General features: G+C 44.0%; 2 protein-coding genes across 2 annotated transcripts; one reads left to right on the forward strand and one right to left on the reverse strand.

The window, feature by feature from the left end:
- Positions 1 to 2,034: 2,034 nt before the first annotated feature.
- On the forward strand, positions 2,035 to 32,897 carry LOC311225727 (delayed-rectifier potassium channel regulatory subunit KCNS3-like; the record flags this gene model as incomplete). Its single annotated transcript, XM_084311121.1, has 4 exons — positions 2,035 to 3,454; positions 22,009 to 22,100; positions 31,608 to 31,794; positions 32,869 to 32,897. The coding sequence occupies 4 exons, from the start codon at positions 2,035 to 2,037 to the stop codon at positions 32,895 to 32,897; spliced, it is 1,728 nt and encodes a 575-aa protein (XP_084167247.1).
- Positions 32,898 to 46,060: 13,163 nt separating this feature from the next.
- fosl2 (FOS like 2, AP-1 transcription factor subunit) lies at positions 46,061 to 58,088 on the reverse strand. Its single transcript, XM_084310237.1, has 4 exons — positions 57,409 to 58,088; positions 53,832 to 54,089; positions 49,573 to 49,680; positions 46,061 to 47,402 (listed from the first exon to the last, which is right to left on the reverse strand). Exons 1-4 carry the CDS (start codon positions 57,538 to 57,540, stop codon positions 46,836 to 46,838), a joined length of 1,065 nt encoding a protein of 354 aa, XP_084166363.1. The 5' UTR covers positions 57,541 to 58,088; the 3' UTR covers positions 46,061 to 46,835.
- Between the last annotated feature and the right edge of the window lie 14,001 nt (positions 58,089 to 72,089).

A 72,089-nucleotide genomic window follows, 5' to 3' on the forward strand; every position in this document is an offset into this window, starting at 1 on the left:
CCGTGTTCTACATGTATAAAGGTGGTGGTGCGTGCACTGGGCAACTTTGTTGAACAGCATTGCCAAAAGTATGCTGCAATTTTAGTTTAAATTACAACTTCTTGATACTACTTATTATGCTACCGTTTGTCTCGTGTTCTCGGGGTTGCCACATGTGTTGGCTTCGGTTGCCCTGCTGCTGTATTATTACAGCTGACTTCATAACAAACCGCATGGCAGCCGCAGGGTTCAGGCGGGACAAAGTCAACTGGACCTGCTCCCAAAAGCATCATCACAGGTACGTCTCTGGAATCACTTTTCAGGTTCCGTTTGTGAGTTTGAGTTGGAAATGTCATTCTGTAGCTATACATTTCTTTCCAGCTTTTAGATTGTCACGATACTGTATGATTCAGCTGTAGATGATCCGAATAGTTTTTAGTTCTAAAAACACTGATAACCAGAGCAAACCTATTTGTATTTAATTCAACCTATTGTAGACTTTTTGTCCCATTTGGTTCGGTTCTAATAGATTTGTGTTGCCAATAACGCAAAACAATGACTAAACACAAGCTAATATGTCCACCCAGCCACTTAAAGGTAATTTTTAGTATAGAGAAGCCTATTTACAATTTTGTGCCATTACTGCGTCTGGTCTTATATTTTACTTATAAGCCAATTGTGTGTTCATTTTATTTAGATTGATGGTATAGGTTTCTCTTTTTGTATTGTACCTGATGAGTAATGTACATTTAAAAAAAGAAAGGAAAAAGAAATAGAAATGCCATCGTTTTGACCAAAAAACAATGGCACTTTAAGATTGGTACCATGGTTTAAATTGGATTATACCATGCACAATGGTATATGGTACCATGGCACATATGGTTGTCATTTCACCATTACATTATAGGGTTTAGTTTATTAGGACTCCCAATTAGCTACAGCATTGCAGTAGCTATTCTTCCCAGGGTCCTCAAAAAGAATTACATTGTGACCGTGCAACATAATACTTATACATCATAACATATAACATACAAGTAAACAGGACAAAGGACTAATACACACACACAGACATAATACTTACATCATAACATAAAACATACAAGTAAACAGGACAAAGGACTAGTACACGCACACACACACACACAGAGACAAGACAAGCTCCAATATACAATAATCCTATATACAATCATCAACTATGTGAAATAGCTGAGAATACTTAACTGTACACAACTATATGCCCATGTAACGGGTGTAAAACTCACTCCCCAGAGGCATCCAAACTGAGCGCTTAGGAGGGAATTCCTTTCTTGGCGCAGCGGTTTGTGATGTCGCCCGCAGTGCGGACGCCTGGGGTTCGACTCCCACTCAAGGCATGGTCGAATTCGTGGCAGGGGCGAGTTGCCTCTGTTACACTGGTGCCGTAGACCCGGATGCCTTGGGTGGTGTGAGTTTAGGGGGGGTGAATGTAACGGGTGTAAAACTCACTCCCCAGAGGCATCCAAACTGAGCGCTTAGGAGGGAATTCCTTTCTTAGCGCAGCGGTTTGTGATGTCGCCCGCAGTGCGGACGCCTGGGGTTTGACTCCCACTCAAGGCATGGTCGAATTCGTGGCAGGGGCGAGTTGCCTCTGTTACACCCACGCATTATGTTCATACGTGCATAATTTAACAGCTAATTCAAATGTTATGTTTATAACATAATGATGTTGTTGCACTACATAAGTCTCAATACAGAGCATTTTACCTCATAATTGTAACTCACCTTTACAATCACATTTGAAAAATGAAAAAATGTCATTTGTTAAAATATCCCTTGCTGTTTTTATATAATTTTTTTAATCGTATTTTACAGTTTTCATGTGCGATATGTCAAGGGAGTGAATTCCATTCATGCATAGCTCGGTACATAACTGTTTGTTTGATTGAGTTTGCAAATGCCTTCAAGGGTGTGCTAATTCCATTCTTCTCGTGTGCAGGTAAAGAAAACCTCAGAAAGCTTTGAGTTTGGGTTGAGCAGATGGTAAGTTTGCAGTAATCCCAAACCGCAGCTCCCGTCATGATGTACGGACAGATCCTTCGCAGCCAACGCATGGATGGTTGTTTCATGAACCTCAATGTGGGGGGTCTCAAGCAGAGCGTGGAGCATGATGTTCTTCAGCGTTTTCCACAGACGCGCCTAGGACGTCTGCTGTGCTGTAGCTCCAACGAGGCCATCCTGGAGCTCTGCGATGATTTCAGCCCCTCTGACATGGAGTACTACTTTGACCGAAACCCATGCTTTTTCTCCTACGTTCTCAACTTCTATCACACGGGCAAACTCCACCTGATAGAGGGCTTGTGTGTGGTCTCTTTCCGTCAAGAGATCATCGAATATTGGGGCATCAAGGAGCGCCACCTGGACTCGTGCTGCCGCAACCGATTCCGCGAGCTGAACCAGTGTGCAGAGGACGGCGACTGGGAGCAGAAAAGCGACGAGCTGCACGGCTCTGACTCATCTCTCGGGCAGCTGTCGGCCGAGGAGAAGGACTTGGAGATGTTCGAAGGCTCCTGGTGTGCGGACGTCCGCAAGAATATTTGGTTGCAACTCGAGAACCCGGGTTACTCATCCTCGGCTAAGATGATGGCTCTGGCCTCGCTGAGTATGGTCCTTATCTCCATCGTGGCAATGTGTATCCACAGCATGCCAGACTTCCACCAGGTGGACCTCAACGACCAGGAGATCGAAGACCCGGTGCTGGCGGTCTTTGAGAGCATCTGCATCTTCTGGTTTTCTGGGGAGTTTCTTGTACGTTTGGCGGTGGCACCTTCGGCCAGGAAGTTCTTGTGCAGCCCTCTCAACATCATCGACTTGCTCTCCATTGTGCCCTTCTATGCCACATTGGCCTTGGAGTTGGTGAGCGACGGGGAGAGTGCAGAACTGGAGAATGTCGGCAAAGTGCTACAGGTTTTGCGTCTGATGCGGATGTTGCGTGTACTAAAGCTGGCTCGACACTCCGCAGGACTTCGCTCTCTCGGTGCCACCCTTAGACACAGCTACCACGAGGTAGGGCAACTTATGCTCTTCCTGTCCGTGGGCGTGTCCATCTTCTCCGTTCTCATCTACTCCGCGGAGAATGAGTCTCCGGACTCCCAGATTCAGTCAATCCCAGTGGGCTGGTGGTGGGCCACCATCAGCATGACCACGGTGGGCTACGGGGACACGTGTCCCGTGACGTTAGCTGGGAAGTTGGTAGGAACCCTGTGCATCATCTGCGGGCTGCTCATAGTGGCGCTGCCCGTCACAAACATTTTCAACCAGTTCTCAAAGTTCTACCAGAAGCAAAAACCTGTACACCTTGAGCCATGTAATAATGACACCCTTCGCTGCAAGGGAGAAATGATGTTTCTGGGCTCCAGTCTACCGCACTCCTTCATCTCTGGTAACTCATCCAGAAGCAGTGGCATTGGAAGCTGTGACATTGACACAGACGTTACCGGTATGACCATGTTAAGCTAGGTTCAGGTGAAATGCTGAGCCGCAAAATGTATCAAGGTTGACCTGAGTAAAACAAAAAAGGGCATACTTTAAAAACTGATGCTGTTCTTGTTTTTAGATTTATATTGTAGGTCATTCCGTCCACAAAAGTCCCTACCCTCTAGTGGCCACAGCTTTCGCCCCTAGGTGGGTGACATTTTGATAAAAGGGGACATGGCAACAGGAGTGGCCTGTCGCAAAAAGGCACATAACGTCGAAATGGATTCACAGACTCATGACCCAAAGGACAGCTGATTAACTGTTGGCAACAAAGGGGGCATGGCAGTGGGAGGGGCTTGTAACAAAAAGGCGCATAGGTTCTAAACAGATTCACGTAATGAACCTTGATCGTGGGGCAAAGCACACAATGCATGCATGTTTCCTCATCACGTTATACTCCATGACTCAGCTTTTCACCTGAGTCCACTGAGTGATACCCCTCCAAAGAGCAATACTCCACTGAACGATACCCCTCCACTCAGTGATACCCTTCTGGAACGATAGTCCAAAGAACGATAGTCCAAAGAGTGATAGTCCAAAGAGTGATAGTCCAAAGAGTGATAGTCCAAAGACTGATAGTCCAAAGAGCGATACTCCAAAGAGCGATACCCTTCCACTGGGCGATACCCCTCCAAACAGCGATACTCGACTGAGTGATACCCTTCCTCTGAGCGATACCCCTCCAAACAGCGATACTCCACTGAGTGATACCCTTCCTCTGAGCGATACCCCTCCAAAACTGTAATACTCCACTGACTGATACCCCTCCAAACAGCCACTTGTTTGCTGGCCTCCTCCATTAGAGCATGTACATTTCCCCCTTTTACCACCTTGTTCACAATTGAGACGTTTAAAATAGATCAGTGATGCCAAGGGCAACATCCTCGCCTCTTCTTCCTCCGAGACACGTCATATATCGACAGTATAGAGGAGGTATGGTTTTGTGGCAGAAAAACATTTGACCACATAAGCCAAGGTTCAGATTGGCGTTAAAGTCATGCTTCACTGCAATGAGATAGCATTGAACGCATCGATTAAAAGAAAGCGAAAGCAGAGATGTAGACTGTAAATGTTCAAGATAGTCCTAGAGATGATGATCTTGCACCACAGGTCAGAGTGATTCAAGCATGATATTGCTACTCTGATTATAGTATGGTCCAACATTTACAGTAAGATATTTGGCTATTGATAAGATATTTCACTGTATTTCAAAGTTACTTCTTGTGTCCATTATTTCCTGAATGTTGTTCCACTATTTGCTATTTGTTATAATCTAAATCCCCCCCCCCCCCCAGAAAGCTCTAGTATGTCAATGTAAATGCAAATATAAAATAATAAGAATTAAGAATTATTGGCTCATGCATATCTATGTAGCACCAGATGTATACCCTTCAAACTAAGGAAGAAGGAATATACACATACAGATGTGTATCTTGTCAGCCAAGCAGCTTATTGCTCTTTATTGGAAGAAAACAAATATACCTTAATATTAAAGAATGGATTAAATTAATGGAATCATGTTGGTATTAGCGATACATATTGAAAAATAGACTAAATGTGTTTGAGGAAATCTGGAAACTTGTATTACATTTGTTGGCAATGCAAGTGAAGATATATCCTAACATAAGACAACAATAGTTTCTTAAAGAATTATATACATAAATATCATCTTTGAGACAAGAATGGTATTAAGAGTAAGTATAGACATAATTCTTTTTTTGTTTGTTTGGATTGCTGTTGGGAGGGGTGTGGGTTTAGGGGGGACATTGTTTGTCTTTGTCACTTGTGTATAAAGGAAAGTTGTAAAAAAAAAACTGTGTGGTTAAACAAAGGTTACATTAGCTGAATTCACAAATGAACACTGCAAGATGTGGTCCTTAAAAGGAACCAACATTATGGGAAATGTTCTCTCCAGAGTCAGACAAGCAGATATACCACTTTCCTATCAGGTGTTTTTGGCCCAACAGCTAGCGGTCCGCATAATAGGGATTCCATTCATTTGTGCTAAGCTAGGCTAGCTTACAGCCGGAATGTATGAATGTATGTGTATGTATATTTTGACATGGTCCAAAAATAACTGGTGAAAAGAATAGAGCAGGAATTCAAAGTTACTCCAAAAACAGTCTAGATCATGTTTATTGGCTCTGAGTCTGTATACATTTGCAACCATGTCACTGCTGCAACGCTCTTCCAACTCTCCATCATTACCGTGGGTCTCCACTATCAGCTTGGTCTATTGATGTAGTCAGTGTTATCTCTCTGAAGATAAGAATGTGCCGACCAAAGAGAAAAGGCCAGAGATAACGTTGATTTCTGTGTGCCAGATAATCTTCATCCAGCAGTTTTCTTTTTATATAAATTGATGTTGTGATGATGCAGACCACTAGTTTTAGGTGTAGGATCTATGAGATAGAAATAAATATATATATATTTTTTCTCCCCTCAGCTGAATCTCAATGACCTGCTGACATCAAAGTATTTTGAAATGAATCCGTTTTCGCAGCAAGCTGTCAGGCAATGCTAAGTCGCCCCGCGGCTCAAACCGTTAAATAACTGTTGGCATCAGCAGTCCGGGTTACGATGACCCTTCATGTTACCGTCCCTCCTCCCGTGCCCTTTCCTGGATGTTCAAAGTCGTGTGATATTATATATGGCACATTGTTCTAATTCTCTCCATTTCTCTATTGCTAAAAGTCCCCGTCAGCAGTGTGATGCATTAGGATTGTATTACAATGTCATCATAACTAATTCCACAGGCATGTATAGTACTAACTCATACAGCCAACAGTCTCTGTAAAGGTGCACCTCAGTATTGGAGTGTAGACTAAAACTTACATTTCAACTGCAATAATCAACTATCTAAAAGGCATACAGTCAGCTGGTATACCCTAACACTACTGTGTACCCTATCGCTACTATGCTCAACTGAAAAACTGATTTAATCTTCTATGCCTTACCTTGACTTTGTCTATTTCGCTGCCATCTATTTTATGCTTATTCTATGTCAGCACTTTATGCATTGCTCTTAATCTGCCAATTTTGTGCTCATTTTATGCCTGTCTTTTTTCTTTTTTTACTGCTGTGAAGCACTTTGAGCTGCAATTCTTGTATGAAAGGTGCTATACAAATAAAGTTTATTATTATTATTATTATTATTATTATTATTATTATTATTATTATTATTATTATTATTATTATTATTATTATTATTATTATTATTATTATTATTATTATTAACTGCATAGGACGAAGTTTGGTGAATATACCATAGGCCAGAAAACAGGTGTTCGACCACTACCTTGGTCGCAAGTTGCTCATTTGTAAAGTGCAATGTTTATAATCTTTTCGTCAAACTGAGATACAGTAATCTGACACCTGGTTACATTTTCAGGTGACCTGCCAGCGTCAATACTTTTACCAACTAACTTGCATTTTTCCGCGATCTGATTGGCCACTGACGTTTCTGGTCATGTGACATCTGCGCCAATCGTGTGACGCCTGTTTCTATCACTGGTTAAGCTTAGGCACTCTTTCAAAGTTGGTTAAGGTTAGAGTTTGTCTTAGAGCAGGGCGATAGAACACCAGCCCTGATTCCAAACTCTAACCTTAACCAACTTCGAAAGAGTCGCCTAAGCTTAACCAGTGATATAACTAGGCGTTAGGTAGTTTGCAGGCTGTTAGAGGCGGAAATAGGCGCAGAAACAGGCGTCACGCGATTGGCGCACATGTCACATGACCAGAAACGTCAGTGGCCAATCAGATTGCAGAACGCGAACGCGGAACTGGAAGTTTGTTGGTAAAAGTATAGACGCGACCTGCCATGACAAAATGAGGGTTCCTATGGGCTTCCATAATCGAAGTGACCTGGTGGTCACCTAATTTGCATGGCCAGTCACCTGCAAATGCAATCACGTGTCTGATTGCGTAGCTCCGTTTGAGGAAAAGCCACCTGCAGTACTGGGATTATAAACATTGCTTTATAAACTTTCCAAACAATCGACTGAATATTGCAACTTCCAAGGTAGTGTAATGACAAAGTAATTTGGCCTAGGGTATTTTCATCCAACCTCGTCCTATGCGGTTGAGCGGTTTGGTATACCAGCTAGCATACGTGTGCTTTACTGTTGTGATAGTGTTTACCCATGTTTTGTGATACTCAGCAGTTTTAACAGCAACACAATTATGATTTGACTCATGCCCAGCAATTCAGAAGTCCATTGGCCTGGACTCAAGTCGGCCGCAGCCTGCTGCTGGCGGAGGACAACCTCACGTGGTCACCCCCCACAGAACAGCCTATTAATTACATGCATAATTACACAGTACACACAAACACATTCCCAAGTCAATCCCCAACATAAACCCCATAATAGGATGCCGTTATCATACATTATTAAAGAGGTGGAATACACAAACACTCAACCAATAGAATATCACTCCCAAAGCTTTGGTTTCAAAACCATACTATTGTGAACATTTCTGAATCATCTTTTAGATTGAAAGTTTTAGCTACTTTTTGACCCGAATGTGCATGTGCTGTAAATGTGAGCATAGTGAGTGATTGTTTTTCAGATTCAGCTAATGAATTAATTCATTACATTAATGAAACCCTTCTGTCTGACTACATCCAAGGAGGATTTGGCAGACTCTTGTACCTCTTCATGGTGAGACGCTGGTCCGGTAGGGCCAGGGGGGGGGAGTTCCTGTGTAACCTGGCCCTCTGAGCATGGCACTAACACTGCAAGGGTCCACCACATGATTCTATTGTAAAGTGCTTTGAGTAGTAATAGTACTAGAAAAGTGATGTAGACATTCGGCCATTCACTTTCTGTCCAGTGAGAAAGTTCACAATTGCTGTTTTAGGGACTCCCCCTTCTTTGGGTCCCTCCCAGTGGTATAATCTTCCTAATACATGGCCAGTCAGGGAACCCCAATACTCTGAATTCTCAGATAGCTATCCTTAATTGATAAATTTAACAAATATAGTAATAATCCTTCTCCTACAGGGGAGAAGAGGCAAGCAGCGTTGGACTTCTACTACTGCCCCAGGAGCCCCATCAGCTTTCACCAGCTGAAATCAATTTATCTTTAATTACCCTTACAGTGTTCACAGCCCTTTTGCATACTCAGCACATAACACATGTTGGACTCGAATGGAAGGATTATAGACGGGCATGTCCCTTTTTTTCATCTGAAAGACTCATTATTACTACGGGTTTTGCGATCTCAGAATGGTAGATCACACACACTTCCCAAATGAAAAAAGAAAGACTCAAGGTCAAAATCTGGGCAAGCGGGCTGTGTGGCTTAACCTCTGTGGCTGCAATCGGATCTGGAGGTAGAAATCGATTTGATATGAGCTGCTACCGATGTACCGTAGAGGAACCAGACACTTGCAGAGTAGAAGAGAGATTCAAGATCCGCAAGTTTTCTATATTGTTGCATGCCTCATTAACCTTATGGATCTGTGCTGGTCTCTCATGTGGAATATTTGAGTGTGTGTGTCTGAAATTATACATTTGTTTCAATACTGATATCTGAAAACCCATAAAACTTCTTGCATGCTATACCCTGCGGTACAATGCATCTCAATTATTTAGTGAATGTTTTTAGAAGTCCTAGTGATAAAAACTATATACTAAATATACGTCTACTGGATGGATATTTTTGAGTGTAATGATAGCCAGCCTCAGCACATTCACTTGATACTATTATATTGCAGTAACTCCTGACTCAGCCAGAGTATAATTTACAAGGCTGAAATTGAGTCCGACTTTCCTGAAAAACGCACATGCTTGGATCTCAAATATTGATCTCTGAAGGATACTGGCCTATGAAAACAATGGCATTACATGCTTTGGACATACTGATATATGAGAGTACACTCTTAAACAAACAATACTGCTGATTTGAAGAATAAGGGGCTTATTACTATTATATTTTTCCTGTCTTTACCTTCTCTCCCCCATGCTGCTATGCCACCTGAATTTCCCCAAGGGGATTATTAAAGGAACACTTACTTTACAGATGTACAGATTTTAAAGGCTAATATATTCCTTTAGAGACAGTGTCCAGAGCTTACAGGATGTGAATAAGTTAAAGGGATATTTCACTTTAGTAGAATCAGCAGCACTTTAAAAGTCAGCAGCCTTACCTCAATCTAAAGTCAGTAGTATGATATTTAGACCAGGTCCCCAAAATGAATGGAAGTGAATGAGGAGCCTGACACCTGGGAGGAATGGTGGTGTTAACAGGAGACAACAGGGACAGCAGTGGTCACTAACTTACTTGTACTGTAGATCAAATGTATTTGTAAGGCCTGACAACACACGTTAATGTCCCCATGGGCCGGACACGTCTTCTTTAAACAAGTCAAGAAGAAACATCACAATAAATCAAGAACAAAACAAAAACACCAGGAAATCCAAAATTAAATGTAAAATAAATAAATATAATTAATGCAACACTCTCAGACATACCCCATGCAAAGGTAAGGAAAAACTCACAAAAAACCTAGCAATAAGAAAAAAGCACCACAGTACGGGGAGGGAAAACTGAAGGGTGGGGATCGAACGTTGTGAACAAGCGACTCCTACAAGTCGGTTGGTGCGCCTGCGCAGTAGAATCAGGAAGTGTCGGGGGCAGCGTGAGCCTCCCACGCGTTACTCCTCGACACTGAGAGGTCGAGCTGCGCAGGTGAAAAGATGCGACTGCTGTTACCTCAAGTACCGGAGGGGACTTGTGCTATGTATGACTTAGTCCACATTGCAGCCGGCTTGTGGGAGGCAAGAAACAGCGTTCGTGACAGGGGAGGGTTGAATTGGATGATACGAAATTGGGATGGGAGAAAAATATAGAAAATGGGAGAAAAAGTGGATCAAAAAAAAAAAAGAAAAAAGCACCACAGGCAATGTGGAGGGGAGAAACCTTAGAAGGGCCATTCAAGGGGGGATCTCCCTTCTTAGATGTTGGTGATAGTATGTGTTGCTATGAAACAGGCGAAACAGTTAGTCAGCAGCATGTACATATAAGTGTAATGAAACACAAATAAGTACATGCAATAGCAACTGCGCTACATAAGAACATTTTGAAAGATTGAAAATAGAGCTGATGACGGATCCATTTGAGGTATGGGGGCGGCGTAGAGAGGATCGCATCATCACGTCGGGACGTCCTCCAGTCATCACCACGAGACATCCACTCACAGGGGGACAGGCGTTTTTGTGATGGGCGGACATAGCAACATGTAGTAAGCATATGTGAATAGAATAGAAGTACTTAACCCAGCAATGAACTCAACGCCTAAACCACAGGCATGGTTTAAACTTTAGACGTTGTAGGTCAGACACAAGACGGTATGAAGCTGATCCATGACCTCAATGGTGCACATGTGGGGGTAGAACAGTCACTGCAATCTTGGCCAACACCCCGAGACATCCACCACCTTGGTCAACACTACATAGATGTGTAGATACACTTACATAGAGGTAAGAATGCTGAAACTTCTACTAAAGTGAAATATCCCTGCAAGGTAACAGGGTTGGTGGTCCAGTTATTGTTGCCCGGGTTGCCCCAATGGCTTCATCAAGTATATCTTTCTTTATTCCTCCTTATTCTATATATTTTTACCAAGTAGTCTACAGTGCTTGAGTAAAATTATTTAGTTACCCTTCCCTGCCTGCTCTGTCATGAAGCCTCCGTCTTCACTCTGTTCAATGGATGTGAATCGTTTTGGGAGGAACTAGGAGAATTATAGAGTTAGAAAAGAGGTGGTAATTATAGAGTTAGAATAGTTTAGCTGAAGAATTACTGGCCCTCTGCCTGCTTCATGAGATGCATTACAGTAGGACATTTTTAGATGAGTTGTCATCCACTGCTAGATAAATACTGGTATTCCTTATGATAGTCTTTCATAGAGTCACACATGATGATGAAATGAAACAAACTGGGAAAGTACAGAAACTTAATTCATGGAAAGAACAGAGGCTGAATTGTTGGAAAGTAGCCTACAGAAACTTAATTCATGGGAAATACAGAAATGTAATTTATGAAAAGTCATTTTTGTGCCCAATGCCATGTCTTCTAATTAACAAGACATGAGCTGCCAGTGAAGTAGAAATATTTGTAGGTTTTATGAGAACAGCACCACCATGAGGCCAGATGATTCAGAACTTCACAGGCCTCCAAATATGTTTATATTTGTCAAGTTTGGTGGAAATCAGACAACGAATCACTTCCTGTTTAGATGCGTTTTTTCCAATCTGGGGGTCATATGGTTTGGCCTATCAATTATCTAAATGACGCATTTGAAGATGTTACTTCCCAGATTCCACACAGCAAGTTTGTTGAGAATCAGGTAAACAGGCTAGGCATCTCCGGATATCAGTTTCATGACTGTTGGACCAGAAGATACACTAACGTGAAAATGTAAAGCTTGGCCTGATGATGGCGCTAGAGGAAAGGTCATGGGGTCACCAAGATCAATAGGGTTCTCTAGGGGTCATGAATGTGCACCGCAAATTTGAAAAGATTAGAATGAAAGCTATTGGAGTTATCATGTTCACATGGGTGTGGCGACAGTCTGGGATTTAATCAAACATTCCTTTTGTGGGGCGCCCCACGTAGCTGCGCTTGCAGCGTACTCGCAAACTTCCTGGGTTCGAATCCGGCCCAGGACTTGTGTTGCATGTCTTCCCCCATCGTTTCACCCAATTTCCTCTCTGACTGTCCTATCCACAATAAAGCTGAAAATGCCATAAAAACGCATCTTAAAATAAATAAATATGAGGTATGAGGAATGAATGATTATATAATCGCACTAGAGTTTGTCAAGTTGGACTTTTTTCTTTATTTTTCATCTATGATGCTCACACCCCTTTCATGTATATACATCCCTTTTGAAGAAATAACATTGTGATGAACAGAATAAGACTTGTCTATGGGGATATGGAGTTTAGCCTACCATAACAATAAAGTCTGCAGAAAGATGGAGGCAATGTTTTGTACATATTGTGGGACCATGCTGTCCTCTAGTGGTCAAATGTTGGTATTTCATTTATGTGTTCATTCACTTACGTCACATTGCCTGTATGAGAAGACCAAGACAATGAGACAACTGGATTACTGGGGAATTGAATTACACCCATATACAGTGTACAGTCATCCAGGGGATGATACTGACTGATATCACTAACCTCATTTCCCATAATCAGATGTCAACAGAATCAACAAAGATAATCAGACAGTCACAACTTACCGGATCTCCTCTCTGGTAAACAAGAATACCCTGAAGACTTTGGCAGGAGCACTCATTCAAGGGTACTACGACTATGCGTGCACCTCATGGTACCAAAGCACCTCAAAGGCGCTTAAAACAAAATTACAAACATCACAAAACAAACTGGTCAGACTACTACTTGACCTTACCCCCAGAACCCACCTCACCCCTGCCCACTTTGACAACCTAGGATGGCTTAGAGTAGACGACAGAGTACAGCAACTTGCAATGGGCCTGGTCTACAAGATACACTATACGACTAAGGTACCCATGTACATGTCAAAATACTTCCCAAAGGTCAGTGAATACCACGATCACAACACCAGAGGGAGCTCCACAAATCATGTTAAACCCAGATTCGGCTCAAACAAGGGACTAAACATGTTTCGCAATTATGCCACATCAATGTGGAACGCCCTACCCAAAGCTGTAAAGGAATGTGAATCCCTACCCACATTCAAAACCGCTCTTAAAGAGCACCTACGGGAGGCTGCAATTCGAAACTGGCCACCGTAAATGCCCAAAACCCCCACCACCTCCTAATAGACAGTCTCCTCCCCACCGCATGTATATATTCCCTCCCCGCCGTATGTATATTTCTCTCCCACCCACCCACCCCCTCCTAATGTACAGTCCCCTCCCCATCATATGTATATACTCTGTCAGGATCTAGGGGTAACAGTACTGTATATTTGAATACCGTTTATGTCACAAATGTATCAGTACTAAATACCTATATGTCCCTATGCCATAAATGTCATGTATGTTGTGTATGTCATAAATGTCTATATGAATTGAAAATGGGGGACCCTGATGGAAACAAGACAAACGTCTTTCTCAGGTCTGCATCCCCTTAACAATTGTGTGTATTGAGCCGTACTGTATTGTACCCATTCTGCAATCTGTTAAATAAAGTTTTCATTCATTCATTCATTCATTCACACAGAGGAACTGTCCCTCCCTAAGAACTGTTTGCCAGATCTCAGATGTAAAATCTGCATCTCTCATTGAGGGACTGACTTGCATCAAGGCTGCTCCTCTAGAAAACCCTCTGAACTATCTACGGGTTGAAGGGTCTGCTCTAAATAGGGCTGTCTTAAATACTTCGAAGCTTCGTAAAAAAAAGCTTCGGCATGGGATTAGAATATGAAAATAAAATTCGATTATAAAAAATTAAGAAAATATGATTTTAAATTTTTTTTGTGCAAAATCAACTCTGCCTCTCTTTGTTAACTACAACAAGCAATGCTGTTTGTTATTTAAGATGAGTGCTGTTTGTTGTTTAAGATGAGGTCGGACTCTGCACTGACAGATTTGTGTTCATTGTGCTGCATTTATAAAGCCTCAAATGACGGCTTACAATATTTCATGAAAGCAAAGTGTTTTGTTTGTCTAAGATTTAAAAAGGTTTAAACTTTACAGCACTGACAAAGTTGAACAAAGTGCTGTACAAGTCCCAAAAAAAAATATATATATATATATATATATATTTTTTTTTATCTCGAAGCTTCGAATTAAAATCGAATCTCGGCCCAGAAGCTTCGAATCCCAAAAAAAAATCGAAGGTCAGCCCTAGCTCTAAATAAGGTTCTGTCTTGTGCTGGGATATTTTCAATGTTTTGGCTCATTTTGATTTAAATTGTATAATTCCCATTTTAACAAGCGTGCATGCCTATCGACAATGTCATATCTGCATCCTTGGATGACTTACTGACCTTGCTACACGTCAAGCTGACCTCTACTACATTTCAAAGGAAATATTGTACTTTTTACTCCACTACATTTATCTGAACCCATCACCCTAGTTACTTTGAAGGAAAATATCTTGCATAGAAAACATAGCAAAGATGTAGGAATTATATACTTTCACATTTGAAGCATGTCATAACATAACATAACCTATAGAGGTCAAGCACTGGAATACACAAACATGATACAATACACCCGGCCACCTCCCACCCAGATAGATCATGTATCCATCAGTGACGTGGCACTCAGGATGCTGCCACAGCTACTACCTGATTGGCTTGGTTTGGATCAGTCCACAAAGTTGATGATCAGAGTGACCACGTGTGCAAGATAAACGTCTCTACCTGGACTGATGTCTGACGCTGGATGATGCATGGAGCTCTGCTTGTGTCGACACTCAGTGTATGTTGTATCCTTTCCCCCCTTCTTTTTCCGTTTTTCTCCCCTCCCAATGTTAGTCGTTATGCCAATTCCCAATCCCCTTCCTGGTCGCGTGTAGCTTTATGCCAAGCAAGCAGTGCAAAAATTTACCGTAGTGGCATGCAGTAATGCGCCTTTCATTTTCGCGGAAATAGGCTGTCTATTGCCATTCTCTTTGACAAACTCTAACCTTAACCAGCTCCTTAACAACGCCTAAACTTAACCGTTCTAACCTTAACCAACTCCGAAAACCTTAACCATGCCTAACCTTAACCATAGAAATTATATTGCCATTCTCTTTGACAAACTCTAACCTTAACCAGCTCCTTAACAGCGCCTAAACTTAACCGTTCTAACCTTAACCAACTCCGAAACAATGCCTAACCTTAATCGGCGAAAGAATACACGTTAAAAAAAAATCACGTTAAAAAATATTTTCGATGGGATTCGAACTCGCCAGCAAACAAGCCATAGGATCCACAGCCATGTGTCCTTGCCAATTGAGCTATTTGTTGGATACTGAATAAGGGGCGGTGACTTATATATATTGAGCTCCGCTCGTGTCGCATGCGCGGGCACCTCGCGCGAGCACGCCGGCGCACGCACGCACCTGAGCGAGCACGCCGCCGCCGGTGCACGCACGGTAGCATTTGTCTGAAAAGAAGGGCGCTTTACCGCACTAGCGTGCGGTGACGAATGCGGAAGCATTTTTGCACTGCTTGCTTGGCATTAACGTACAGGCTTCCTGGTCGTTGCGCACTCTACCCCCTACCGTCGGTCTGGGAGGGCGGAGACTATCACATGCTTCCTCCGACACATGTGTACCCAGCCCACCACTTCTTTTCACCTGGCAGCGCGGACTCTCACTGGGAGAGTGTAACGTGTGGAAGGTCACACTACCTCCCTCCAGATCCTTCCCTCGCTGTGCAGGCGCCCCGACCGAACTGTAGGAGTCGCTGTTTACAACGACCCGGACCCACCCACTGGCTTCCCTCCCGCTGACTCTGCCAATTGAGCCAGGGCCGGCCAAGCAGGAGGCAACGCTGACAGCCGGATTCGATACAATGTTGTCTAATCTGATGAAGGTACCACTCCAACCAGTGACACTGCACGGCTCGACACTGGGGACATCCTAAAGACTAAAGTCACCTCAGAATAAGACACTAGTGGTTCTCAAACTGTGGTACGCATACCACTAGTGGTACTTGGTGGTACTGCTGGTGGTACTTGAAAACATTTCCAAAAAAGCAAAAATTTTTTTTTTTTTTTTTTTTTTGCAGTCAGGCCACTGAACTTAGAAGCAGGCCAGGCCAGTGTTTCTGGTTGCGGCAGCGCGATAGTTAGATAATCTAAGTGGGGAACAACCAGGAGATCACTGTGACAGAGTCTGCAGTCTAAACAGTCATAAATCTTTAATTCAACTTCAGCCTTGATCATAACCATTTATTTTTAGATTTCTTGTAATGTCAGATAAAAAATGAAATACTCGCACTTTTCTGAAAAGAGTTGGTGTTAAATCTGACATTACAAAAAATCCATCAAAATATGTGTTGCTGCTAATCATTGACACATGCCTAGCCTGTAATAATCCCCCCCAGAAAAATTTACTTTGCATTTGATATATTGTAAATATTTTACTTTTTGTGTTTTTTTTAACAATAATTTGTGATGCCATCACACAAACTGGCATTTAAAGGGTAAACATTCAAAAATGTATTGAATATGTGTTTTCTTTTCTTTTTTACAATAATTTGTGATGCCCATCACAAACACTGGCATTTAAAGGGTAAAAATTCAAATATTCCTGCACCAGAATGCAGGAAATTAAGTTTTTGTAACAAAATAATTGTGTGTGTGTGTGTGTGTGTGTGTGTGTGTGTGTGTGTGTGTGTGTGTGTGTGTGTGTGTGTGTGTGTGTGTGTGTGTGTGTGTGTGTGTGTGTGTGTGTGTGTGTGTGTGTGTGTGAGTGTGAGAGAGAATGACGGACAATTGCTTGCTGTGTGAGAGAGGGAGAGAGAGAGAGAGAGAGTGAGAGAGAGAGAGAGAAATACAGTTTGCTGAAATACAGTTGTTCTTAATTTTCTCACTTGCTATGTGAGAATGTTAGTTATTATGTTCTCAATGCCCCTTGCATTGTATGAGTTGTGTGGAAGTGTTTGCTAGTTCTAGTGCTATCCCTTTGTACATTGTGGCTGTGTCTGACAAAAGTTAACAATAAATAATGGTATTAGGAATACATTTGCCTCCTGCGTGAACTGTGCATAGCTGAATAGACTGTATTTTAATGCCGGTCATATGGTGGTACTTGGAGAGCCAGCTACGTTCTCAGGTGGTACTTGGTGTAAAAAGTTTGAGAACCACTGCACTAGGGACATCCTAAATACTTCACCTCAGAATAAGACACTGGGGACATCCTAAAGACTAAAGATACCTCAGAATAAGACACTGGGGACATCCTAAAGACTAAAGACACCTCAGAATAAGACACTGGGGACATCCTAAAGACTTCACCTCAGAATAAGACACTGGGGACATCCTAAAGACTAAAGACACCTCAGAATAAGACACTGGGGACATCCTAAAGACTAAAGACACCTCAGAATAAGACACTGGGGACATCCTAAATACTTCACCTCAGAATAAGACACCGGGGACATCCTAAAGACTAAAGACACCTCAGAATAAGACACTGGGGACATCCTAAAGACACCTCAGAATAAGACACTGGGGACATCCTAAAGACTTCACCTCAGAATAAGACACTGGGGACATCCTAAAGACTAAAGACACCTCAGAATAAGACACTGGGGACATCCTAAAGACTAAAGACACCTCAGAATAAGACACTGGGGACATCCTAAATACTTCACCTCAGAATAAGACACCGGGGACATCCTAAAGACTAAAGACACATCAGAATAAGACACTGGGGACATCCTAAAGACACCTCAGAATAAGACACTGGGGACATCCTAAAGACTTCACCTCAGAATAAGACACTGGGGACATCCTAAAGACTAAAGACACCTCAGAATAAGACACTGGGGACATCCTAAAGACTTCACCTCAGAATAAGACACTGGGGACATCCTAAAGACTAAAGACACCTCAGAATAAGACACTGGGGACATCCTAAAGACTTCACCTCAGAATAAGACACTGGGGACATCCTAAAGACTTCACCTCAGAATAAGACAGTGTGCTCTGTGTGAACAGCGCTCTGAAACATACCAGATGTGGCGTTGACTCTTCTCCCCCGTACAATTCTTTTTTTTATCCACTTTTTCTCCCATTTTCTATTTTTCTCCCATCCCAATTTCGTATCATCCAATTCAACCCTCCCCTGTCTTTGAACGCTGTTTCATGCCTCCCACAAGCCGGCTGCAATGTGGACTAAGTCATACATAGAACGAGTCCCCTCCGATACTCGAGGTAACAGCAGTCGCATCTTTCCACCTGCGCGGCTCGATCTTTCAGCGTCAGGGGTCTGGGCTTTGGAGGGGCCCCGCCCCCGTCGCTTCCTGATTCTACTGCGCAGGCGCACCAACCGACCTGTAGGAGTCGCTGTCCACAACGCCCGATCCCCATCCCCACCCATAATTTTCCCTCCCCCTAATACTGCCAATGTGTATTATTGCGGACGACCAGCTAAACTGAAAGCAATGTGGATCGCTGGGCTCGAACAGGGAGGTGAACCTGTTCGAGCCCAGTCTCCAGTATTCGTGGTGAGCGCCTTGCCCACTGCACCACGTAGCCACCCTCCCCCGTACAAGTTTGAAGCTGGTGACAGCTCGCCTGTCTTTGGCAGTGGTGGAAGAAGTGCACAGTTCCTTTACTTGAGTAGAAGTAGAAATACACAAATAATTCTAGATTCTACTTAAGTAAAAGTAGAGAAGTATTTGCTATTGAATGTACTTGTACTTAAGTATCTAAAGTAAAAATATGCATTCTACACGATGTTTGTGTATTCCAGTACTTGACCTCTATAGGTTATGTTAAAGTGGTACAGTATGTGGTCCAGTTATGCTGCTCTGATTATGCCCTCTTGAAGATGACAGGCTTCAAATGAGAAAGTATATAATCTTCATACATTTTTGCCATGTTTTCTATGCTAAATCTTTTTCTTCAAAGTAACTAGTAACTGATAGGTTCAGATAAATGTAGTGGAGTAAAAAGTACAATATTTCCTTTGAAATGTAGTGGAGTAAACGTATAAAGTTCCTTAAAATGAAGCACATAAAGTACTAGTAGCTCGAAATTGTACCAAATACAGTACAGTACTTGAGTAAAATAAATACTTAGTTATATAGTTATATATATTAGTTAAATAAATCATTTGTTAATTGACTTTGATTGTCTGCGTCTCCCTCTTTCCACCACTGGTCTTTGGCAGGAAGACTTGTGAGGCTTGATAAAGTAGACATAAACACTGATGACTCTCAAAGACGGAACATCTAAACCTGATGATCTGAATGGATCCTCTCCGAAGAACCTTCCTGAGAGGACATTTCCCTCAGCGGGATCTCTGTTGACAGTGGAATGACTTGGAGAGGGACCTGGACGTCTCTGTTCCACCTAAGCTGAGCGATGTCTCAATGGGAAATTGAGCTGGATATTTTGACTCTCTGCCCGGAGTCCTGTGTTAAAGTTGAAGGTGGTAAAAAGACAATGGGCATAGGCAGCGGGTAATGAAGGCTAGGGTAGGCTACGCCTACCCAAATGTTATGCTGGGAATTTTGAAATGTATATATAAATAATATATGTGGGCAGGCTGCAGTGCAGCCTTATATAGGCAGCCTACACAGTAAAATTCGCAGTGTCAAATATGCAGTGTCAAAGTAATTAATTCGGTAGCTATTGGCTTCCAGCAACTTGCAAGAGGTAATGTTAATGTTGTTAAATACAATGTGGAGGGGTGATTGTGAATTGTATCGTTTGGAAAAAAAGATCGAAAAAAACACAGGGCGATACATTGGCTTAGTAACAAACATTTGCACGCCATGTTCTGAGGTAAATGTGTCCTACAGTATGAAATCAATTAACAGTTATTTGGCATTTGACCAACATTATTATTTTGTTAAGTCCACAGATTTCGGCGACAGCCAAGAAGACTGCACGCACGTGCGCCATTTCACATTGAGTGAGGCCTTGAACGTGAGCCAGCCCTTCGTGAGTTTTTTCAAATGTGTCTTGCTAGCTAATGTTAATGCGGGGAAATACCCTTGAATGATATAAGTAATCTGTACTATGAAATGGTGTGTTATGAGAGTGAGTGCATTAGAATGCATACAATATGGTTGATTGAGTTTAATGGAAGAAACACAGGGAAAATGCAAGGAAGGCCCTGTTACCAAGCTGCTAACATTGGCTTAGTAACAAACATTTGCATGCCATGTTCTGAGGTAAATGTGTCCTACAGTATGAAATCAAGTAACAGTTATTTGGCATTTGACCAACGTTATTATTTTGTTAAGTCCACAGATTTCGGCGACAGCCAAGAAGACTGCACGTGCGCCATTTCACGTTGAGGGACGCCTTGAACGTGAGCCAGCCTATACCCTTTGTGAGTTTTTTCAAATGTGTCTTGCTAATGTTAATGCGGGGAAATACCCTTGAATGATATAAGTAATCTGTACTATGAAATGGTGTGTTATGAGAGTGAGTGCATTAGAATGCATACAATATGGTTGATTGAGTTTAATGGAAGAAACACAGGGAAAATGCAAGGAAGGCCCTGTTACCAAGCTGCTAACATTGGCTTAGTAACAAACATTTGCATGCCATGTTCTGAGGTAAATGTGTCCTACAGTATGAAATCAAGTAACAGTTATTTGGCATTTGACCAACGTTATTATTTTGTTAAGTCCACAGATTTCGGCGACAGCCAAGAAGACTGCACGTGCGCCATTTCACGTTGAGGGAGGCCTTGAACGTGAGCCAGCCTATACCCTTCGTGAGTTTTTTCAAATGTGTCTTGCTAATGTTAATGCGGGGAAATACCCTTGAATGATATAAGTAATCTGTACTATGAAATGGTGTGTTATGAGAGTGAGTGCATTAGAATGCATACAATATGGTTGATTGAGTTTAATGGAAGAAACACAGGGAAAATGCAAGGAAGGCCCTGTTACCAAGCTGCTAACATTGGCTTAGTAACAAACATTTGCATGCCATGTTCTGAGGTAAATGTGTCCTACAGTATGAAATCAAGTAACAGTTATTTGGCATTTGACCAACGTTATTATTTTGTTAAGTCCACAGATTTCGGCGACAGCCAAGAAGACTGCACGTGCGCCATTTCACGTTGAGGGAGGCCTTGAACGTGAGCCAGCCTATACCCTTCGTGAGTTTTTTCAAATGTGTCTTGCTAATGTTAATGCGGGGAAATACCCTTGAATGATATAAGTAATCTGTACTATGAAATGGTGTGTTATGAGAGTGAGTGCATTAGAATGCATACAATATGGTTGATTGAGTTTAATGGAAGAAACACAGGGAAAATGCAAGGAAAAAACCCTGGGTTATATAGCTCTCCTTTTTTTGTCTGTTTGCATCTGTGGGAAATTAGTGTCAGGCTTGAATATTCAGTGACTTTGTACTTATTATTTACCTTATTGGGGACATTGATCTAAGTAAAACATTTAATAATAACTTAACTTAGATCAATGTCCCCAATAAGGTAAATAATAAGTACAAAGTCACTGAATATTCCAGCCTGACACTAATTTCCCACACTTCCCTGTGTTCAAGTTGCCCACTCGTTGGTAACTCTCTTGCAGGCTTGCTGCAAGCATGCTGTTGAAAGTACAACTGGGAGATGTCCAAAAGTTTGTTCGGATTACAGAAATAAATCTGATCGAGTTTCTGAGTGCAGGTAAGAAATTGGGATCATTGGGAAATTGTCCTCAATGTGATACTCAATGGTTATCCACTGGGTGGATCTGTGGCTTCATCTATTGTATTGCAGACAGCAATTATTCAAGATTAAGTGAATATTTAGTGAGTAGATTTAGAAATCACTGGATACATCCAATGACATTTCTGTTTACAAAAGCTTTTGTGCCCGTTTCTAGCATTTGCAAAGTTTGGTGTCCCAGCTGTAACGGAAGGTGTGAATGTTTTTGACAGTTCGGGGACCGAATTGGATGACGATGTTTTTGAGGAGGTAGCAAGAGATGCATCCACTGGGGTGCTAATCATCAAATATGACACAGGTTTGATTACATTTGTAATATATATTTAATGAATAAGTTATTTGTCATGTGAAGCTTACATTCGATTAGATAAGGGACATCTTTATGAGGAAACTGTGTATAATCTTTTTATTTATTTATCCTGTCTCCACGCTAGCCTCATCTGAGCAGTCTGTCTCCACGCTAGCCTCATCTGAGTGGTCCCAACCATCATCCCTGGATTCGTCAGGGTCCCAGCCATCATCCCTGGATTCGTCAGGATCACAGGATACTGTCATCATTTCAGAGGACCCTTCACGAAAACGCCATAGGCTGGATACAGAGGCCAAGCAAGTAAGAGTTGACACACATGTAATATGTATGCATCACCCTGTGATTCACAACTCAGAAATGCATGTTTTTTACTGTCAATGTTATGCCCCCATCTTTTCCATTGTACTGGTCGCGTGCCTGTAAGAATATTGTAGCTCACTTGAGATTGGATGGATCTCTCAAATTATCATCTCCACGAGTCAGAAGCATGCTAGACAGACCTCAGATAGGGTTAAAACTGATATTAAGGATACTTATCCTTTACCTTAACTTTGAATTGCAGTCTACAGTATATTCCTAACACTGAATTGTTTTTTGTGCATGTGCTTTTGTGCTTCAAGTTGGTGGAATCCATTCTTCGTGAGAAATCTGGTGGAGAACGCATAATAAATGAATACAATCGAACCAAGTCCTTGCACGATGACAACAGAAGGAAAATGGTGAACCTATTGGCAGCTGACTTGACAGAGAAGAATGGGTAATTAGCTCCTTGTTTTTAGTTTGTTCTCAATCTAGCTTTCCGATTAATTTGAAATCTAAATGAAATCCAGGGAATATGACTGAGAAATACATTCTTCTTTAATCTTAATCTTCCAGTACTTCACCACCCAGACATCTGAAGGAAAAGTATGCCAGAGGAATCGTGACCTTATTCCCCTACCTCAGTGACCCACACTCTAAGAATGGCTATGTGAGTTGCACACAGTAATGGTTGTGGCAATATTGATACATTTTTAATCCTACCAGAGCATGCTGTTTTTCACTTTTAAATGTGAAGTGTCTGTTTTTATTCCACCCTCCAAGGAGCATTATTATGATGGCCAGAGTGGCAGTGGATACTTGGCCTGGAGGATTAAAACTATTCAGAGAACCGCTGCTAAAGACAAACGATCATCATTTGGAGGTAACACTAATAATGCATATCTTGAGTACAACGAGTTGATTAACAAAACAAGCGGCATTATTGATTACTGTATACAGGGCCGTAGCCAGGGTTTAGAAATTAGGGAGGTCCATTTATTTTTTTGGCCCAGACCGGCCCACTATAATCGGTCGGACACCAGACCGGCCCACTATAATCGGTCGGACACCACCCAGCCAGGGTTTAGAAATTAGGGAGGTCCATTTATTTTTTTGGCCCAGACCGGCCCACTATAATCGGTTGGACACCACCCAGCCAGGGTTTAGAAATTAGGGAGGTACATTTTTTTTTTATACAAACTTTATTATCTAGAGATCAACTTAAGGTCAGTCACTCACAAAGTAATTTACAGGACGTGGGGGCACTTACAGGTGAGTGGCCTAAAGAGTGCACCAAAGCCCTGTGGTCTCTTATGCATTTATAATTTGGTGAATGGGCTAAATGCATACCAAAATGAGTTATACAACCCAACCTATTCATTCAAAATGCATTATCTATAATAAAGTCACCTGTTGTTGGTAAAAAAAATAATTTTACTGAAGTATTAATATATTTCTCCACTTCTTGGCTCACTGAAAGTACACAAAATAAGGACAGACAAAGACAGAGACACAAAAAGCTGTAAAATTTAAACAATACCATACTGGTAATGAGCAAATATGAGCAATTAATGCATGGAGCTGTTCCATCTTATTTCATTTGATACTAACTACTCAGTTCATACAGATTTCAAGTATCCAAATATCCATGATGAATATTGCATAAGGTTTACACAGTAAATAGATCACCTGTTTTATATTCATGCTCAGAGAGGAGTAATAGTGTTATGGTTTGACACCGACCCCAAACGCACGACACAAGAGAGTAGGAATTCAGAGTTGCCAAATACGAGGGCTTGTTTATTTGATACTAAATATAATGAGTACAGGAAAGGCAAGTCAACAAGACAGGTACATAGGACAAGGGGCAAAGTTCTGCTGCTCTGCAGCTTCTCCCGAGATGGTAGTCTTGGGGATAGCAGGTGTTGACGTCTGAACCGCTCTGCAGAATTCTCTCGGCAGAATCTCAGATGTGTTGCGAGACCGAGAGAGGGGGAGAGGGAACGAGTCAACACAGTGCAGTCTGAACGAGCAGGAGAACAGGGTGAACAATTCTTCGTGTAATTTTAACACAGTGAGCACAAATCCAAAACAGCCCAGGTGAATCTCTTTGTGTAATACACACAGTGAGCAAAACTCCAAACACAGTCCCAGTGAATATCTTCGTGTAATGTACACTCAGTTAGCAAAATCCAAACACAGTCCCAGTGAATATCTTCGTGTAATATACACACAGTTAGTGAAGTCCAAAACAATCCAATAGTGAAATAATAACTTCGGTGTGAGCAACACACAGAGGGAGATGGAAGGTCCCAAAAATATTATCCCATAAAGGAACAAGCAAAAATAGAAAAGCTGGGTGAGTGACTGTCTGAGAAAAAGGTGGTAGTCTTCAGTGTAATAATTACACACGAAAAACGGAATAGATCCTGACAGTCAGTTTAAACTCACCCAGACGTACTGCGTAATGGTGCTGGAACAAACAGCGGAGCGAGCGCGCACCACGGGAACAGGTGTCCGAGAGAAAGGCTCCTTGGAATTCCTGGAGAAATAGCACAGAGCAAAGCAGCAGCAGCAGCAACAAACGGGGAATGCAATCAGAGAAAAATCAAGACGATCCAACAAACTTAGAGTGGAGAAACGGGGTATAAATAATGAGGGATCGATTGATTGACAAGCAGTGACAGCTGGGGAATGTGATTGAAAAGCGTGCGGACCTGAGAGAACCAATCAGCGACGTTTCTGATGACGTCAATGGGGAGAAGCGTGTGAACGAGGGAATTGAAATAATTAACAGAAAAAACAAATGAAAACAGAGCGAGGGTGGTTAAAGGAACAGAACGAGTGAGAGAGCAAGGACAGAAACCTCACAGTACCCCCCCCTCCACGGGAGCCACCCGGCGACCAGGCCGACCCGGCTCGTCAGGATGGGCTCGATGGAAGTCGGTGATCAAGCCGGGATCCACGATGAGCTGCCGAGAGACCCAGCTACGCTCCTCAGGGCCGTAACCCTCCCAGTCCACCAGGTATTGGAAACCCCGGCCCCGCCGACGAACGCCCATCAACCGGCGGACCTGCCACTGGGGGTGACCATCCACCAGCACAGGAGGCGGCGGATCAGGAGCTGGAGGCATAAGGGGACTGAGGGAGACGGGCTTAACCCGGGAGACATGGAACACGGGGTGGATGTGCATGGATGCAGGAAGCTTCAGGCGCAGGGCCGCCGGACTGAGTACCTTCAGGACCTCGAAAGGCCAGACGAAGCGGGGGTTGAGCTTCTTGGCCGAGGACCGTAGCGGGAGGTCCTTCGCGGAGAGCCACACCCTCTGCCCAGGGCGGTAAGTCGGCGCAGGAACCCGACGCCGGTCGGCACCCCGACAGGCGCGCTCAGATGTCCGGAGCAGCGCGGTCCTGGTGATCTCCCAAACTCGCCGGCAGCGGTCGAGGTGGACCTGCACGGAGGGAACTGCCACTTCCGTCTCCTGTGCGGGGAAAAGAGGGGGCTGGTAGCCCAGGGAGACCTCAAAAGGGGAGAGGCCGGTGGCGGAACTGACCATTGAATTGATGGAGTATTCAACCCAGGGAAGGAAACGGCTCCAGGATGCCGGTCTCTCGGCTGCCACACACCGAAGAGCTGACTCTACGCTCTGGTTCATCCTCTCCGTCTGCCCGTTTGTCTGGGGATGATAGCCAGAGGAGAGACTGACCGTTGCCCCCAACCCTTTGCAAAAGGCCCGCCATACCTGGGAGGTGAACTGGGGCCCCCGGTCAGAGACGATGTCCTGGGGAAAGCCATGAAGGCGGAACACGTGGTGCGTCAGGAGGTCCGCCGTCTCGGCCGCTGAGGGAAGCTTGGAGAGGGCCACGAGGTGGACCCCTTTGCTGAATCGATCCACCACGGTCAGAAGGCAGGTGTTCCCCTGGGAGGAGGGTAGACCAGTGACGAAGTCGAGCGCCACATGTGACCATGGACGGCTCGGAATGGGAAGTGGCTGCAAGAGCCCGGAGGGTGCCTGGTGAGAGGCCTTGCTGCGGGCACAGACCGCGCAGGCCAATACGAACTCCTTGACGTCGTTTCGCATGGTGGGCCACCAGAAACGACGAGCCAGGAAGGAGAACGTGCGATGGACGCCTGGGTGGCAGGCGAACCGGCTGGTATGGCCCCACAGCAGTACCTGGGACCGGACAGAGTCGGGGACGAAGAGACGATTCCTAGGGACGTTGCTTGGAGCACGTTGGAAGCGCAGGGCACGCCTCACCACACCCTCGATGCCCAAGGTGATGGCTCCAACCACTCGGGCCTCCGGGAGGATGGGAGAAGGGTCCTCAGAGGGTGGAGCCCCCTTGGAGTGCATCCGGGACAGGGAGTCGGCCTTCGTGTTGCGGGAACCGGGGCGGAAGGTCAGCGAGAAGTCGAACCGACTGAGGAAACTGGCCCATCTCGCCTGCCGACCGTTGAGGCGCCTGGAAGCGCGGATGAACGTCAGGTTCTTGTGGTCCGTCCAGATGGTAAAAGGCTCCTCGGCACCCTCTAGCCAATGACGCCACTCCTCCAGCGCAGCCACGACCGCCAGCAGCTCCCGATTGCCGGTGTCGTAGTTCCTCTCGGCGGGGAGGAAGCGACGCGAGTAGAAGGCGCAAGGATGCACCTTCTGGTCTGAAAGAGAACGTTGGGATAGGACAGCGCCCAGGCCAGAATCCGAGGCGTCCACCTCCACGATGAACTGTCTCTTGGGGTCAGGGTGGAGCAGGATAGGGGCGGAAGTGAACCTTCTCTTGAGGGAGCGGAACGCAGCGCATGCCGCTGGGGACCAGTCGAACGGCAGAGCGGGGGAGGTCAGCTTGGTAAGTGGCTCCGCCACTTGACTGTAGTTCCGGATGAACCTTCGGTAGAAGTTGGCGAACCCGAGGAAACTCGGTAACTCCTTCCGAGTGGTGGGTTCTGGCCAATCCTCCACAGCCTGGATCTTGCGAGGATCCGCTCGGGTCAAGCCCTTCTCAACGATGAAGCCCAGGTAGTCGACTGAGTTGGAGTGGAAACGGCACTTCTCCGCCTTGACGAAGAGCCGATTGTGGAGGAGGCGCTCCAGCACACGGCGGACATGCAGGATGTGTTCCTCGAGGGACCTGGAAAAGATGAGAATGTCGTCCAGGTACACCACCACGAACACCTCCAGCATGTCACGAAGGACATCGTTCATGAGTGCCTGGAATACCGCCGGGGCGTTGGTGAGGCCGAACGGCATTACAAGGTACTCGTAGTGGCCCCTGGGGGTCTTGAAGGCGGTCTTCCATTCATCGCCCTCACGGATACGGACAAGATGGTAGGCACTTCGGAGGTCCAGCTTGGTGAAGAACGAGGCCTGGGTTAGTGGCTCGAAGGTGGAGCTCATGAGAGGTAGGGGGTATTTGTTCTTGATGGTGATCTCGTTGAGCTGACGATAGTCGATGCAGGGTCGCAGGTCCCCATCCTTCTTACCAACAAAGAAGAACCCGGCCGCCACCGGGGAGGAGGAAGGCCGAATGAGTCCTGCTTCCAATGACTCAGAGATGTAGAGATCCATCGCCTTCTTCTCCGGGACAGTCAGACTGTAGAGGCGGCTGCCGGGAAGGGGAGCCCCTTGGCGGAGGTCGATGGCGCAGTCATAGGGGCGGTGAGGTGGAAGGGCCTGAGCCCTGGTCTTACTGAATACCTCCATGAGGTCGTGGTACTCGGGAGGAATGGACGAGGGGTCCGGGGGCAACTCACCAGCCGGCCTCCGGGGCGGGGGACAGGACGCCGCCTGCAGACAGCGGGCGTGACAGGAGGAGCTCCAGCCCCTGATGGTACCGGAGGACCAGGCGATGTGGGGCTCGTGCAGCGCGAGCCAGGGCCTACCCAGGACCACCGGGACAAGGGGGGATTGGGTAATGAGGAACTGGATCCTCTCGACGTGGTTCCCAGCGATGGTCAGCACGACTGGGCCGGTGCGTTGAGAGATGTCGGCCAGGCGGTGTTGGTCCAACGAAAAGATCTCCAAGGGCCTCACAAGGTCCTCAAGAGGTATGTTGGCTCGGGTGGCAAACTCGAAGTCGAGGAAGTTCTCGTCTGCCCCAGAGTCGATGAGGGCCTCCACCGTGGCACGTTGGTCCCCCCAGGCCAGGGTGACGCTCATCAGATGGTCAGGTGGTGCGCGGCGCTGGGAATGGGAAAAACGGCTCACCAGGATCTCCCGGGGTCTCTGTGAGCCTGATCTTTTGGCCGGGTAGGGCAGTCGGCGATACGGTGTCCCGCACCTCCGCAGTAGAGGCAGAGACCGGACCTGAGCCTTGCCTCACGCTTTGCCTGGCTCAGATGAGAGCGTCCCAGCTGCATGGGTTCCTCCTCGCGAACCGGACGGGGAAGCCTGTTACCACCAGTAGTGTTGGGGACGGGGCGTCCAGGAGTCCGGGGTGCTTCAGGAGGTAGCAGTCGGGTCCTCTCGCGCCTTCTCTCCAGGAGGCGTCCGTCAATTCGGATGACAAGGCTAAACAGCTCCTCGAGGGAGTCGGGCAACTCCCGGGTAGCGAGCTTGTCCCGGACTGCGTCACTGAGCCCCCTCAAGAAGGTTAGGCGAAGAGCAGGTTCGTTCCATCCACTCTCCACCGCCGCCAGTCGAAACTCCATGACATAGTCCGTCACCCTGCCGCTCCCCTGTCGGAAGGTCCCCAACCGGGCTCCAGGGTCCAGACCTCGGGCTGGATGGTGGAACACTCTCCGGAGCTCCGCCACGAAGTCTGGGTAGGAAAACAAAAAATCTGCTTCCATTGCCCAGGAGGAAGTGACCCACTGGGCAGCATGGCCTGAAAGTAGGTTTGTTATATAAGCCACTTGGGACCCATGAGCAGAAAAACGGCTTGGTTGATGACGGAAAACCAACTCACATTGCATGATGAATGTGGCACACTCCTCGGGATTACCGTCGAACAGCCGTGGGACGGAGAGACGGGGTTCCCGAGATGCGAGATCTGCTGGGGCTGCGGGGAAAGCTCCTGAAGGGTGTGAGAGATTAAAGGTATTAACGGTGTCGCCCAGCGATTGAAGCTGAGCGAGAATCTCGGACTGTTGTCCCGCCATAGCGGCCATTGAACCCTGCATAGGCAGGACCTGATCCCTGAGGTTCTGCACCGCAGCCGCAGCCCGCTCTAATTGGAGACCGTGATCCCTGGTCAAATCAACTTGAATTGCAAGTGCGGTTCTGACCCTCTCTGTGTCGGCTGGGGTCGTCATATTGGTTGGATCGTAATGTTATGGTTTGACACCGACCCCAAACGCACGACACAAAAGAGTAGGAATTCAGAGTTGCCAAATACGAGGGCTTGTTTATTTGATACTAAATATAATGAGTACAGGAAAGGCAAGTCAACAAGACAGGTACATAGGACAAGGGGAAAAGTTATGCTGCTCTGCAGCTTCTCCCGAGATGGTAGTCTTGGGGATAGCAGGTGTTGACGTCTGAACCGCTCTGCAGAATTCTCTCGGCAGAATCTCAGATGTGTTGCGAGACTGAGAGAGGGGGAGAGGGAACGAGTCAACACAGTGCAGTCTGAACGAGCAGGAGAACAGGGTGAACAATTCTTCGTGTAATTTTAACACAGTGAGCACAAATCCAAAACAGCCCAGGTGAATCTCTTCGTGTAATACACACAGTGAGCAAAACTCCAAACACAGTCCCAGTGAATATCTTCGTGTAATGTACACTCAGTTAGCAAAATCCAAACACAGTCCCAGTGAATATCTTCGTGTAATATACACACAGTTAGTGAAGTCCAAAACAATCCAATAGTGAAATAATAACTTCGGTGTGAGCAACACACAGAGGGAGATGGAAGGTCCCAAAAATATTATCCCATAAAGGAACAAGCAAAAATAGAAAAGCTGGGTGAGTGACTGTCTGAGAAAAAGGTGGTAGTCTTCAGTGTAATAATTACACACGAAAAACGGAATAGATCCTGACAGTCAGTTTAAACTCACCCAGACGTACTGCGTAATGGTGCTGGAACAAACAGCGGAGCGAGCGCGCGCCACGGGAACAGGTGTCAGAGAGAAAGGCTCCTTGGAATTCCTGGAGAAATAGCACAGAGCAAAGCAGCAGCAGCAGCAACAAACGGGGAATGCAATCAGAGAAAAATCAAGACGATCCAACAAACTTAGAGTGGAGAAACGGGGGTATAAATAATGAGGGATCGATTGATTGACAAGCAGTGACAGCTGGGGAATGTGATTGAAAAGCGTGCGGACCTGAGAGAACCAATCAGCGACGTTTCTGATGACGTCAATGGGGAGAAGCGTGTGAACGAGGGAATTGAAATAATTAACAGAAAAAACAAATGAAAACAGAGCGAGGGTGGTTAAAGGAACAGAACGAGTGAGAGAGCAAGGACAGAAACCTCACAAATAGTTAGATCTTTATGTGTGATTTATATGTCAATTAAATCAATGGTGTGCTTGTTTGGTTGGGGAGTTTGACCTCGGTGGCCTCATAGCTGGCTACGGCCATGACTGTGTACCTGCAGAACTCCATCAATCAGGCCTTTGGTAGATTCTTTTTTTTTGTGTTTTTCCCCATATTCTGTAGAATCCTGTGGAGAACCATCTCGTGGAGGAGGACCAACTGCCAGACGAGATTCCCATGTTGTTGCAGAGACTGCCCTGAGCGAAGAGGAGTGCAAGGAAGCGATCTCACTAATGAAACATTCAGCTGATGAGGACACAGTGAAGAACAAGATGAAACTGACATTTGACTATAGGCACAACAAGGTCCTCGACCCCCAGCAGTCAAGCAACATACTGTCTGACTTTCCACGTTTCCAAGACGTCAAGGGCTTGGTAATTATCTATAGTTAGTAGAAAAGACTCACGCACATCCCAAGTGTATAGTCACAGGTGCTAGACTCAAAATAGATCTGTAATGTTGTGGAAAAAAAGTCTGCACACCGTCTGTAGTGTTCCCAAGTTTTAATATACTTGAACACAACGTTTCGGCCTGTGGTAATTATCTGCCATTATTTTGACCATTTTGTGACACTTGAATGATGGACGGTAGATGTATTGTACCTCAACTAGCACCCACTAACTTTGGTTGGCTGTGAAATCCTGAAATTGTCCCCCAATCACCCCTCTCCAGGTTGAACAGGATTTCGTTCTGATGTTTGGAGAAGGTGTATCGGGCAAGCTTCTGGAAAAGTGGCCGACCACATACAAGAAAAAGATCATCCAACAATGCAGACGGCTTCCATCCACCAGTGAGCTTCAAGAGCTCCTGCTGATAGCTGATCCTCCTGAGGATGACACTGAAGTGGATGCTGACGTTGGTAAGCTGCTTTTGAGCATACCATTCTTGTTGTTTTTCACTGAACTTCTGTGAAAAATGTACGAGGCATTTTGTATTATCAACCAGTCAAAAGTGTCTTCCCATTCACTTGAATGAGTGCATCCAAGCTTTTTACTGGTACTGTATATTCATATTTTGAGTGGCAGAGCTTCTTGTGATGAACTGCTGTCTTTTATCTTATTTTGTAAAAATACTGCTAACATTGCAGATGGACTGAATTTTGTTTATGGTCTACATAATTCAAGTGTCTTAACATCCAACTTGTATCGTTACAGGTTGGGACAGTGACCTCTCATCGATTCTACTGCTGTTGCACTTGATCCCACCCTCTGCTCAGGGGCGGAAGAGACCAGGGAAGGTGTCGGCGTCCAACGCGGAGCAGCATCTTGTGATCTTCAAGAAGGTTGGTATTTTCTCCTAATGTACAAATTTATAATTATAATGCTACAATCATGTAATTATTATTATTATTATTTTTTATATTCCCCCCCTCCTTTTTCTCTGTTTTTCTCCCATTCCAATGTTAGTCGTTATGCCAATTCTTAGCCCCTTTCGTGACTGCGATGCAAGCCAGGGGCTCGAATACGCAGTCACTGGCTCCCACGTTACTAGCCATGTTAATGTGCACATCAAGCACTGCTTAAAAGCGAGCGGTGGGTCAAATATATCACGTAGACATTTCAAAGGTACCCAGCGTTCCATTAGGGTTTCACACACACACGCGGCAGGGTTTGAAAGCTCGGCGTTGCTAATAAACATTTTAAATATTTTTTATAAACTGGTCAACACTGCTCAAAACGGCTGTATTTCCGTATTTGGCTGCCTGGTGCGCCTGTGCTGTGATCACAGCGCATGCGCATCATGCACCCAACGCCGGAAATAATGCACTGCCAATTGTGTTGGTATGACGGCCGGCCAAGTCGGAAGCAACGCAGAGAGCTGGGCTCGATACCAGTATCTCCTGTGTTGGTGACGAGCGCCTTGCCCGCTGCGCCACCCAGCCGCCACAATCATGTAATTCTAATTGTTTCTCCATGTGTGTTTGTCTTCTCAGACTGGAACAAGCATCCAAGAGCATCTTGATGCCATCACTACCAGCAATCAACCCTATCTCCTGGCTGTTGGAGTGAAGAAGAATGCGATCCACCGGTTCTACATCATTCTTGACAAGAAGGCCATACCTTGCAAGTCAATCTCTTCTCTTGGTGCTTTAGATGAACTCTTTAAGGCACATTATGTGTTTGGCACAGCATACAACACCATGCTGCGCAACATGTACACGTTCCTCCAGACCACTGTGTACAGTATTGATGTTGGGAAAGTCAAGGAGAGTCCTCGTGTTGCTGAAGTTAGGGCGAGGTTGCTTCATTAGTGCATGAGGCTTCTCCTCCGCCATGAAGTGTTTTGATTGTCGGAAGGAGTTAGGTTGTACAAATAGGCTTGTTAGGCATTTGCGAATAGTTCACGGTTACGTTCAAGGAAAAAAGCTTCGCCTTAAATGTGCTCAGACTGGATGTGGCTATAGGTTTGGTACGTTTTCAGGTTTTAGGAAACATTTAGACAACAAACACACTGAGTATATTGACCAAGAGGTTGACACTGATGTTAATGTAAACAGTGTAGGAGAGGCGGTGATCGCTAATGTAGATGAGACCGCCACAACATCTGATGTCGATGCGACGGCCACATGTGGACTGTTCAGAAACTCTAATAGGAGCACTCTCGATATGTGTGCAACTGCTGTTGCACAACTCAAGGCTGCTGGAACCAGTCAGTCTACTGTAAAAAGTTTTGTCTCAACCATGGAAGAAGTGATTTCTGAGATTCATAGTCACGCTAAAGATGCAGCTCTACAGTGCTTATCTCCACAGGACACAAAAAATAAGAACAGCATAGAACAGTCATTCCAAAAGTTGGAAAACCCATTCACACACTTAAATTCTGAGGCAAAAATAAACAAACACTTCAAAGAGAAATGGGGAAAAGTTGAACCCGTTGAAAAGGTGCTTGGCACAAGATTTGACAGCAGAAGAAACAAAACTACTGGGACATATGACCAGGTCATTGTAACTGATAAGTTTGCATATGTTCCCATTTTGGAAACGCTGAAGAGCATTTTTCAAAACCCAGAACTTGCAGACATGTTAAAGCCCAGGCACATGACTAAGGAAGGTGTGTATGCAGACTTGAGAGATGCCACCTATTTGAAAGAAAGTCCCCTGTTTTCAGTAGAAAAAGATTCCTTTCAAATTCAACTTTTTTATGATGACTTTGAAACTGCAAATCCATTGGGCTCTAAAAAGGGTATACATAAATTAGGTGGTGTATACTTTACATTAAGAAATGTCCCCCCAATCTATAATTCCTCTTTGATTAATATTCATTTGTGTGCTCTTTTCCATGCACAGGACATTAAGCGTTATGATTTCAATTTGATACTTGAGCCACTTGTCAATGATCTGAAAGTACTGGAGACAGAGGGACTTAAAATTCCCATGTTTAGACACGTAATTCGTGGTACCATAGTTCAGGTCACTGGGGATAACCTTGGCTTGCATGGTCTGTTTGGGTTTGTGGAGTCATTTGGGGCTCGGTATTGCTGTCGTTTCTGTCTCCTTGAGAAAGCTCGTTTTCAGACTGTATTCTGTGAAGATGATCCGGCTGTTGTACTAAGAACTGTTGAGATGCACGCACAACACTGTCAAACTATACAGACAGATCCAACGCTACCTCATATATATGGCGTGAAACGCAGTTGTCTGTTGAATTCACTTGAGTATTTCAACACAGCCACAAACTTCTCTGTAGATATCATGCATGATATTTTAGAGGGGGTTGCTCAGTTTGAGGTGAAACTTATTCTCAAGTACATTCTTCAGGAGAAACTTCTAAATGCTGAACAACTGGCTGGCAGAATACATGCTTTTGACTATGGTTACAATCAGCAGCGAAACCGTCCGCCAAGAGTCAAGTTGTTGGATGAAAGTAAGGATTTGGGGTTGAATGCCACACAGTCTTGGTGCTTGTTGCGCAATATGCCTCTGATATTTGGTGATTTAATACAGACTGATGATAAGTACTGGCATCTTCTGCTTTTGCTTCTACAGATTGTTAACATTGTATTTTCACCAGTCCTGTCATATGGCATGACCATTTATCTCAAACATGTAATCACTGATCATCATCGGCTCTTCAAGCAGTTATTTCCTAGAAGCAACCTATTGCCAAAGCATCACTTCATGATACATTACCCTCGTAATATAAGGAACATTGGCCCAATTCTGCACATGTGGTGCATGCGTTATGAAGCTAAACATAACTTCTTTAAGAGACAATTAAAAAGCTTTAAAAACATTACAAAGACATTAGCCCAAAAGCACCAAAGTTGTATGGCAATGTATCGGGAGTCCTTTACCAAAGAAAGATTAACCATAGGTCCAGGAAAGATGGTGGCACTTGTTGAGCTCAAAGAAGGTCCAGAGATTGCTTCCTTATTTGGAGATGTAACCAGTGTTTTTTCTGCCAAGTGGATAAAACATCATGGTACAGAGTACCGCTGTGACTTGATTATCTGTACTGAGGTAGCATTTGAGATGCCTGTGTTTTGTAAGATCAAGACTATTGCTGTGAAAGATGACAGTGTATTGCTCTGTGGAAAACTGATGGAAACCATGTGTTTTGATGACCATTACCATGCCTTTAAGGTCAGACTGCATCCAGACGGAGTTGTAAAGGTCTTGGATATAAATCAGCTGTGTTACTTCAAACCATTTGATATTCAAATGAATTATCGAACGACAGATTGCTCAAAGTATATTGTTCCATATTGCCACTTTATGCAGACCTGCTAATGTGATTGTTTTATTACTGCATCCAGACGGAGTTGTAAATAGGGTTGGGTACCGAAAACCGGTTCTAATAGCAACCGGTTCCTAACTTCCGGTTCTGGAACCGGAAGTAACATATTTGCATTTCGATTCTTAATTTTTTATTTTTTTTACTTTGTTAATTAATACCATAGTTACAGTACAGCAACCAAATTAAACTGTATCAAGTCAACTGAAAATGTGAATAGTATGAAAAAATGTACACATTTTCAAAAAAAATCTGAACCGGAATCGTTCAAATCCAAACAATGCCCAACCCTATATAGTTGTAAAGGTGTTGTATAAATCAGCTGTGAAGTATTGTTCCATATTGCACTTTATGAAGACCTGCTGAGGTCAATGTATATTTATGTTTTATTTTTTTATAAGCCTGCCTGACCCTGCCTGACCAACAATAAAATTGTTGAAATCATTATTTTGTGGTAACTTGTGATTTTTTAATGTATATTGTATGTAAATGCAATTTCACACTATACAAGAGTAAATTAAGTGTAAAATTAACACCAGTGAGGTTTATTTTCACCAATATAGTGTCCGGTTTCATTGACACTGTGCAGTGTTAATGGGTGTTATTTGCAGAGCTGTTTTTTCACTACAAGTGAGTAAATTATCAACACAGTACTGTGTAATGTCAACACTTCAGCAGAGTTATTTGACCTCAGTGTTAACTTTTAATAGCTCAATGCAGTGTTAATGAGCATTGGAATTCAACTCAATCAGAGTTAATTTGTTATCACATAAGAGTAAATTATCAACACTTCTGAGAATAATAATTACACTCTCAAGTGTTATTAAACCTATAGTGTTAAGTTTAAATAACACCATACAGTGTAAGCGAGTGTTAAATTTGTACTCTATTTAGAGTTAATTTAACTCAAAAAATTTAACACAGGAGCAAGAGTCGATTTAACACTATTCGTAGTTGGAGTCATATACACTCTGGAATAGTGTTAAATTCGACTCTTTAAGTGTTAATTTGACACTGCGAATTTTACTGTGTAGGCTACGATATTGTGTGTGTGTTGGGCTGCATCCCGCTGGTGACAATTAAGCCAGGGTGTCAGGGTGTCAAGATGTCAGGCTGGCCAAGATGTCAATGGGTATCGGTGGCGACGTTTTAACATTCCATGTACAGGCAGTAACCAATCACACTGCAAACGTTTGTGTAAACATCTGCATTTGAATTTTCACCCACCAGTTTCTTTGTAGCTAACACCAGCGACAGCCGCAGCGTGCAAAACGCAAAATGGATATACGTTCTTTTTTCAAGGCAAAGGATCATAAAAGTTATTCAGAAGCGAGCCCTGCCCCTGGGCCATAGGCGGCGGGTAATGAAGGCTAGGGTAGGCTACCCAAATGTTATGCTGGGAATTTTGAAAATGATATATAATATATGTGTGCAGCATTATATAGGCTACTATATTGTGTGTGTGTGTTGTCGCTGCAGCCCCCTGGTGACAATCTGGTGATTATGGGTAGGATCAGGTTAAATAATGTAGCCAATCACATCCTGATCCCGCAGCAAAGCATTTTTTTTGTAAACATCTGCATTCCAAATTTCCGCCCGCCAATTGTTTTGTAGCGAACACCATGAGCGCGCTATTTTGAGTCAAATTTAAAAAAGCGAAATGGATATAGTCTTTTATCAAGGCAACATATAAACAAAGTAATTCAGAAGCTGCCAGCAGCAGCACCAGCTACCCCTGGGCATAACCGAAACTGGCTAAGAACAACAATGCGCCAGGAGAGACAGTCAACTCTGAGTCTGCTTCACATTGAAAGTGATCTCACAGACAAATGTCAAGACGAAACGTCGCATTTTGCTGCATTAAGGTAAGACAATGGTTAATCATAATTTGGATGCCTTAATTTGAACACTTAATTTACACTATATATGAAATGAGTGGGGCTCGCTGTAGTATCCTAGTGGGTGTGTGTATTGTATGAATTCAGAACTATGGACAGCACCGTTTGCAGGTGCATACAGCATGCGCAAACAAAAAAGAAAAAAGGAAACATTTTGACATAGCCGCCCCTAATGTTCGGTTCACCCGCCGCCTATGACAATGGGTCTCATTCACCAACATTGCCAAAAGATTTATTTTAAGGCAACCATCATGGAACCGCCTAAGACAAACTCGCCGACAATTACACCCGGATTCACCAATGCGTGGAGAACCTGTCTTAAGTGGCCAAAACGATCCCAGCTGGGATGCCCACAATGAGGAATGTCACTCATTGACAAACATGAACGCGAATTCCCGTTTAGTAATTTGCATACAGACACGCCTCCAGCAGCTCCTTATGAAGCCAGCCATGTGCAAATGAAATCGCAAAAAGTATAACATCAAGAGTTAGACACACCTGACTATGATGGGCTGTATGGAAATGGTGGCCGATATAGGTAGCGGACCGATCAAAATGAGATTAGATTAATGTATTGTCATCATACAGCTCGTGGCCGCCTGCCGTAGCGTGCACGTGCGCACACACAGACACATAGGCTTATATTATTCTAATGACTTGTTTTATTAGGAGATCACAGATACTGCGCTGCCCTATAGTAGTACAGTGCACCAGTCCGCTCATGGTACACCCAACTCTGGCGGCCTTAATATGTGTACTGTACTTACTATATAGGGCAGAGCTATCGTATCTACTTAATCCTAATGAAACAAGTAATTAGAATAATATAAGCCTACTGTTCATTCATTAGACACGTACAGTAAGCTATACTGTGTGCGTGTGTGTGTGGCGCAACAAGACTTATGGAATATTAATACAGTTTATTCCACTATAGATATATCCACGCGATTTAGTTCTTATTTATCTATCCACTGTCATTTGCAGTGTTGGTGTAGTAGGCTACATAGTGTATTTCAATATCTGTTTAATTGATTAATGATATATTTGAAAGAATGCAGGTTATAGCTATATAAAACAACAAATGTCTGTCCCATTGTACCAATCAATGGGATATATTGCATGTTGGCTATAACCTGCATTCTTTCAAATGTATAATTAATCAATAAAACAGATATTTAAAAAATAAGAAATACAAATGCCACAGAAGGCATTAAATAATTATTATTTTCAATCATTTCACAATAATTGCATAATTGTGTTTGAATATCTTTTTTTTTTTTTTTTTATCCTCTCTCCAATTTTTCTGTTTTTCTCCCCATCCCAATTTTAGTCGTTGTGCCAATTCCCCCCCTCCCCTACCTGGTTGTTGTGCGCATGTTTTCCTACTGGTCGGTACAAGGGAACCCTGAAGTATCCGCACGCTTCCTCCGACACGTGCGGTGACAGCTCTCTTCTCACCTGGCAGCGAGGGCTCTCATTGGTGAAGCGTAACGTGTGGGAGGTCACGCTGCCTTCATCAAGTCCTGCCTCCACTGAGCAAGCGCCCAGACCTGACCTGTAGGCGTCGCTGTCCACAACGCCAGTTTCCCACCCACAGCTTCCCTCCCCCTAACCCAGCCAAACGGGTTAGTATAGCGATCAGCCCAAGCCAAGGCAATGCTGACTCCGGGAGTCGAGACCGCAGCCTCTTGCATTGGTGATGAGCGCAATCTCCGCTACGCCACCTGACCGCCTGTTGTGTTTGAATATCTGAGTAATTAAGTAATTATACATTTGTCCAAAATAGCTGGTTCAGATATGGTTAATCCAGCTGCCCTGTGATCAGATGAATCCATATTATTTATTTTTCCGACATCAAATGCGTAATCTTTTATCGTACAAATATTGTCATATTTATTTAAATTATGATTAATTAATTCCAAGGAGACCTGTAGAGTTGACACCACTATGATTCCTCCCAAATAAAGCCCTTAAGAACACGGAGCACACCAGTCTGTCAAGTTAAGACTGCTCTTCAGCGCTCCTAAATCCTGCTCTTAGTTAGGGCCCAATCCAAGACAAGGGATGGGATGGTTGGTGAATCCCAAAATCGGCCCGAAAATGTCTTAAGTGGCCCTAAGAGCACATTTTTGTCTTAAATCCGTTGGTGAATGAGACCCATTGTCAGGAAATGTCAGGAATAGTCTTTTCCAATTAGTGACGAGGAAGTTGTTGATTACTTGGGAGAGAAGTTTAAACTCAGAGAATTTAAAATAAATGATATGGTGTGTTTTCAAAACTGAATAAACCTGCAAACCTGCAGTTCGTCTCCCGATCCCGGACGTACATTTGTCGCATGTCCTTCCCCCATATCTTCTCCCGTCCTTCCTCTCCTCTGCTCTCTGTCGGTCATGTCTGACTAGAATAAAGCTGTAAAAATGCTAAAATAAATCTTAAAATAAAAATAAATAAAAACTGAATAAACAAACTGTCTGACTTGGGTCCCTGGAACACTGTTTGAAGGTGGAAATAATTCTGCTATTATTGAGCACAGTGGATGACATTGTGATAAGTATGCGTATAGAAGGATGTTAAAATGCATGGGGCTGTACAGAAGGAAGAATGAGTCTGACCCTCTGGAGGTAGCCTCATTTCTCATTGATCAGCTGGAGGGACACAGACGGCTCCATGGATACAAGCTACACCATCTCACGTGGTGTTGAGCAAAGACGGAGAAATCGCCTGATGTGACGCATATATGTTAACCCTGGGCCTAATTTTTTGTGGCATGTTGACGGTTACGACAGATTAAAGCCATTTGGTATATGTATAAATGGAGCGATTGTCGCATCAGGCAATTTCTCCGTCTTTGCTCAACACCACGGGGGTCTAGACACTTTAACAAATGCCTCTCTGTATTTTAGGTCACAACATACCCAGCTTGGATGCAGGTGAGATGGTGTAGCTTGTATCCATGGAGCCGTCCGTGTCCCTCCAGCTGATCAATGAGAAATGATGCTACCTCCAGAGGGTCAGACTCATTCTTCCTTCTGTACAGCCCCATGCATTTTAACATCCTTCTTAGTGTACGCATACTTATCACAATGTCATCCACCGTGCTCAATAATAGCAGAATCTCGCCATGTCTCAACCCAAGCATGAAGTAGAACTTAACCAAATTGTGTAAATGAGCCAATACGCTTACGTAGATATCTGAAATGGGTTGATTCTGTTGATATAGATGGAATGGCCTGTGATTTGTTTCAGAGTTATCTGATCAAGAGACGTCAGTGTGTGAAGTCCGGGAGTGTCCAGTCTGAATTCCTGTCAGTAACCTGAGTAGATTATGCAATATTTTCAGGGAAGCAGATTGGATATCTAAAATGGGTTGATTCTGTTGATATAGTTGGAATGGCCTGTGAATGGTTTCAGATTTATCTGTTTGAGAGACGTCAGTGTGTGAAATCTGGGAGTGTCCTGTTTGAATTCCTGTCAGTAACAAAGGGTGTCCCACAGGGTTCAATTTTAGGTCCCGTCAGTTAGGTCCACCATTGTGTATTGTATAGCTGATTCTGTACAGCTAGTCATCTATTATTTTGTGCTTTTTTGCTCTACAGGAAGCGCTTATTAATCTTAAACGGGTACTAAATGCTGATAAACCAACATTCATGCTGTTTTCTGAGACAGAAATGTTGATAATAGTATACACTTATCCACTAGAAATGGATCTAACATTGAGAGAGTTGCTGAATATAGTAATATCTTGGTATCTGGCTTGATGAAAAGTTTACGTTTAAATACCATATAGATTAGATGTCACCAAAAAAATACTTCTTCTTTAGAAATGGGGCCAGCTTCCCTGTTTAGTAGAAAAAGGATTGTTGAAACAGTTCTCCTATCAGTGTTGGATTATGGGATGTAATTTATAGAAACGCTGCTCCTCTCACTCTGCATATGGCTCGCCGATAACAAACTATCATTACACATGGGCAAAACAGAGTCCATTCTCTTCTCAAACTCAGCAAGACCGACGGCTTCTCAGTTACAGTGGATGACAATATTGTCACAAGGAAAGATGAAATTATCCTAGAGGCTAATCTTTCCTGTGACAAAATGGCATCCAATGTAATAAAAAAAGTCAACCAACAAACTCGATTCTTGTACCGGATCTCCTCTCTGGTAAACAAGAATACCCTGAAGACTCTGGCAGGAGCACTCATTCAAGGGTATGCTTGCACCCAGGGGTGTAAAAAGTACCCAGAAATTATACTTAAGTGAAAGTATGGGTACTGTCTCAAAATCTTACTCAAGTAAAAGTCAGAGTATCTGGCTAAAAACACACTTGAGTAAAAGTAAAAAAGTTTCTACTTTTAAATGTACTTAAGTACTAAAAAGTAAAACTTACATTTTTTTTTTATTCCGGGGCAATGACATGTTACGCTTCGTCCTCTTCATCACTCGTACTATCGTTTGTTGCCATCTTCTGTAGCTTGTTACTCTGACTGTCTATTCTTCTGATAGCAGGTGTTTGATCAAAGATCCCCGCTTTCTAGTCTTGCACAAGGACCAATCAGCATGGGTATGGGCGGGTTCATTTTCCATTGATGGGGATTTGATTGGCTGTTTTTAAATAAAGTGTGGCCGCAGGATTAATAACGTTAACGTTAGTTCGGCCAGAGAAACAAATAAACTAATTAAAATGGTTGGACCTGCGAGATTTGTACTTTGTAGGTCTGCATTTTAAATGTAAGGAGTAAAAAGTATGTATTTTTTCTCTGAAATGTAATTGAGTAAAAGTACAAGTATACAAACCTAATAATACTTGAGTAAAGTACAAATCCCCAAAAACAGTACTTAAGTATTGTAAGGAAGTACAATTACTCAAGTACTTTACACCCCTGCTTGCACCTCATGGTACCAAAGCACCTCAAAGGCACTAAAAACCAAATTACAAACATCTCAAAACAAACTAGTCAGACTACTGCTTGACCTGACTCCTAGAACCCACCTCACCCCTGCCCACTTTGACAACCTAGGATGGCTTAGAGTAGACGACAGAGTACAGCAACTTGCAATGGGCCTGGTCTACAAGATACACTACACGACCAAGGTACCCATGTACATGTCAAAATACTTCCCAAAGGTCAGTGAATACCACGATCACAACACCAGAGGGAGCTCCACAAATCATGTTAAACCCAGATTCGGCTCAAACAAGGGACTAAACACGTTTCGCAATTATGCCACATCAATGTGGAACGCCCTACCCAAAGCTGTAAAGGAATGTGAATCACTACCCACTTTCAAAAACACTCTCAAAGAACACCCAGGGGAGACTGCAATTCGAAACTGGCCCCCACAAATGTCCTAACCCAGTTGTACAGTAAATTACCAAGTATGGCTTTGTCAGTATTCCAATGTACAGTGTACAGTGCCCCCCCCCCCCCCTCCAATGTACAGCACCCCCCCCCCCCCCCCCCCACCCCACCTACCCAACCTCCTCCAATGTAGTTTCTACGTTAAATGTATATACACTCTTTTCTGGACACTTTTTGTATCACAAACAGTACTGTATTTGCAAATCTGGTATGTCATAAATGTATAGATGTAGCAGTACTGTCTATCTGTATGTCGTGTATGTCATATATGTTATGATGAATTGAAAATGGGGGACCCTGATGTAAACAAGACGAAAGTCTTTCTCTGGTCTACATCCCCTTAACAATTGTATGTATTGAGCTGTACTGTACCCATTCTGCAATCTGTTAATAAAGTTTTCAATCAATCAATCAATCAATCAATCAGACCCCTGGACACGCTCTATCATCCTGCCTTCAGATTTATTACTGGTGATAACTATGAGACTCACTACTGTGTCCTCTATGACAGAGAGGCGTAATAATCACTGGTATTTGTTTATCTATAAAGCCATTAACAGAAAGCTACCACCTTATATTGTTAACAATGCTAGATTGGAATTCTGGACCCTATCTAACCCGCTCAAATGACTGGTTTATGCTTCAGGTCCCTCCTACATAGTCTGAATTTGGAAAGTCAGCCTTTTGTTTCAGTGCACCAACATCCTGGAATGATCTTCAGCATAAGTTGAAAAACATTCTCTGCTGACTATGGTCAGTTTAGGGCCATGATCTTAAACCTCCCTAGTACATTGTGTAATTGTTTTTATTATTATCCGTTTTATCTTTGCTTGTATTTTATTGTTTTTATTGATGTGTAATTGTTTTATTCTTATGATCTTACCTTTATACTCATCTGTTTTGAGTCAAACTCAATACTCAATTCTATTTCAAGGATAAATAATGGTTTCAATGAATTAATGAATATCCAGGGGGGTAGACAGCAAAGGGCTTTAGTCATCATTTTCTCAACAACAGTTTCTACGTCAACATACAGTACCTTCTGTTAAAAATTTTTGATTGAAGGTTTGAAAAACAAGATTTTCAGTGTACTGATTTCTTTTTATTATATGTTTTGCTTTAATGTCTTTTTGTGTGTGTTTAAATGCAATGTATTCAAATAATACTGTCAGTGTGGCAGCTCATAGTTTGATTTGTTGAGCTGAATAAGTTATGGTAAGAGAAGGCAAAGCCTGCATACATATAATTAAATGTATACACCTTTATTTGATGTTTCTGTCTGATTTCCCACCTGATGAAGGTCTAACAGGTTATAAAGTCAGTAAATAGTGCACAAATGGAATTGTGTGTGTGTGTTTCACTAACATTTCCCATGAACAAAATAACACTACCTCTGATTGAAAATGTTTATCTTTTTTTAATTATTATTACTGATTTTAAATTAACAAACACTGCTATACATATTGCTGTTTTTTTTTGTTTTGTTTTTTAATTTGTTTTGAATCATTTTAAAACAGTTAAAGCATTTGGAAAATAAGTCATAGTATTTGAAAACAAGCGACAGACAGTAGGCGACATGTACAGTAGAAGATCTACAGTCAATGGCTTTCCTATGTGTCTTTAGGGGGTCCAGGAGATGTCAACAGACAAAGACATATCGCACTCTCCCACAATACGTTTTCTTTTCTTTCTTGGTATCAGTTAGCCCCCCCCCCCCCCCCAATAATATCATAACCAGTGAAGTTGATCCCAACATCAGCAAGAAAAAAAATGCAAAAGTAGTTCGAAACAAGTTTACAACAACAGCAGCGCATTGCAAAGTCCACTTGCTGCATCCAGCACAACAAAAGTGATCCGGGCCCGTTGTCTTCTATTCCATGTTAGCCCCCCCACACACACACACATACACACAAAAAGAAAAATTATATTATAGCAACGGTCATGACACTCCTTGACCCCGGCTGACCTCATATTGATAAGGAATGTTTGAAGTAAACAAATAAGTCTGAAATATTGCAATTCTATCCTTCTCAGTGCTTAGTATTCAAAACCTGCATCCCTTTAACGATACGTACAAAAGAAAGAAGTGCTTCTTAGAACTTCTTCACAAAGTGAGTCTCCTCCTTTAAGGTGTCCACTCTTTCATTTCAGGCCAGCTGTAAGAGAGGCGTTCTCTTCATCCCTTCCTATTGGTCAAAACATTAATTAAGATGTTGCATGTGCTCCTTGTTTACGCCGTTAGGACCTTTCACAGCTGGTTTCCACCCCAGCAGCCTGGAGGCTGGCGTAATGTTCATACACCAATAAATTAGCACATTTGACTTGTATTCAACATAATCTCTTTACTAAAAATGACTTTCTTTTTTCTTTTCTACAAATAACGGTGTAGTCAGGATTGACATCATTGTCAGCTGGCGAAAAGTCTGGAGACCACAGTGGCTTCTTTCAAAAGTCGAACAAAACAACTCCTTGGCAAACGGATTGAATCAAAAATGCGTGTGAAAACAAAACACAAATCCTTTTTTTGGCTTTTGAAAGTCTGACCCCGGCCTCAAGATTTTTTTTTTTTTAAATGGTACAACTAATATAGAAATCCTGCTCAGGAGTGTTTGGTTCAAACTTTTTTTTATATATATATATTGGCATAATTCCTTTGAAATGTCGAAGCAAAAGAGACAACCCCTTCTGACGTTACAAGGTGAAACTACAGTATGATAAATCTTCTCTTCCATTATGTTGAAACAGCAACACTTTGGCTAAACCATACAACACCCTGCATCCCTGTAATGCTCTGTAGTATTAGGGGAGGGGAGGGGGGTCTACGACACACGAGAGAGATCCCTGACATTAATGTAAATCACATACACATTGTCATAAACATAGTTCAGGTACAAGATCACTGAGGAAAAAAGCACATCAATACTAATGTAAAGTCAAGCCATCGATTGCTATGGCAAAAATAGTAGGTGTAGAGTATTGAGGAGCTAGGCATTGAATCAAAAATAATTATAATAATTGGCTCGTATCCTTTTGCAACACTGAGAATTTGCCGGTCACCGTGTGAACCTTGTTGCTTTTTTTCTTCTTCTACAGGCAGTTAAGGAGAGGACAATGTATCAACAAAAACACTGTAAAAAAAAGTTTTTTTTTTTATCAGCACAGGCCATAAATACGATTAAAAGAGATGGAAATAAAAGTCAAAAACATTTAAGAGCACATCCACACTCTTTGTAGCGACTCCCGTTCATCGACGTCCAAGTCTCTGCGATACAGAGGAGAAATACTAACGAGGCGAAAAAATTAAGATGAGAAGAGAAGTCTTTGCTCGTCGTCGTGTCTCTGTACATCTCCAAGAAACTGTGTAGGAAAGAAAACGCTGACCTCGCTTGGTTGTTTTATTTAATGATTGATTGATCCTGGCGGAGTGCAAGTGTTGTCCACATGGCTTTAATCAACATTGTTCTCAAAAATAGATTTAGATTTGCATCTTCGGTTTGTCTCGCTGCCTCCACTTGTTCCATTGTCCTGGTTTAGGCGTCTCTCACTACCAACCCGTCTTGTTTTCGGTAAACAAAGTTGACGCTCTGCAGCTGAAGTGGAGAAGGGGAACGAGGCTCACCGGGGAGAGAGAGAGAGAGAGAGAGAGAGAGAGGCGCACGCACTTTTACACACGATTTAAAAAAAGATAACACTGAAGCCTAACGAGGAGAAAGCGAGCGGCTTTAGCCCTTTTTTGGGTGAGCTCGGTCCAGACTTCTTGTATGTGCTTCTTGGATGCTTTGAGATGCAAGGGGAGAGAGGGGTTACTCGTTCGTTCGTTCGTTCGTGCGTTCGTTCGTTTCGCCGTCGGCCACAGTGTTCCGTTAGTCATCCGTGCGCGTGCATTGGTGGAGAGCTGACGAAGACGAGGCTCAGAGGGCGAGGAGGGTGGGCGAGTTGAGGGAGTCCGAGGACTGGTCCCCGCTGCTGCTGCTTCTCCTGTGGGCCTTGGAGCAGGACTCGGAGGAGGGGGGCGACGGGCTCTCGGGCTCCAGCATGCTGGGGTAGGTGAAGATGAGGCTCGGGGCGCTGGGCGTGGAGGCCGGCGTGGACGCCGCCACCACGGGCGTGTTGAGGCTGTCCCCGTCCATGCAGTACATGCCTCCGCCGCCCAGGCAGATGGGCTTGATGACGGAGCGCTGGGTCCTCCCCACCTCGTCGTCCGGCTCCTGCTTCACCACCACGGGGTTGAGGGGCCCCCGGGGGCCCACGTTGGAGCGCATGGTCAGCGGGAGAGGGCCGCACTGCTGCTGGAGGTGGTGCTGCTGCTGCTGGTGGTGGTGCTGGTGGTGGTGCTGTTGGTGGTGGCGCTCGTCCACGGGCAGCTTGCACACGGGGTTGTGGGCGACCAGCATGAACTCCAGCTTGTCTTTCTCCTTCTGCAAGGTCTCGATCTCCTTCTGGAGGTCCGCCTTCTCCTCCTCCAGCTTCTCCGTCTCCTGGGCACACAAAGAGACCACACCTTTAACATTCACTTTAGAACACTTTTTTTTATCCATTTTATTACAAAAGGATTTGCACTACCTCTCTACCTCATTTTTGCATTGTATTTGCATATTTTGTACTTTAGTTTTGTATATTGTATATTTTGTATAGTGTTTGGTCTTTATTCTTTTACTTTTTTTTCTTACTGTATGAAGAACAATCTCAGGGGGCTCATACAGAACCAAGCATTTCACCACACTACAAAGGGTTAACCCTTTCACTACCACACTACAGAAGGTTAACCTTTCACTACCACACTACAGACAGTTAACCCTTTCACTACCACACTACAGGTTAACCTTTCACTACCACACTACAGACAGTTAACCCTTTCACTACCACACTACAGAAGGTTAACCTTTCACTACCACACTACAGAAGGTTAACCTTTCACTACCACACTACAGACAGTTAACCCTTTCACTACCACACTACAGAAGGTTAATGCTTTCACTACCACACTACAGAAGGTTAACCTTTCACTACCACACTACAGAAGGTTAACCTTTCACTACCACACTACAGCCGGTTAAAAGTGTGTAGTGTGGTAGTTAAGGGTTAATGAAATGTTGAACAACGAGCATCAGAGAACAGAGCATCAGAGGACAGAGGCGTTTTTGAATGAAACCCTTGATTGATTGATTGATTGATTGATTGATTGAAAATTGTATTAACAAGATTGCAGAATGGGTACAATACAGTACAGCTCAATTCAATACACACAATTGTTAAGGGGATGCAGACCAGAGAAAGACTTTCGTCTTGTTTATGGGTCCCCCATTTTCAATTCATAACAGGTTGGGATGATTACAAGTACACAACATGGCAGTAATCTTATATCTATGCTTTACTTCAGCGTACCAGTAGAGGGCACTGTTTGTTCACCATAGTCCACCCAGGAGACAGAGGGGAAAAGATGTCAAAATGAAGATAACAGAATGCTTAAAATCTACATTTTAACTGATTTTGACGACTTGTTCTTCATTTGCTATCGTCACTCTGCCTCAAGGTGGGTAAAAACTGGATTTCAGACTGAAGACTCACAGAGATGTTGATTAGGCCTATACAACTTTTGTTTGTACTTTCCGCCCCTCATAGAGATATGTGATCTAACATGAAAACACCAGACAGCACGACAATGTGTCATTAATGTGTCACAAGCCTCGGGGAGACAAAGGCCGACCCTGTTGCGGAGCCGGTCGCAGACCCAGACGGGGGGGGGTTTCAGACAAACAGAGATAACCTCACGCGCCGTCTGAGAACTTTGACTCGGGAACAAAGCTATGAGGAAGCAGGAAGTAATAAGCTCAGAGAGCAGCAGCAGCAGCCGTCACTCTGAGAGAGAAACTTCGAGAGTAAAAAAAAAGAAAAGAAAAAGAAAACCCATGAAGGAAGGATCAACAGTGACACAAAGAGAGAAGATCACCCTTCTCACAGCTGGAATGTGACTGACGCTTCCTTATTTGGAATTTTGACAGGGAGGGGTGCAGAGGAGGGAAGGGCGGTTTTGCTGGGAGCAATAGTGTGGGAGGGAGGGTGTGTGTCGCGCATGTCCGTATGTGTGGGATAGTGAGACAAGCAATTTGCCCCTTTTTACAAAATGTCCCCGCATTCACTGAGACAGCTGCCTGCAGCACATTCCATTCCTGGGGTTTTGGGACCTGACTAGCTTTACCCTCGCTGTAATTGAGCTAATTAGTCCATTTAGATGCCAGGGCGAGGGTTTTGCGAGACAGCCCTACCTCTGTCTCCATCTGCAGCAGACAAAAAGCCTTTCAACGCCTGTCATCTGTGAGCGAGGCCATAGCACTCAAGAGAACGACACGAGAGTGTCAAGAAAAGTACATTTTTCAAGGTGTGGAATGGAGTTCAACCGGTCACCAGTTAAGTCCCCTCGGAATCAAAACGAGGCTCAAAACAAGCACGGGCTTAACAAGGAGCCACCAGCCTTTCTCTGTGTGACACACAGTGCATGTTTTCCTGACGAAGGTGTGATTTAATGGCAGTTAATCTGGTTCCGGCTGCCTTGGGGTCATTGTGTGTGTGTGTGTGCGTGCGTGCGTGCGTGCGTGCGTGCGTGCGTGCGTGCGTGCGTGTGCGTGTGTTTGTGACATCTTTCCTTACCCCTTGGAGCATGTCCGTGAGCTCTCGTCTGCGGTTGCGGCATTTGGCGGCGGCTAGTTTATTCCTCTCTCTCCTCACTCTTCTCTTCTCGTCTTCCTCGGGGGTCAGCTGGAGTGGGGGGGGGGCAGAAGTGTTAAGTTGTCAGTCCACCACGTAAACACACTGTAGGCTATACTCACTCACACAGACGTTCGCGCAGCTCAATCAATATGAAGCAGAACGGCAAAGACAAGAACTGGTTGCTACCGGTCTGGCTGTGGGCGTCACTGCGATTATTTAAAGATAAAAGGTTGTCAGGGAATGTATTACTCTCTCATGTGACTTGGTGTGATAAAATAGGGGAAATGATCAGTCGCCACAAATGCTACTTGTATGGGGACAAAATCCAATCAAATCCCTCTACATTTACATTTAGTCATTTAGCTGACGTTTTTATCCAAAGCGACTTACAAGTTCTGTACGACAAGTCATCAGGAAGGGCACAACTCTATCAGCTGAGTAACAATGTTCATCAAAGTGTTGAGTGCTACAGTGTAGGTTAGTATATTAGGACAAGTGCATCATTGTATTCAGCATGTGGCAGGGCCTCAGAACAATGACAGACTACAAAGGAACCCCCCTCAAACTGAACAGTGACATCTCCTTAGCAAATGATCTCAACTCCTTCTATGCGAGGTTTGAGGCTGTGAATAACAACACCAGCCTACAAACCACGGCAATGGGGGGGGGGGGGGTCTGCTGATGGAGACTCAGTGTTCAGGGTAACAGAGCATGAGGTGAGACGGATCTTTAAAAAAGTGGATATCAGGAAGGCAGCAGGACCGGACGGCATCCCCGGCCGCGTCCTAAAAGTCTGTGCCGACCAACTGGCCCCGGTTTTCACTGACATCTTCAACCTGTCCTTGGAACAGGCCGTCATCCCCACCTGTCTGAAGAAGTCCACCATCATCCCTGTACCCAAAAAATCTACGCCCGCTTGCCTCAACGACTACCGCCCTGTAGCCCTCACCTCCATAGCCATGAAGTGCTTTGAGAAGCTAGTGAAGGGCTACATCTGTTCCTCCCTCCCCATCAACCTGGACCCTCTGCAATTTGCATATCGCCCCAACAGGTCCACGGAGGACGCCATAGCCCATGTGCTGCACACAGCAGCATCACATCTGGACAAGAGGAAGGGGAACTATGTGAGAATGCTGTTCATCGACTACAGCTCAGCATTCAATACCATAGTCCCCTCCAAACTCATAGCCAAGCTCAGGGACCTGGGCTTGAACTATGACCTGTGCCAGTGGGTCCTGGACTTCCTGACGGGCAGACCCCAGGTGGTAAGAGCCGGCAACTGCACCTCCTCATCCATCACGCTCAACATAGGGGCCCCCCAGGGCTGTGTTCTGAGCCCCCTCCTCTACTCCCTGTACACACATGACTGCGTAGCACAGCGGAACAACAACACCATCATCAAATTTGCTGATGACACAGTAGTGGTGGGCCTGATCTCTGCCAACGACGAAAGGGCCTACCTGGAAGAGGTAGAGAACCTGTCACAGTGGTGTCAGGAGAACTGCCTCTCCCTGAACGTCAGCAAAACAAAAGAGATGATTGTGGACTTCAGGAGGTCGGGGGTCAAGGACTACAGCCCCCTCAGCATCGACGGGGCACCAGTTGAGAGAGTGAACAGTTTCAAGTACCTCGGAGCCCACATATCCGAGGACTTGTCATGGACCACACACATTGACAGTGTTGTGAAGAAGGCACGACAACGCCTCTACTTCCTCAGGCGCCTAAGGAAGTTCCAAGTCAGCCAGAAGATCCTTAGGAACTTCTACTCATGTACAATAGAGAGCATCCTGACCGGCAACATCACCTCCTGGTTTGGGAATAGCACTGCACAAGACCGTAGCAGACTACAAAGAGTGACACGTTCAGCCGAACGCACAATTAGAGGGGGGCTTCCCACCCTCCAGAACATTTACAACAAGCGGTGCAAGGGGAAGGCTAAGAGAATTATTAAGGACTCGAGCCACCCGAACAACTGCCTCTTTGAACTGCTGCCGTCAGGCAAGCGATACCGGAGTCTTATGGCGAGCACAGAAAGACTCAGAAGGAGCTTCTATCCCCAGGCCATCAGGCTGCTAAACGAACAATAATCGCTAAACGAACAATAATCACTATGCAACAACCATCAAATGCACACAGCACACACACCCACACGCACACACACACTCACTCAAACAAACAACACACTGCAGCACCCACTCTCCACACTTAGATCACACAAACACACTTACACTTTATATTTATTGATAAAGGATTTGCACTACAACTCGTACACCTACTGTGAATTGTACCTAAACTGCACCTCGTCCACTTATGCCTTGCACTATATAGTATTGTATATTAGTACACTGCACAGTATTGTATATTGTATGGTAACTACGTCTACGAACATTGTACATATGTCTAAACTGAACACTGTGACCTCTTTTTTTTTCTTCTAATTTTTACTATGTTTTTATTTCATACTTATCTTGTCATGCACAGTCTCTGGAGCGCAACAGTAAGAAGCATTTTGTACAAAAGTATTCTGTACTTCTGTATGACAACTATTAAAGAAACTTGAAACTTGAAACTTGAAACAGTAAGGTTAGTTAGGGTTCGATTTAACTGTCTAACCTCTAACCTCAAACTGTCATGTGTGTAAGCACTACTGCACCTCATGGTACACATTTGCAACAAGGTGCAATTTCGTCACCGTTTAGATATAAGTTTTTGATTGGATTTTGGCCCCATATACAGTACTTTGCCATCGTCGGACCCGGATGACAGATGACGACTCAATGAGTTCCATTTACCCAAGCCTAAAGTACTGAAGGGAGATGAGGGCTACTACTACACATGCTCAATGTGTCTGGGTACCAAATCCAATGGAAATGCGGATCATTTCTAACAGCGCATACTCGTTCAGAGGATATGGCGGCCGCATCCCCCTCCCCCGCTTCTCTGGTTTTGTCTGTTCCACGGAATAGACACACCTCAGTTTGTATTCAGTAGAAATGATGCAACAGGCACACTCAGATGGTATGGTCAGACAAGACAGCCTGTAGCAATGAGGGCGGGATATTTCCACATACTGCGAACGGAGGGGGCAGGCACGACCGCACCTCTCTGGCCGAGGCAAGAGCATTGCAGAGATGCATCTCAAGGCCTGGCGTTAGCCATGTCACACACGCTGCATCTCTCAAGACACCAATACAGTGTTTTCCCCTTTGATCAAATTCCCAGTGGTCCATTTTGTGTCGGAAAAAAACCCTGTATTGAGGTCAGACGATCCTTGTGACCTCCGACCTTTAAAAACACACCCGGAGTGTCAGAGTGCAAAAGAAACTCTTCACTCCCCTGGGGGACAGACGTTGATCAAACACACACTTAAAGAAACTCTTCACTCCCCTGGGGGACAGACCTTCACTCCCCTGGGGGACAGACCTTCACTCCCCTGGGGGACAGATGTCCTCTTCACTCCCCTGGGGGACAGACGTTGATCAAACACACACTTAAAGAAACTCTTCACTCCCCTGGGGGACAGACCTTCACTCCCCTGGGGGACAGATGTCCTCTTCACTCCCCTGGGGGACAGACCTTCACTCCCCTGGGGGACAGATGTCCTCTTCACTCCCCTGGGGGACAGACCTTCACTCCCCTGGGGGACAGATGTCCTCTTCACTCCCCTGGGGGACAGACCTTCACTCCCCTGGGGGACAGATGTCCTCTTCACTCCCCTGGGGGACAGACGTTGATCTGTGCTCTTGTGGGCCGGCTACCATTCCGCATTTAGGTTTTCATTTTAAAGAATAATAACCAAATATCATGACAGTTATTTTAGCTTGATTCTTCTATTGTAGGGAAACACCAAGTGGCCTCAAGGACGGGGAAAGTCTGCTTCCAATTTGGATTGAAATGCTGCTTGTTTTATCTCCATAAACTGTGGTGATAGTGTGTGGCTTTTCTCTAGTCTCTCTTTTATCTGGTGTTCTCTTGTGGAACTATGAAAAGAACACCACGTTCTCAACCATTCTTGTGGAAATACAAAAAAATAAACAATTAACAATGGAAGGAGAGTATGCACCAAGCCACCGTGACAGAACCCTGCAGCTGCATTGTCAAACACGAACAACGATTAGCCCACAATTTATTCCGAAAGCCCGTCCTATAAGCCGTTGGCCGGCAATCTTCTAGAGAGAAACCGGGCTGCCGTCTCTCACCTGCTCGTCCCTCTTGCGTCGTCCGCGGGCGTCCCCGATGGAGCGGATGACGCCGGGCCGGGCCAGCGCGTTGTGCCCCCCCAGGAGCCCGGGGCCACTGCTCAGGTGGTGGCTGTAGGGGTGGGAGCGGGAGTACGGGTTGGACATGGAGGTGATGACCGTGGGCTGCACCATCCACTGGAGATCTTGGCTGGTCGTGATGGCGTTTATGGTGGGGATGAAGGCACTGTTCGAGCCAGGCATGTCGATCCTGTACTTCTGAGGGAAGGAGAGAACACAGGGCGGGGGAATAATGAATTAGCAGGGAAAGTCTGCTCAATGGTGTCGTGTCTGTCTATTCATTTTGGTGAACATCTCATGTGTCACCTTTGAGATCCCCTACATAGCTTCTCCACAGCGCAAATGCATATTCTGACACATAGGCCTACCTGTTCATATCAAATGCACACATTTCCTGCATTTCCGTTAGTTAACATACATTTATTTCAATGTGAATGTAAATGTTAACTTATAGGCCTAATAATGATTCAATGATCCATATACTGTAACTGTACACTGTCTAGATTCACCCCATAGCTAAGTAATCTCTGGGGTGAAGAGTGACACATGCTGTGAATCATTTTTGGGAAAGCCCAAGGTGCTGGCGCCTCCTCCACTGACTACTCTAAGTGGGAGAAAAAACAAACCTGCATATGGCAAGTCATATGGAAAAACATAATGGAATTATATCTCCTAGAAATAAAAGACTAAAAGGAGAAAAACATTTAATGATTCGACATGTAGTTGAGTTGTTTTTTGTGGAGGACATCTTCAGTTTTGCAGGATTTTTGGAGAAAGCATGGCACTTGAGACAAAACACACTATATCCTATATAATTGTATATGAATTCCTCTTGTTTCTTTGTTTACATACATTGCTTACAGCTTGTGTTATATTATGTTGTATTGTATTTTCTTTTTCTTGTGGCCATCTTGGTCTATATGTCATTTGTCAAGTAATTTGTCAAGTATACTATTATATACTTATTGTTTATGTGTCTTGTAAGCCCATTATGGGCTGGGCATACACCTGTATGTAAGACACGAAAATAAAAAACATCAAATCAAATCAAATAAAAAATGTAGATGCTTTTACTTTTTTTTTTAAAGATAGTCTTAACTAAAAAGTTATATAGCATTAGTCCAATCATTTTCTGGAGCCCAAAGTCTCTGCGTAGTTGGGCTAATAGGATAGCCTATAGCTCCATGTTAGGAAGCCGGCGAGTTGCTGCATGATGCTGATGCTATCAATCGATTCAAGGATACGACGACGCGCGCGATTCTATTGATCTACAAGCGCAGGGACGTGACGCACGCGAGCAAGTGTCAACAGGTTGGAGGATTACTTCATCGCGGACATGACGGGAAACATGCACTGTTGACCACTGCCTACATGGTTGGTTTGGCTTTATCCTATACTCCCCCATTTTCCAACGAGTATCCGTCGATCTATTCCTGCTTTCTTTTCCTGGTGAGTCATTGTGTGTATGGGGTCAGTTAACCGAGCACGTGCGTAAAAACGGTCAGTTCCAGTAAAGCGGGAAGCGATGACCGGGTCGGTTAAGCTGCAGGGAGAAACGGTGCGCCATGGTGCCAAAACATTCCGTTGTCTTCACATACCCCAAAAGACTCAAGAGCAACAGTACCTTCTATAATAGGCAGCAAATATGCAACCATAACGGCACGACGGTAACGTTTACCGTAAACTTGCGTGTGCTGTGAGGAACCTTTTCCAAATAAGTCAGTGCGCAATAGCGCGCACCAGAGCGTGAGGGTAAACAGCGCGCCTCTTCCCGGATTCAGATCCTAGTGCGTAGGTTCTATATCGGCTTGTGTGGTGCGTAAAGTTGGGGAGATGTGTCTGTCATTATTATACAAACACCACAGACGAAGCAGGAAATAACTCACAGGAACTGATTACTTAAAATATATATATATATATTACAGTATATATATATATCTCCAACCGAAGGGGTGAGATTTAAAAGCATGTTGTCAAAACGGGAGGAGGGCCATAAGGAAATTAGCCGTTTTGGATCTGGTGTAAGTTAACCAACACCTACATGATACATGAAGCATATCTGATTCTTCTAAACTCTGGCTACAAACCATAATATTTAGTTAACATCCCAGCCTGTGGGAGCTTCAATAGAGCAGTCAAGTTAAATCACTCTCACCCCTGACCTCCATAGATATCCATTAAATAAAACGTGCATGTACAGACAAACCTCATTGCTCCTCAGAAAATTGTAGATGGTAAACTGGCTAGGATAGATTTGGATATGTTCTCATGAACTGCTATAGCTTCTTGTGAAAGAATGCTGAAGAACAAACAACTGATTGCTAAGGTGCTCAAAATGTCTTCATGACCATTAATACTGTCTGTGCGGAAAATGTGCTCACAGCATGGGGTGTCAACGGTGCCAGAAACACCCCCTCCCATCAAATCATCTCGCGTATTTTTTTTACGTGTATTTTTATTTTTTTTACAAGCGAGGTCGTTCACATTAAAGAAAGGAGTAACGTGTATAAATAGGAACTTCCTTCAATCAGACATCTGGAGGAAATTCCTGACAAATCCTCATTTCCGAAGGCGAACCTAGAGACGCTTCTCTGGCGCTTTCTATTCTGACTGCCACCATACAGGTCACGCAAACATCTGCTGGTGCAACATGTTGTCTGCATTCTGAGTTTAAAACAATAAGACCCATAATATTATATTATACATTACGACCCATGGTTTCTGGCCAGTTATATGGTGAGGAAGCGCCGATTGTTTGTGGAATCGAACAACTGAAATATATGTGTACAGTACACCTAAATCCCGATCAACGCTATTTCTATTTGGACTATTAGAGTCCTCTATTTGGACTATTACTCGACAATATAGATATTTCATCATGCACGCCGAAAACTTAATAGCTTTATCTTCTCTTATTGGTGAAAAACTTATGACCGTGGAATCGTGGATATAGCCTCTCTCTTCAATGTCGTCGCCATTGGATTCGTGCACCGCCTGTGCGTAAAATCTAAAATGTGATATTTGATACATAATCCGAGTGCAATTATATATCTCTCACGCCAACAATGTCGGTATATGACAAAAAAAAACTACAATCCATTCTAAAAATATATGTGCGCTCCGACCAGCATGTGCTGCAAACATCGACCGAGCGTGAAGTAGACTTGAGTCACCTCACCAACATAGTAATCTGTGTCATTGGGTTCATTCCTGATGAATTGAAAATGGGGGACCCTGATGTAAACAAGTCGAAAGTCTTTCTCTGGTCTGCATCCCCTTAACAATTGTGTGTATTGAGCTGTACTGTACTGTACCCATTCTGCAATCTGTTAATAAAGTTTTCAATCAATCAATCAATTCGTGTTTTGCTGAAAACAGGCTGAGAGGAAAAAATACTATACCGGCTGAAATCATTAGAAATGTGTCAGTAGGCCATTTGGAAATATGCACTAGTACTTATAGGCTGCTAGTCGGATAAATCTGCCACCACCGTGTCATCGTGTTACACTCCCTTTACCTGGTAGTTTGAGGTAGAGATCGGGCTCCCGATCGTGCTGCTGCCGCTGGTGAAGGACTCTGGCTGGGCCGGAGAGGTGCTGCTGCCTCGGGAGGACGAAGTGTCGTAGTTCCCGGAGTAGTCCTGGTACATGATCCAGGAGAGAGGAGGAAGATTTCAATGCAAGATTTGAGCTCGACTGGATCGATTAAAAATCCTCGCAGCAGCAGCAAAAAAGCACCGACAGTGAAATCCGTTGTTAACCCGAGAGACGTTTTGGATATCCAGAGGTGTTCGAAAAACCGCAATTGCGCATTTAGGTTGTGTTGTGTCTAAATTAACCTAAAACATCTTTGCAACTTTTGTCCATAGAATAAATATTCTCCTTGCACCACCATGCATCTGCAGTCTGTTTGAGATGTTGCCCCCCTTTTGTCCTGTAGTCACCAGGTAGACGACTGTCTATAACTATGTTGTAGATCCTTCAGGTGAACAAACTTCTAACTAAAGTCAGTAAGTCAGTCCGGTTGAGGAACCTGTAGTTATACAGTGACTCACGCAGCTTTAGATTCACTGAAAACCCGAGCCTTTGTCTAGAGATTAGGCTATTTTCTACACACCTTAGTTATCGCTGCTATCTGCTGGCCACGGAATAGTTCAGACCTTTTTCTTTTTCTTTTTTTTTTACCACACTTCCTAAAGATGACTCACTTCAATGGCACTATATGAAGAACTGCGACCGCTTTTCAACGCCAACGAAACCGTCCACGTCACCGTCGTCACTTCTTGGGCGTCGCGATTTAATTCCAAGGAGGGGGTTATTTTCTTACGAGGCTCTTCTATCCACTGTCCAGCGAGCAACGGATAGGTTGTTAAACGAAATAAACAATAAAACACACTGGTGGAGTAACAACATAATATGTCGCGACGATTATTGTATATCGATGGCATTGGTACTGGATACATAATTCATTGTTACTAGTCTGATTTGGTACTGTCCATTGACGCATGTTTCCTAAAATGGGCAGTTGCGTCAGAGAGCGCGTCTGGGTTTCCTTGGTGAAGGAGCGTCACACTGGAGGGATTCCCCCCTCCCTCCCTCCCTCCCTCCATCTCTCTCTACACTTTGGTCTCCGAGCTCAAAGCGAGCGGGTCTGGGCCAAGAGACGCACGGATCATATAGGGCTAGGCCTAAGCAACATTCAAAATATGATTATGAAGAGCGAAACTCAAAATCCAAAGACATTTTGCTTGCAGGCGGACGTATATCCTTCCAGTTTTCGGAGAACGAGAGAGAGATAGAGAGAGAGAGATTCAGATTAGTCTCGCAGTCGGAATATTACATTTGAAATTGGCATAATGTTGTTATAGCCTAAGAGATATTTAGAAAGTGATGACAGTCCATATTATTTCCAACACTTTCGCATATCCGGGCGCAGTTACATCTCCTGAGCCTATAAATCACACTTGTTCCTCGTGAAAGCACATGGATATGATTGGACACCATTCAGTCTACACGTTATTTGACAGAAACGCACTGTGCGTAATTTGGAGAGATCATGGCACGCTGTACCCCGCTCAGTGGCGTCGCGTGGGTAAAATAACAGGGGAAGCCAAAAAAAAATTATTAAAAAAAATATTATTAAATATTTTTATTCATATTTTTTTTTTATTTATTTTTTTTTAAGTCAAGTAGTCACCATGTACACTACAGTATGGCTCGGCGGCCAGTCAAACTTTATTTTTATTTATTTAACAGATTGCAGAATGGGTACAATACAGTACGGCTCAATACACACAATTATATAAGGGGATGCAGACCAGAGAAAGACGTTTGTCTTGTTTACATCAGGGTCATTAATACTGCTGGAGCATTGGTTCATTTTTGGTCCGATTTTCCTTGCACGATTTTGCGCGCCGCGTGGGAGCAAATTCGAGACACATATTCGGTTGCAAAAAGGTGTCCCACGGTCTCCTCTATGGTCGTGAATATTTTCACGCGGATCGGAATCACGGCGCGCCCGTGGGACACTTTTCCGTTTTGGCGAGTTTATTCCGCGCTTTCTGTTTTCCTTTTCTAAGCATTTTAGGGGCTACATGTGAATGAGTAAAAGTTGCGGGACCCCCAGATGTTGCCACGATAGAAAGCTCGTGTGGATCCCATAATAGGCTCACTTAATACAGCGTTTTTTAAATCACGCGACATTTTCAGGGTCGCGAGCCGACCTTTTCCCCTCGTTTTCGATGATGGAAGTGATTTAGGAGAGGTCCCCGTGGATTTAATCTCGCGAGGATCGGGGCAATATTCGGCCCGTGGGAACAGTTACGGGTTAATACAATGTTCAGAGTGCAGAGGGGAAAATATGCAGAGTGTTTTCCTCTCAGCCCCGTTTTAAACTTTTAGGGTGTGGCAGTCAGCTCGAATCTGATTGGCTAGGATCGGATTTGGACTCTATAATGCTGGAAGCCTGGAGAAAGAGACCTACCTCCTGCCTCTCTCCTATACTAGCTGCAGTGAGCAGTGAGTCTGACAGTGTGTTAGAGGGAGTGAGAAGGAGAAGAGGGAGACATTTAAAAAAAATAAAAAATTATAACACAGATGCACAAATGAAAAAGAATGTAAACTATATTAAAAAAAAATTATATATATATATTTTTTTTTCATATTTCATATTTGATATTAATTCATATTTTAATATTAGGGAGGCATGGCTTCCGTTGGCTTCCATAAGGATTCGCCACTGACCCCGCTGAAGCTAAAACAAAAATTAAACTGATATATTGCTAATAAAACACTGCTGTGTGGCTGCTTCAAATTACTTTCTGATTAAATATAGGCTAAATGTAATTCGGACGCACTTCTTAAATGAGGGCAGCATACTGAGCATAGTGCCCAGAATATGACACGTTACCGATATGAAATGGCGCATTACGTGCAATCCAATCTGGTACGGTTCCTATTTTAATCGGTATCGGCATAGCTGTTTAATTGAGCTCTCAAAAGCTGTTTGTCGCGCGTGTCTTTGCCAAAACAACAGTTGGCTCCACACATACATTGAAAACGTAGCTTTTTCTGTGCGCGTTTGCCTTTCCTCCACACGCAAACTGTTTTGGGTCACTGAAAACGGATCTTTTTGAAAACTCTTAAAGGGGAACTATTTTACTATTTCTTTCACTATTTGGGCACTTTTACACAATTCCTGTGAGTCTATGGAACACCTCTGTAAGGTTTCTTTAAAAAAAATGCACTGTTTTGTATTTCTAATCATGTACTCAAAAACAGCATTTTTCTACCTCAAGATCTTAAGCCGTTTTGAGGCGCGGCTCCAACCACTGTGTGGCCTGGTGCCAACTGCCACACCAACTGCCACATTATTATGCAGCTGAGAAATCTCTGACATCACAGATATGCACATTTTCAGATGACTCAGTTCAGTGAGGGTGAATATTGTGAGAGGAGAATTGGAAGAATGCGCCAATATGAGAATTAGAGACATAGATCCTATTAATATAAGTCCACATAGCTAGGAAACAATGCTAAACACTGAAAAAGGCCATTTATAAGAGTTCCCCTTTAAAAAGAAAGAAACGATGTGTAGCAGGGTGGATTATCCCTGCTTTATGGGAGTGGTTGTACACGGCCACCTGGTAGCGAGAACGCAGCAGAGCTGAGTCCAGCTGGGTCCCCGACTGTAGGCCAGGAATGTTGAAGTGGAGGTCGAGCAGCAGGAGTGGATGGGGCCTAGGATTCACTGACCTAGGAATGGTACTCTGGTCCTTCTTGCCCTCCAGGGCGATCAGCAGTAGCTCCCCACACAACCACACTTCCCCCAATACTTCCTGAGCCCTCCCACACCCGATGGCAGTAAGATGGATGATATATTCGCTCCCCAAAGCAGTACTCTTCCTTAATGATGAGTGGAGACCTTCCACAATGAACTATAGGCAGGGGGTGGGGAAAGGGTTAAACAATAATGAGCATTACCCGGAGAGAAAAGGGTTAGACAAAATGCACATTAAAGACACACACACATGTGCTCCCATTTACGTCTCCTTTACTGAAGCTTATACACGTTACACGTTATCGCATACCTATCAAGGCTACTTCCACACTGGGCACCATGCTCTCGTTCTATATTACAGACACAGTAATGACCTCTTCCCTTTAAGGGTTATCTACTGCTCCGCTTCGCTGTAGGTGGGGAACAGAGTAGGGAGTAAAGGAGTTCAATGGGAATTTTTATAAAGAACCACACGTTATTAGTACACTCAAAAGAAATTGACAGTGGGCCCACGTTAGCAAATAAAAGTCCTATCTACAGCCGGCTTTTCCCCAAAACAATAAATGGTCGGGGCGCCCCTAAACACTGCTGCCAGTGTTAGTTCAAAGCACCGTTTATCTTCGCCGTTAGAGAGCCTGCGCCACACAGTGGAAATGTCTACCGATAAAGTTTCAGCACTCGGAGCGCCGCTGTACTTATCCAAGATGGCGGGCCTGCTCTCACCACCAACCGTCCGTGTGGTAAGATGGCTGTCGGGAGATCCCGCGATAACAGGTAGCGGGGCGGGGTAGACGCTGGGCAGGTGACTGCTGGGGTAACGGCTTGGAGGGGCTGGAGGAGCGTGCAGTGTAATGACATCCGCTGCTGGGCTGAAGAGGTGGCCGACACGCGGGCTAAACTGTGGTGCTAGCCTATAACTGAAGCTAAACTGTGGGTCATGGTGAACCCCCTGTCATGACGCCTATACACAGCTAACGCAAGGTGGACAATATCTACCACCTGGTCTTCGGCAGTCGCTCGTCTGCTGGTTCATTCACAATGTCTCTTCCGCATTAACCAAACGCTAAACTATCGCATACTTCTATAATAACCCGCTTTGTAACTGAGTTTATCTCTCGCGTGCTGAATCTCCGGAGCTCCCGTTCCGTGCGTCCTCCTCCCTCTGTGGAAAACGATGAAGAGGAAGCCCCTCCCTCGGCACAGCGCTCTGAACCCATCCTTCTTCACCTGTGTCTCCCTGCCAGGCCCGGACTGGCCATCGGGAGCACCGGGAGTTTTCCCGGTGGCCTGGCCTGCACAGATTTAAAAAAAAAAAAATTATATAAAAAAAAAAAAATTGTTTTATTTTTTTTATTGTAATTTTTTTAATTTTTTTTTGTCATGCCATTGTTTCTAGTTGTGGCGGCGGCGCGGCGCGATAGTTAGATAACCTAGGTGGGTGGGGAATAACCAGGATTTCACTGTCTGCGACAGAGTTGGAGAACTATCTGACTCTCTCCCTCACGCGGATCACACACACACAATGGAGCCGTGCTGCCGCTTGTGATTGGTGGAGGCGGGACCAGGCGATACAACTGATTGACAGCGGAGGCGGCGAATGGAATGGCAGACGGCACTCAGATGCAGAATAACAGCCAGGCAATGAGCCAGGTAGTGAGGGACTCAGGAGAGATACAGTAGAGCGAAAGTCAATTAACGTTGATGTCAAGATGGACAGTGGATGAAAGAGAAAGGGTGGAGGAGAGAGGTATAAAACAAAGAAAAAGAAAGGCCCTTACAGGAGAGAGTGGTTAACTGTATTATAATAGTAAATAGAAAAATATGTTGTGCTCTTGCTTTTTTCTTTTTGAAGGTGGAGAGAGTAGCATTGCTAGTGCCACAACAGTTTTATTTGAGGTCCATAACAGTACATTGTACTAAGCAATTGTTGGCTCATTAGTTTGTGATTCACATGCACTAAAATTCACCAGAATGCAGGAAATTAAGTCTTTGTAACAAAAAAAATCCTGGTGGGGGACCCCCAGACCCCCTGCTTAAAAAGTGGCCTGATTGGGGCTATATTTCGCGCTATATCTCCCGGTATGAATTATTTCCCCAGTCCGGCCCTGCTCCCTGCCCAACGTGACCACAAGCGCCCCTGGCGGCACCTGTATCCTGTCCCACTATGAAGTGTCAATGTTAGGATAGGGAGAATCAAAGAGATCAGCCAGTTAAGTGTCAATGTCAGGATAGGGATGATCAAGAGCGGTCGGCCGGTTACACAACGTCCTCGCGAACACAGGGAATGCAAAGAATTAGCGTTAGACACATTGAATAATAGTCAGTCATTTTCAGGTGTCTACAGGTGTATTCGTGTCTCGTGACTGAATCAGATCGTCAAAGTTGCTAGTACAAGGAAAATACACCACATGGCAGGGCTTTATGTGGTGACCAGTTGCTTCTGAGTGATTCGTTGCTTGCTCATAATATACAAGTTTCAAGTTTTATTGTATAATATACACACGTTTTTAAATAAAAAAATGAGGTATGGATGTAGTGCAATACGTCAATTATATTGTAGCCCTTCAAGATGTCACCGTTTTCAAAGTCACAGGAGTGGAGACGAGAGAGGGCATGCCGAAAGGCTATATGTCCTTTTAGGTTCATTTCATTCTGGCCTATATGTAAACCACCAGACTAATAGTCGTTTACACGATGGGGCCCCATGGTTCCCCTCTGGAGATTCCGGGGGACAAACGCTGGAAGAGGATGTGGAACTCGGATCATTTCCGTCAAGTCCAACCAGAAACGCATGGAATGCGTGGTATGAGAGGAATGCTATAGTAGGATGGAGATGACCGACTTCTAGTGCAAAACGTGGTATTTCACGAGCTAAAGATGCACCCCAGGGACGTGCACAGGACTTTAGAGGAGCAGGTGCTCAAAGGCTGAAAAGGGCACTATACTGTGTGTGTTAGAACCGAGCGTGCGAAGTGTGCAAGCCTGATTTTTGGGGGCCCTTTTTATGCTTTTTGGGGGGTTTTGGTGATCAAATATTGAATATTGAACTATAATAATCAGTGCAGGAGCTCACTTATCCTTGAAAGACACTTTTATCACTGACTTAAAAGGCCCATACATCTCCATAAATGTTCAGGGGGGAGGGAATCAGTGCTTACCCTACAGACCCCAAGAAGTGCTGTATATTCTGTATTGTTTAATATAAATGCCTTTTTTATTCCAATCCCGATTTGTATTTGAGATTCCCAACTCCCATCGGACTTGGCTTCTTCGTGTCCCTCAGTGAGTGTAATACCAGCATTCAACTGTATGCGCCACAGCGGTTTCTATCATCATCATCACCACCCACGCTATGCATAAAATATATAGGTCGGCGGAGAGGCACGCTGAGGAGGCCGTGCAAACTGCACTGGAATACGGGGCATCTCTCTCTCTTTACCTAATATTTTGATTCTATCCTGACATTTTTCAGTTGGAAGGGCAATCTATATGTGCAACGGGGGGGAAAAAAGGGCACTTTTTTATGAGGCTCAAAAGGGCAGGTGCTCGAGCACCCCTTGGGCTCTATGTGTGCACGTGCCTGATGCACTCAGTGCAAATAACCCACAGATGATCGACTTGTTCAGCATTCATTTGCAAAGGCAAGCAACATCAATACGAGCGTGTCTGACTCTCCCATGGTCCCAGACACCGGGACACAAGACAGATAGGAACGTGGCTCCGTTTATTGAGGCTGATTGACGCCTCAATCGTTATCGTTGCTGTCTCTATCCTACGTCATTGGTGCGTCTGGCCATGCGTTGCCGCAGGAAAAACCTGATTTAAGTCCCTCTCAGCATCACACACATAGGAAGAAAAATGGTTATGTCGTCAAGTACTGGTGTAGCCTACATCACCGAACATAGTCCCCACTGTGAACCATTTCCATCAAACATGAACTCTCGATGACGGCCAGTCCGCTGTTGCTGGTGACGTGGGAGAAGACGCTTGGCAGTGATTTATAAAATCATAACTGAAACCAGATGGGGAGAGGAGAAACCATTTTTATGGTGTATATGTTGCCAATGGTTTGTGAAATTTGTTTCATGTTGTTTAAGGTTATAAACAGTGTGATGAATTTGTTCTGCCATAATATTTCCTGTGATAAATTCAAGCCATGATTCGCTTTATTTGCTTCATATCACAGCCGGGCAAAAGAACATGAACTTTATATCTCCCAGCCGATCTTTACACCTCGCAACAAGCTTTTTATCTCTGACAATAGCCATATATTGTCAATGCGGTTAAATGTCATAGTGTATGTAGGACTTTTAAGGAAGGTGGTAAAGTTAACCCATTCTCTGCCACCACTTTGATCACCCTAAACCATTCTCTGCCAGCGCTATTTGTCTATGGAGATGTTCACCTTCTTTGCAGGGCTATAACTTTTTAAATTGTATTGCTAAATTGACATTACTATGGCCCATTCAACATCAATTATCTATCGTTCAGGATGTAGGAACATTTTACTTTTTCATTCACACATTCATACGAAAATACCGTCTAGAGTATAAATATGTTTATCGTTTTCATAGAATGTGAGATATAGGCATAAATGCATATATTAGATTATCAAATGCAGTTTGATACCGATCCATGCTATATAAAAAATGTCAACTGTACATAGTCCTAAACGTTATGGCTGATCATCTGCGGGTGAACGGAGGGGGGGGGGGGGGGGGGGGGGGGGGTCGTTTATAATTCCGTGACCGACGTTAAATGATTTATGTAGTATGGGTGATATATTGATCAGAGCAGTTTGTATAGAAAATGATAAAGAAAAACGCTGAAACTCACGTCAGTCTCCTCGTACCGTTGGGCGATGAGAGTGGAACAAACAGATCCCAGTTATGTGGTGGGGATCGAGGCGATCAAGTTCCGGTTTGTATAATACTAATATACGCCCAAATCATGTTGTTTATTGAGTTATGGCAACGATCCATGTCCACGGTGTGTGGATTGAGTCCCGGGACGATAAACGAGTGGCCGGACAGAATTAGGGGACGGACCGAGCTGAAACGGGCATTTCCGGTTTGGCAACTCGCCGATCGGCCACCAGGTGGCGGTATTGAAGCGTTGCAGAGTTGTGATGGCTCCCGCAGCATATGACAAGGCTCCGTGGGTGAAATATGAATTCCATGACGAAAATATGAAATATGAACTTGAAACACGCTGTACAGCGATATTGGCAGACAACGCATGGCGGGCAATAACGCTGAACAGCGATTTTGGCGAGGAATGGGTTAAAGTTCCGTGGTGGTGGCAATGGCTGTTGTGTGTGTGTGTGTGTGTGTGTGTGTGTGTGGGGGGGGGGGGGGGTCTGCCAAGAGTACACAAAAATCTTGAAGGCCAAAAAAACAAGGCTATAGAACCCATTCAGAGGCCATCATGTGAGGAAGGCACTACTGGAAATCATTTCTTAAATCATTTGCAAGGGAAAATATACTGACATAATATTCTTGAGGCTCCTGTACAACTGTCCCTTTAGATTGTTAGAAAAATGCTTGTAGCCCAAATGAGCTGGGCTGGTTGAAATTATGTTTGACACGATGATTGATGTTTCGAGGGGCCCTCTGATTGGCTGACTGTTATCCCCACAACCGATTAAATACCTAAGAGGGCCCTGATTAAATAATTCCGCTACTAATTTGGCTAATACTGATTCTGATTGGTTGGGGGCCCTATAAAAGGGGAACGGTCATTTTCTGAAAGTTTATATTGTTTAGGGTTAGAAAGAAGCCCTCATGCCTGAGCATTCATCAAGAACGCACTTAAGAAAAAACGTTACTTTGATGAGAGAGTGTCATTAAAGTAATCTCGCCAGGCAGCACGAAGTTACAGTGACATTAAAACTCAAAATACACGTTCAATGATAGGCAGAGTAACGTTTTCTGGAATATGAACAGCTTCTAACTCAGGGCAGGTATATTTTACATTTCTGAGTTTGTTAGTCTTCCAGTGTCCATTGATTTAGTGAGTTTACCACCAAAGGGAAGTCAGGACATCAGTGCAGGCAGGGCTGGTTGGACATGTTGCAGTTACTCTCAATGTGGATTTCCTGACTCAAAATGACAAAATATTGCCACTATTATCACCATTGCTACTCTCACTCAACCCTACACAACACTGGTAAGCATAACTTCTGAATCTTGACTTGTTGTAAAAAAAAAAAAAAAAAGCAAATCGACCAAATTGATGAGAGCACCGCTCGTATGATGTAGCCTGTGTCCTCTAACCACACAGTCCTCTGCCTGCATCGTTCACGCTTTAGAGAGCAAGCTTACAAAATCAATGGCTACAGGAAAACCTCAGAAATGTAAGTTACCTGTTCTAGCTTACAAGCATTTCCTCTTCCAAGAAAGATTTCTTCTTCCTCATTCATTTCCTTGTTGAGCTGCCTGGTGAGATTCCGGTGATGAGGCTCTCCTCACAAGGTTTTGAAGAGTGTTCTCTGTGAATGCACAGGCAGTACAGTGCAGGCTTTTTTCTAACATGTTGTAGTACAGTTTCCTACTAAATAATATACATTTTCAAATGGCCACCACTAGATAGATAGGGAACGGTCACCTTGTTTGTAGAGCTATAACTATATTCTATATTATAGCTATGAATACAATACCATGGTCATTTTACAGTAAGAACCTTCCGTTCAAGATGTGAAAAAGAAAGAATTTTTTCATCCATACATTCTCGTTTTATACCGTGGTGAATATAATTATGGTTTTAGAGCGGTCTAGGGTAATTCCTGGGAGGCTGGTAATAGCCCGCAACATCGTCCCTACACACGCTACAATTAAAAAATCAAATGCATATGATAGGTATTATGTTCCATCATGAATGCATGAAAGGGTGGGGTGGGGGGTCGTTTTTTTGATGCTTTGATCGTCACCAACGGAATACGTTGCGGACTAACGTTACACTCATACGCTCGGATCGCAATGAAGACATTCTTGGATCAACGCAAGATTGGTATCATATAGCCCTTACCTTGACTAGGATGTACCCCAAAAAGAATATTCCAATTATCTGATCACCATTCCAAGTATTGATGTCCATCATGTCGCCAACATAATCCACCACAGAACATGGATCGGGAGTATTTGATTCTTCTCAATCTGAGCGCTATAACCGCTCGTCTTGCCCGGAGAAAAATAGCCGAGCCAGACCCATATATTCGACGCACAGCCCAAGACACAAGGTTTCAAAGGGTGCTCGATACCGCTGCCTGGTAGGATGCGGCCGGTACTGCACCTTCGGAGTCCCAGTATGCCTTTTACAGGCAACATACAGCTCCCTGACATTGAATAGGGTATTCAAATCGAAAAGAAGGAAAAACTACCCAGACGCGAGAATTCTCGTTTATGGCACTGAACAACTTGGCCCAGAAACGAGAATTCTCGTTTATGGCACTGAAAGGGTTAAGGAAGCCATTGCCCTAAAAACAGTGCAGCTTGGGGTCAAGGTTTAGCAGGTCCTGTGGCGCGTGGCCTGTAATTTCCTCCGTGGAGTTTGGGGGTGGGGGCGTGGGATTCGCTGGTTTCCTCGTGGTGGCGAGGTCGCCGGGACCAGGTGAGATGGTGCGGCCCACGGGGGTGGCATTCCCGTTGCCGTGCATGGCAGTGTGAGTGGCGCGCGGGCTATTTGTGTTTTCCTTCGGTCATGGCATGCTTCATCGGGGGGGTGTCTTGGGAACTGGCTGTTTCGGGGGGGTTCACATGCCTTCGAGCAACATTGTACTTATTGTACTTATTTTATATGCATTGTTTTTTATTCTGTCAACTATATGCTGATTTTATGCCTATGTTCATTTTATACTAATTGCTCTGGGGCACACTGGACTGCGGTACATGTATGAAAAGGGCTATTAATATTTATTATATTGTAAAAAATGTATGCATTGAAATGTCTGTAAGTCTCGACGACATTGAAAATGAGGGTGACCTCAATTGTCCTTTCGAGAATAAATAAAGGTTTGAATTTAATTGAAGGTTATTTAAGACCTGTTGACATGTGACTTCATGGATACAACACCTATCCTTGTACCTTTGTTATGCCACGTGGCTCGATGCCCTTAGTTCACAGATCCAGTTCAATGTAGAGACAAGTTGATCCAGTGAAGGGGATCACAGAGGATCCCTAAGGATAGAGCAGTCTACCCTTCATATTACACTTTGTAGCAAAGCAACACTAAAGATGACTCACAAACCATGAAATTGTCATTCAAAAATATCATCAACACATTATGTTTTCCTGTCGTCATCATCAGAGGCTATGATGACAACGTAGTAATGACTCATCTTATGGGCTAATTTAGATAATGATTTAGTTCAGAGAAACAGGGGAGGGCAACAGCTGATGAAATGCTTGAGCTGAATTGATCTTTAAAGATTTGACATGATGTAGATGAGAAAATAGCAATGCCTTGTCTTATCACTTGTTACCTTATCATCTCATTGAGCTGTAATTAACACAACACAAGGATTCATGTCCCCAATGACATTACTGGTGGCCACATTCATACTCATTTACTCAGTAGCGGCTCGTGGATGCTTCGCCACTAGGGGCGCTATACCAAACATTTTGCAAACATGTACAAGGCACGCATTGGCGAATATTATCACCATTGCCATTGATCAATATTACAGTCAGTCAAATGCAACCACGTTTCCAATAGCCCAACACAAACACGCACATCTCTCTCTCTCTCTCTCTCTCTCTCGCTCTCTCGCTCTCTCTCTCTCTCTCTCTCTCTCTCTCTCTCTCAGATGATGTCAGATCCATTCAATAATAATCACATTTGTATATCTCGTCATTTTAAACAAGTTACCATTCATTGTCTGAGTGGTTATGCCCCACACGCGGCGAAATTAGAGAGAGAGAGAGAGAGAGAGAGAGAGAGAGAGAGAGAGAGAGCGAGAGAGAGAGAGCGAGAGAGAGAGAGAGAGAGAGAGAGAGAGAGAGAGAGAGAGAGAGCGTTAGTTAAGCATTAGCTGAGTGGCTAACAACAGCTAAAGTTAGCTGAGTTGGCTAAGAGAGAGAGAGAGAGAATTAACTCACTTTGTTTAATTGAAACGTGGTCCAGCCGGAGGGCTTAATAAAGTGTATGTCCACTGACTGTCCCCCAGACTGTTGTCGATGTATATCCATTCCACTCCCTGCCCACTGTCCAGACTCCAGACTGAATCACAAGTTCACAACACACAGCTTCGAACATGTTGCAAACTGTGGCTAAGGAAAAAACTGGCATCGCCGCGTCGGCCAATCAGAGAGCGTCTCCGCGAAATGCGGCTATGGAAATTCTAGACGGAAATTCTAAACGCTTGACTAGACCGCTTCAAATCGCGCCCGGATTCCAACATAATAGTCATATTTCAACGCACAACGCGTTACGCACTGATTGGCTGTGACGGATACAGCGATCGAACAGTGACGCGCACTCAGATCGCTATCGCGTCTAGCCCGGGCCGAGAAATACAAACAAATAAAAAAAAAAAAAAAGTGAGTCACTTCCTGTTCCTGAAAACGAGTATTTTTTTTATTTTATATAGTAACGTTATATTGTGCATTGGAAACACAAACATACTTAAAATGAGTAAATATTATTCATTTTAAACATGTTTATATTATTTATAGGGCTATAAAACAAAAAACAAAAAGATCATTTTTCTTGTTCTACTCTCATATAACCAGGGGCCTGAAGGGGGGGCGGCGCCCGTGCGCCCCTAGTGGCGAGCCGCCACTGCATTTACTCTTAATAACTGTCAAACTAAACGAATGTGTGCAAAACTATTTAGAGTTTAGACGTGTGTGAGATTATGTGCAAAATAAATCAACACTGGTCCTCATTCCCGAATGAACATACGTGAAACTTACCAAGGAATTCCTTCGTAACGTATTCGGCATTCTCGAACGCCTTTGTATTGTAAATTCGTTGTAGGATTTATGTATTTACGACCTCGAAAAGTAAGTCGGACGTAAAACTCGTAAGTCAGACGTAAGTCGGGCAGACCGGTGTGTGGGAGAAGTCCTTGGGGATTGCCGTCACTTGATCCTACAGTCAGACATCCGCGGATTTAAATAATTATAATGATAATAAATACGACAATATCTGTATCATTAACAATCACGTTTTACATATAGTCATGACTCAACGAACCATGTCAGAAAAAATAACTGAACCCAATCGTGTGGTTGTAACTATAGTGGACTAGACTATTAACACTTTAAGTGCCGAAAACGTGTTTAGGCGTCCTTCCCCGCCATGCTCAAGTTGCAGAGGACGCCGTAACTCGTCTTTAATATCAATATTTCAAAAATCTGTGATCGGAATCATATTTTCCATCCGCAGCCTTCACACACAGTTCTGAGCTCCTCTCAAACCTCTAGCGGTTCAAGAGCGCCATCTGGTGGCCGATCGGCAGAAGCGCCAAACAGGAAGTTATGTGGTTGAAGTGCTGATCGTCCATATTACTTCCGGGCACTCTCTATAGGTCCCGGGACTCGATCTCGACACAATACATAGCGATCCGTTGCCAATAACTCGATAAACAACATGATTTGGACGTATATACTATTATACAACCTGGAAATAGATCGCGTATTTCTACATCCCATAATAGGAATATTTCAGTTCCACGCTCATCGTCCAACGGCGCGAGGAAGATACGGTAAGATTCAGCGTTATTTTTGAACGTGTTCGATATAAACTGCTCTGATGATCATATCACCCACACTAGATGAATGATATAACGCTGCCCACGGAATTATAAACGATCCCCCGCCCATCCGGTCATCATCAGATGATACGTAGAAACTTCTAGAAGTACGTCCAATTGAAATTTTTGATCTCGCACAGATTCCTACCAAACTGTATTTCATCAT

This window comes from Notolepis coatsorum (assembly GCF_963971535.1).
Source record: "Notolepis coatsorum genome assembly, chromosome: 3".
NCBI classification, from domain to species: domain Eukaryota; kingdom Metazoa; phylum Chordata; class Actinopteri; order Aulopiformes; family Paralepididae; genus Notolepis; species Notolepis coatsorum.

Bases quoted from the DNA above. Each gene is read 5' to 3' on its own strand.
- fosl2 (XM_084310237.1), bottom strand. From the start codon at position 57,540: ATGTACCAGGACTACTCCGGGAACTACGACACTTCGTCCTCCCGAGGC. The intron at 54,090-57,408 runs GTAAAGGGAGTG...TCCTTCCCTCAG, and splicing joins TCTCTACCTCAAACTACCAG to AAGTACAGGATCGACATGCC. The intron at 49,681-53,831 runs GTGAGAGACGGC...CCCCCACTCCAG, and splicing joins GACGCAAGAGGGACGAGCAG to CTGACCCCCGAGGAAGACGA.